The sequence below is a fragment of the Eublepharis macularius genome, chromosome 17 (genome assembly GCF_028583425.1).
Source record: "Eublepharis macularius isolate TG4126 chromosome 17, MPM_Emac_v1.0, whole genome shotgun sequence".
Taxonomy (NCBI): domain Eukaryota; kingdom Metazoa; phylum Chordata; class Lepidosauria; order Squamata; family Eublepharidae; genus Eublepharis; species Eublepharis macularius.
The window spans coordinates 6,178,196-6,228,981 of NC_072806.1; the positions used below are offsets into that span (position 1 = coordinate 6,178,196).

The following is a 50,786-nucleotide window of genomic DNA, read 5'->3' on the forward strand; positions in this document are numbered from 1 at the left end:
CCCAAGACCACGGCTATACAGCCCGGAAAATCCACAACAACCGGCTATAGCCCAAGACCACGGCTATACAGCCCGGAAAATCCACAACAACCGGCTATAGCCCAAGACCATGGCTATACAGCCCGGAAAATCCACAACAACCGGCTATAGCCCAAGACCACGGCTATACAGCCCGGAAAAACCACAACAACCATCGTTCTCCGGCCGTGAAAGCCTTCGACAATATAATGTAATTGTAGCCTGCAAAATCTGTAAAGCCAGTATTTTACATGATAGTCATTTATTCCATTTCTACCTTGCCTCTCTCTCTTTGAGCGGGACCCAGAGCAGCTTACACCATTCTTCTCTCCTCCGTTGTACCCTCACAACAACCTTCTGGGGTAGGTTAGGCTGAAAGTGTGTGACTGGCCCAAGGTCACCCAGCAAGCTTCCATGGCGCAGTGGGGATTTGAACCCGTGTCTTCCAGATCCTAATTTATGCTTTAATCACTGTACCACACTGCTGCTCACAATTAACCATAAGGCAGGTTTGACTGCGAAGTTGAAGAAATGCAGAAAAGTTAGGGAATCTTGGTAGGTGCTGTAGCAATCTCTGAGCCCTGCCAAGCTGCCAGTTCTGTATTACAATCTCCCTGCCAGCCCTGATACAGTGGCACCGTGGACCAGTTCTGGTAAGCTATTTATCCTTCAAGTTCTCTTTGCTGCCCAGGTCCCCTGATGACTCGAGGGCCAGGGGCAGCTCTATCACTGCAGTGGCGTTCTGCAGTGACTCGGCAGCCACCAGGCCTCTGAAACTGCAATGCCACCAAGCGTGCTGCCCTCACTGAGCCTCTAAGCATGCTACGGTCTTGTCTGCATCTTGGAAAACATTCTCAATTAAATGCATCCGAAGAAGGGAGCCTTAGCTCTTCAAAACTCATACCCTGGGAATCTAGTTGTTTTTTTAAGGGGCATAATTACACAGCTGACAAGCAGAGGCCCTGAAGCTATATCCTCTGCTTTGTTGTTGCCTCCCCTAGCAAGAGGCATTTGTTTGATACACTGCTTCTGAACATGGAGGTTTTGTTAAGCCCTAAAGACACAAAGAGCCGTTGCTGGGCGTCTCCCAACAAAGTGACAGCTTGAAAAAGCCCACTAACATAATACCTACAATTAAGGAAGTGGGATAGAGATTTCCCAGCTTGTATGGAGAGGCTCTCTTCTCCTGGCCCCCTGGCCCCAACAGCTTAATTTTTGCAGAAGAAGCTGGTGTGATGCCATGTGCCGGCTGCTGGTGGAACACCTTCAGAACTGGGAGGATTCACACCTCAGAACTAACCTCCAGCTAGGGTTGCCACCTCCAAGGTGGGAATTTCCTGGAGATTCTGGTAGAGGAGCCTGGAGAGGGGAGGACCTCGGCAGGGTACAGCCACCTCTCTCCAAAGCAGCAATTTTCTCCAGGGGAATTGAGCTCTAGGGAGATCCGTTGTAATTGCAAGAGATCTCTAGCCACCACCTGGAGGCTGGCAACCCAACCTACACCTTCCTCTAGCCTACAGCTCCATTTTCACATTTTGTTGTTATTAATAAGCTCATTTCCACCACACCCCCACAGGAAATAAGGAAAGGGGGAGGTTCTCTGCAGCCGCCTCCGAACTCTGAGCTTTCAAACACTTGTGGGTGAAGAAGGTGGTGTGGAAGTGGGATTTTTCCGTTTCCCCACAAGTCGAGCAGGCACTGAGTCTTCTGCAGCCCTGCTGGAGCCTGCGGGCAGGAGGTGACATCTGTCCAGGCGTGCCTCATTCATCAATTAAGCAGCCACAGCTAAAACGATTCGACCTTCAGGAGTATTCAGACAGGCAATTTCCTGCCCGCAGGTGCCCGAGTCGTTCCAAGTTTCCGCACGACATTCTCTCCCCACCGCCCGGTCCGTCTGATCCGTGCCGCATCCAGACCCAGGAGGGGGGGGGGAAGTCTTTGATCTCCGGCTGGTCGTGGCTGAATCACTTCTCTCCCCCTCCCCAGTGGGTGATTCACACGCGCCGTCTGGCACGATTCTGGCCTTTCACGCCGCTCGCTTTCCCTCTCTGACGCCCCCACCGCCCCCGCTGGCTCTCCAGCCGCCGCAGCCCCTCTCTATAAGTAGCCGGGCGCCACTCGCAGAGCGACCACAATTTGGGGGGGATGCCACGCGCCGCGGGTAAGGAGAAAGAGAGTCGTAGGGACGCGGCGCGCATCCAGCCTCCGCGCGCTTCCTACTCGCTGGGCAGGGCTGAGAAGGGCCCCCGTCCTTCCTTCCTTCCTCTGCCCCGGCCGAGTCTTGCGCTTCCTCGCCGCTGGAGGCGGTGCTGGGAGGCGGGCGAGGCTGGGAAGGTCACGGCGCTCGGAGGGGAGGAGAGAAGGGAGCGACTCCAACGCGCGTTTCTCCTGCTCCTGGCGCGCTTTGATCTCCGCCTTGGAACATTCGGAGCGGAGGCGCCGCTCGCCATTGGCCGCGCCGCGTTCCGACGACTTTGACGTTTCAAAGGGCTGCTACTCAACGTTCGAAAGGGGCGGGGCGGCGAGACCACCAGCGCCGGACTCCGCGCTCCGCCGGAGATCAGCGCGCTGCTTTCCGGCGGCTGCCTCGCCTCTTCCTCCTTTTTTGCGGCAAGGATCCCCTCGTTTAAATTAAAAACCTTTTTAAATTTTTGTTTTGTTTAGAATTCTCGTTTTTAATGCTAATCTTGTTTTGCCATTAAATTGTTTGAAATCCCTTTTTTGATTTTTTGTTGTTACTGATTTTACTATTTTTTTTGCAATTAAATTATTTCGCTCCGAGCCGCGATGGAAGGAGTGGGCGCGCTGCTGGCCAGTTGCCCTACGGCCGGCTTGGCCGGAGGCCTGGGGGTGACCGTGTGTGCAGCCGCCGGAGGAGTCCTGCTCTACAAGATGGTCCGCAGGTAGGGCGCGGAGCGGGGAGGGAAAGGCAAAGGCAGGCGGGCTTCCCTGCTCTCGCTTCCGATCGCGGCCGGGAGACACGCGCTCTCGCCTGGCTGCCAGCGGAACCTCCATGAGGCATGCTTGGAGGAGAGGCCCGCGCGGCTGGGCGGGGCTGACCGCCATTGGGGGGGGGGGGGGTGGACGAGCGTGGCTTTTAAACTGCATCCGCGCCTGGCGAGCTTTTTCCGGAGGGGCGTCCCTCTTTGTGCTTGGAAGGCTGCTTTGGGGGCAGCCCTCCCCCATGCATACACCTTTCGCTCTTTCTTTGCCTGGAAATACCCTGGAAATCTAGTTGCTCATTAAGCTGCCACTGGATCCGAACCTAGGGTCAGGATTTGTTCGTGGGGAAAGGAAAGTGGGCGTACATTTGGATGGAGGGGGACTGTCACTTTGGGCTTGCCCATTTTGCCTGCTGACTAGTGCAAATCCTCTGTAGAGTTGACTGCGTGGGGCTGCGAGCTGGAAGACTCTTAAGCTCGTTTTGCACAGTGCATAGGTCTGTTGTGCCGCTTCCAGTCATTCAGTCACAATTTTATTTATTTATTTACATTATCTATATTACGCCTTTCTCCTGGAGAGTCGAGGTGGTTGAGGCAGTGTGAGTCAGTGCAGTCAGTTTCAAGGACATTTCAATAAATGAGGCAATGGTATATATAAATGCAAATTTGCTAAGATTTAAAACAAGTAGAGATCCAAGACAGAATTGCAGAAACGCTGAAACAGTATAAGCAGTTCTAAGCATTTTTAACATAGAAATTACCCAATAGGATCTTACGAACAGCAACGGACAGTGCGTAGTAGTAGAGTGTATAGTCCCTATCTTTTTTCTGATGCATCTCTTTGAGAGCACTTCCTTTACAGTCCAGCCTATCTTAGTAAAAAGGCCTCTGCCTGGTTTGCAGAAAGCCAAGAGAGTAGGCGTCATCCAAAGGAAGAAGTGGCAGCCACGTGAGCCACCAAAGCCTCCCTGATCGGGTTTATTTATTAATTTATGTCATTTATAGTCCGCCTTTCTCACTGAGACTCAAGGCGGATTACACAGTGTGAGATTAGTACCGTCAGTATCAAGAACAATGCCATCGGGTAAAACAGATACAAGTTTACAAAGACGTAGCATTAGCAGGAATCCAGTACAACATAAGTTGTATTGTCTCTAACTCATTAGCGAAGCATTTGAGACCCCCCCCCCCTACAATACAGCCTTCCTCTCTGAGTAGAATGCCTTTTTTGAATAATTTAGTTTTGCATCGGAAACCCAGGAGAGCGGGGGCTCTCCGGACCTCCTCAGGCAGGCCGTTCCACAGAGGCCACTATAGAGAAAGCTCGTGTATGGGCTGCTGTTGATTTCGCCCGTGTGCAGGCTGGCACCTGCAAGAGACCCTGTTCAGATGAATAAAGCTGCCGTGGAGGAGCCTAGGCAGGGAGGCGATCCCGTAGGTATGCCGGACCAAGGCTGTGAAGAGCCTTTTTCACAGTTTTATCACAATTTATTCCCTTTCTTTCCCTGAGGAGCTCTCCCCTGCACCGTTTGATCCTGACCATGGCTGTGTGACGTAGGGTGCCTCAAAAGCCATTTATTTCCCTGAGATAAGAAGGGCACTTGTGACGCTTTAAGGATTAACGTTTCATAAACATTCGTGATCTGTTCTGCTTATGCTAGAGGAGAAATGAAATTGTGATGCTGTAAGATACTAAGAGGCTTCTGTTTGTTCTTCCTGCACCTCCAAGGCAAACCCAACTTTGAGGGTTTGACTCCTCCAATGCAAAAGAGCTGGGCTCCAGGTATGTGGGGAGGGTGCCCTGCATTTGAGGGGCCAATATAAAAAAGACCCTGCCAATCGTAACCACTTGTCTTTACTGTGAATTTGGGAATATAGATTATTGTGCTGGAGGAGAATCGTGTTTTGGAACGCACCATACCTTTGTGTTGATAACATCAATGCAAATTGAAAATCAGCACAGCAAGACAAGAGAGGCTCAGACTTTTCTTGCTGTTGTGCTACTTTTCAGTTTGCAAAGAGTTTTTTGTGTAATGGAAAATATAAAGCTGGAGTTTGAAGCAGTGTCGTCCACGCTACTGCCTCAGGACGCTGTTGTCTTGTTCCCTCGTGTAAATTGTACCATATGGAAGTCCACTTGAGTAGGCTAGTAAAGATTTCTGTGGACTAGCAACTTCTTGTGGATTTCAAGTTGCAGTTAGATTCTCACCTGTGTGAAGACATGACATATCTTCATATTTCACAGTATCTGAAATGAGGTTTCCAAACTGGTTCAAATATGACACAGCCTCTGCTAAGGTTGCCATTCTGTAGGGAAGCTTTGTCCAGAGCTCTTGACATTACAGTTTATCACAGCTGCAGCTTAGACCCTAAAGTAATTTGCAGATAGCTGCATTAAAGGTGACAGACCAGAGAGATTCTTTTACTGTAAATGAAAATCGGGGGCAACATACTCCTAGTCTGCCCTGAAGTGACCCACTTACCCCTTGCATTTCTGCATACATCTGATGGGGATGTGCCTTCTGGTCAGAGGGAGGCCCACCCAGAGCAAGGACTCATGCAGAGATGTATTGGGGAGCCTCCTCAGGCAGCAGCTAATTCAGGTGTGATTAAATTGGATGTGACTTCATGTTTTGATACACTGGGAACAGGTGGACAGGACTGTTTTTGATATTCAGTGTGCAACAGTGGATTGTAAAAGAAACAGGAAGCTTTAATATTTTTTTTCAATTTGAAATTTTTGTTGAATAAAATGAAAAACCTCTCTTGCCCCTGTCTGTGAGGTTAAGGTTTAATACTTCTGTCCTTGGACAAAGGAAATCAACTGAGCAGAAAGCTCAGGGTGTGTTTTTCCAGGCCAGTTTTGTAACCGTAGGCAAAGGATTAAGCATCTCCGTTTCTGGTGTGTCTTGGCGGAATGCTAAGAATGTATCTCTTTGGGGGCTGTTTGCACCCAAAGTCTCTCCCCCCTCCCAGGGTCATGACCTGATTTTAAGGTATGCTGGGATGCTTGCTTAGAAACCCCCCCCCCAACTTCTGTGATTAGCTGAGGCACGTTTTTGCTCTACGTTAATGTGGAGGGGCCTACCAGATTCCTCCAGAAAAAACGTTGACTTAGAGCATTGAAGTGTCTTCTCTGTATTTCTGCTTGGGTCACTGAACTGGGAAGAGGCCAGAGCAGTGACTCGTGCAGAAATGTAGCGGACAGGCTTCTCCAACAGCTACTAATGTGTGGAATTTCTACATCGGAATTGCTGGATGATCCAGTTGCTCCCAGTGCTTCAGCAGTTTGAAAGGAAGCTGGCCCAGAGCAGTGGCTCATACAGGGGTGCCTCCTCGCCAGGTCGCTAGGTCTTGCCTTTTTGCATCAGGAGTGATTCAGTCATTCTTGTTGCAGGAGAACTGCCCGGCTTCAGTAGAAGCTGAGGCAACTCATGCGGAGATGCAATGGACACTTCTTGCTTCTTATGGCGCTCCAGCAGGTTTTTCACATGAACGCATGAAGCTGTCTTCTACTCAATCAGACCATTGGTCCATCGGAGTCAGGGGTCTTTCACATCACCTACTGCTAGATCTTGTTAATGGGAGATGCGAGGGACTGAACTTGGGACCTTCCACATGCCAAGCAGATGCTGTGCCACCGAGCCTCGGCCCTGTCCACTAGTGTGCTCCAGTGTGCAATTATTGTGCTACAAAAAGGGCCAGTTGTCTCCCCCCACCCATGCCTTTCTTGGGGAGTTTATGGAGATCATTCCACTGTATCCTCTCCACAGCCCTGCTGGGTAGGTCAGGTTGAGGCATAGTATCTTGTCCAACTGTACCCTGCACGCTTGTTGTCTGAGCACGGATTTGAATGGAGGTCTTTCCAGGCTGTGTTTACCATTTGTGGAACACTGTTACGTGCATGGTTCTTTTTGCTGTTGTTGTGTTGATGTTGGTTAGAGTTCATTGAACTTCCCTGATCCTGCATTAGATGTTTGTTGCTTGCTGGTGTTTTGCAGCACAGAGTCAGACGCAAGCTTGAGGAAGCTTAGAACTTTCACGTGGAACAGAGAGTGCTTCCTAAACCAGAAGTTGCACAGTTTTCTGTGGCCCACGAGGTCTATGCAATGCAGTAAAAGAATTTGCTGCCACATAATGACGGGGCCAGGTCCCTGCTTTATGGAGGGGTTAATGTCCTGACCTGGGCTGAATCCACACACCCCGCGAAGCGTCCTGGCATTGTGCTAAATGTTCACTAAACACCCAGAAGTGTAGCATCTTTCTAGTGCGATTTCTCCGTGGGCTTGTGGATTCAGCCCTGGATAGGCCAGGAGAGCCTGATCTCGTCAGATCTCAGAAGCTAAGCAGGGTCTGCTTTGGTTAGTAATTGGATGGGAGACCTCCAGCAAAGACCAAGGTTGCAGAGGCAAGCAATGGCAAATCACCTCTGTTAGTCTCTTGCCATGAAAACCCCACCAGGGGTCACCATAAGTCAACTCTGACTTGAGGGCCAGATTTCATTCAGGTCTATTAATAGTTATTAGGCATAGATCAAGATGGGTAGCCGAGTTAGTCTGTCTGTAGCAGTGGTAAAGAGCAAGAGTCCAGTAGCACTTATAAGACTCACACAATTTGTGGTAGGGTATAAACTTTCATGAGTCACAGCTCACTTCTTCAGATACAAAGCTCATACCCTACCACAAATTTTGTTAGTCTTTTTGGGCATGAGGGTTAAATGGAACCTCCATGTCCAGAAACACTATACCTTTGAATAAAGGTGCTAGAGCAAGACTGTCCCTTTCTCTCTCTTTCTGGTTTTTGCCCTCGGAAATATAATGCCAGGCTAAACACAGATAAATGGAGGGAATCCAGCAAGACAATTCCGACAGTCCATCAGTCAATTAGATTATCCTGTCTGCCGTCCCAGCCCTCCCTCGACAGGAATGTATTGCTTTTGTCTTCATTGTCTGCTATTTCAAGGGATCAGTGATTCATTAGTCTATATTTTAATACCCCTTTCCATGGCAACAGATTTAATAGGGATCAGCAAGATGGTGGTGGAAGAGATTCTAGCTGTGCAGCCTGAAAAATGGGCCACCAGGGGAATCCTGGGCCCGTGCGCCGCCCCATACTCCCCCCGCGAAGATTGGTGAGGTGGTTTCGTGATTGTCCCTCCATTCGAACAGTGCACATTTTCTCAAACCAGGACGTCAAGCTGAACCAGCACCTTGGCATCTCAAGAATGCCTGGGTTTCAAAACTTGAGACAGAAAAGCTGGTAAACCTGAGTTTGGACCGTACCACTTCAGACTGCAGGCAAAGGTTTGCATTGCTGAACATTCCTGTACCAAAATTATCTGCAGATAGGAAATGAGCTTCCCCGAGAAAAGACTATAACTTTTCTCCTGACATCTTATTTCCTATGTATTTGGGTTTATTGCATTGGGGGTGGGTGGGAATCTTTCATTGTTGGGGCCCCATTTGCAGTCTGAAGTGGTACGGCCCAGGCTAAGCTTTACTAGATTCGGGCAGGTATATGGAAAGGTGACTTTTCACAAGCCACGATCTTTTAGCCCAGTCACGCTAACAAATATTTTTTGTGGACTAATAATTTAGGTGGGCTTCTTTACAAGGCTGAGCGGAGATAGCAAGTGTGCATTAAATGATCTTGAGTTTATTGCCGGAGAACGGCTCTGCAGGCACATTGGCCTTCCTTCCCATTGTAGCATGCCTGTTCCTGTCCTCGCTGTTTTGGTTAACATCCATCCATCCATCCATTCGAGGAAAGCAGCTGTGTAAAAGTCTGGCTGCCTGAATGGGCTGATATTAGGTTGCTGCAGATGAAAGTTGCAGGCATCGTTTCTCCCCGGCTGGCTGGCGTCAGCTGGTTCTTTGCACGTCAGTTCTGCCAACAGCTGTCCTTCAAAAGAGCCCTTGTAGAAATGTGAGGGTAGGGGTGAGGGGTCAGGAAAGAGGGGAGAACTCTTATTTCAGCCCCTGTGTCCCGAAGAGGGTGAGAGCCGATGCCTGGCTTCCAGGTCTTGAGGGGGGCTGTGACTTTCCTTGGTTCAGTTTTGTTGGCTTATGATTGGGGGGGGGGGTTGCGGGAGCCCAATATCCCTTATTTACTCTACATCATGCATCTGGAATATTGTAGTCTCTTTCTTCCCTCAGCCCTTCTGGTTTAGGATTTCTAAAGCATGTTTGGGGTTCAAACCACTTTGCATTACCTTGCTGCAATTCTTACAACTGCCTTGTAAGGGAAGGCTACTGTAGTTAAATACCACCCCCCACCACCACCCCGTACTATGGATTAGAGGCAAGGCTGGAGAAGAGAACAGTTTGCCCAGTTTTACCTTGCAACATTTGAAACACTTTCTGGGTCACTGTTCAGTGGTGAAGCATTCCCCATTGGCTTTGTGTGGTGGCTGACCCAGGATGGCACATTCTTACATGCGTGAAGTTACAGGACACTGCAATTACCAGTTAACAGCCCGGAATATGAAGCAGTCCCCAACTGTTCCTTTTTAAACCCTGCCTCCACATGTGCCCACAGAGAAAAGTCCCAGCTGCCGTGCGTCTGGCACGCAAGTGTTCATTCCAGCACATGGCTAGGCGTCCTTCTCAAGGGAGGCCCTTTTCTCTTCCCCCCCCCCCCCCTCAGATACAGAGCTGATCATAACTTTAAAAAAAACCTGTGTGGCAACAGCCGACAGTAATGGATACACTAGGTCTGTTGTCACAGGTTGGTGGGCTTTCCCAAGAAAGATTAATTGACAGTTCAACGAATAGGGCCTCAACGCTCTCCATCAGTTCGTCAACCTCCATCAGTCACTCAACCTCTGTCTCTGTGTCTTCCTGGGTATCTGCCTGCATCTTCCTCTTTCTCCTTATAACTTCAGATGGGGGGGGCGTGTTCGGTACCCCCTCTGTCTGGTTGCAAGAATTTGGTTGCTAGGAAGCCACAAACCACTTCCAGGCGAATGCAGCAGGAAGTGTGTGACGTCCAGGTGATGCTTCCCTCCTCCTGGGCTATGGGAGCATCTCAGAGTTGCCTAGCAACCTTGCTGTCCACCTGACCGCTTCTGTCAGTCGTTCATGGGCATGGCCTTCGGTTGCCAGGCAACCCCAGAGGCTTCCTTCCTCACACCTTGGCACAGGAAGCCTCTTGGGGTTGCTAGGCAACCCCAGGACATGCTCAGTGGATGCAGAAGGGAGTAGGGTAGGACAGCTAGGGCAGCCATAAGGCCCTCCCATTGCCTGTGATGAGGATCGAGTTTTGTGGCAACCACGGGTCATGGTTTCTGAAGGCTTCTGGGCTGTGGTTAGTGAGGGGAATATTCTGTGGTTCCATCCCTCTGCTGTCAACCGCCTCCTAGGCTGGCTTATATTTTGGGTGTTTCTCTATCACATGCAAACGTGGCATCCAGTGGGAAGGGTACCCGAGATGAAGATGCTCCAAGGAAAAGCCCATTTTATCCTGAGACCCTGGAGAGCAGCAGCCAATCAGGATAAGCCATACTGAATGTGGTGGGCCAATGGGGCAGGTTCTTCTGGGGAGGGGTCGTAGTTGAAAGGTTTTCTGCATGCAGAAACGTCCTTGCTTTAATCCTGGGCATCTCCATTGAAAGATCCAAGGGAAGGCCTTTCTCATCTGGAGACTTTGGAGAACTAGCATAAGCACTATTGAGTAGATGGACCAGTGTTCAAATGTGGCATATGATAATCTCTTCTCTGCAGCCCCCTCGTCTCTCAATTCTCTTGGGCCATTCCTCTTGAAAAATATTCTTCTCTTTGCCTGTGCAGGAAGAATCCCACGCACACAACTGTGAACTGTTGGTTCTGCAACCAGGATACTGTGGTGCCGTATGGGAACCGCAATTGTTGGGATTGCCCAAACTGTGAGCAGTACAATGGCTTCCAAGAGGTAGGTCGTTTGCCATAATCCCCTGGGAGCTGGCTGCTCCAAAACAGAGGCCAAGTGCATCTCCCATTCTCTGCCCATCTCTCTCTGTGTATGTGAATATAGTATTTACATTATTTTTAGTCCGCCTTTCTCACTTAGACTCAAGGCAGATTACAGTGAGTCAGTATGGTCAATGTCAAGGACATTTTAATAAACGGTGTAATAAGGGTCTATAAATGCAAATTTGTAAAGGTTTAAAACCAGCAGAAGTCCAATACAGAGTTGAAGAAATGATAAAAACAGAGTTTAAGCAATTCTAAGACTGATATATTAAACCACATAGTAGGGAATTTTATTCTTGAAGACTTCTCTTTTAAAATGTTTAAAGATGAATCTAGAATTTCAAAAGTTGAGTAGCTGAGTTCAACTTTCTGGCTTTAATAGAAAGGAATGTGTACAGACCAGTGTGCTGCCTACCTGCTGGTAGGACTACACCAACTGCTCCTGGTTGTTCTTTAAAGACCGACAAGATTTCCAGGGTAGAAGCTTTCAAGAGTCAAAGCTCCCTTTATCAGATACAAATAGGAATGGAGATCCCTGAATGTTTATATCTCAATCAGAAGGAGGGAGGGGTGCTGCAAAGAAGGGAGTCAAGATACAAAAGGTACAATGCAAAACGTAATCAGCTTGATTAGATTGTACCCTGATTAAATTGTACCACTCCCTTTGTAACACCTCTCCCACCTTCTGACTAGGATATAAGGGCTTGGGCATCTCAATTCCTCCTTGTATCTGATGAAGAGAGCCTTGACTTTTGAAAGCTTCTGCCCTGGAAAACTTGTTGGTCTTTAAAGTGATACTATACTCTCATCTTGCTCTTCTAATGCAGGCCAACATGCTACCTGCCTGAAACTATCCAGGTGATTCTTGTTTGCCGCTTTAATAGCCCACTTTTCTTACTGAGACTCGAGGTGGATCATACAGTTGAAGATAATGCAACAAGAGTAGTATAAAAGACATGTAATAAACAATGCAAGAAAACCGGATTACAAAATAAAAGTGCAACAGAGAACAAAGCGTTGGAAATTGGCCAACGTACCACGAACCTTCACCTGCAATCATTTATAAAAAAACGCCTCCTGAAAAATTCTGTTCTGCACATTCTGTGTTGAGGTGCAGAAACTTTCATGGCCTCATCAGTTGTGCCGTTCCACAAAGTAGGAGCTGCAGTGAAAAGAATTCTCGGTTGTGTATACTACGCCCTTTTCCCTTTCCACATCTGCTTTTCAGCAGCCACTAAAGATTTATCTATTTGGGCTTGTGTCCTGCTAAGTGTTTCTACTCTTTGGGTTTTGTCGTGGCCGTTTGCCGTCAATGGCGCTCTTGTGCTGGCAACTGATGACGGTTCACAGTTTGATTTTGTTGGGAGCTACCTCAAATGCGTTGGGGAGCAGTGGGTTGTGAGGACCTGAAATCTAGCAAATGCAGGGTGAGGGGCGGCAGTCATGGTTAAAATTAACAAGTCGGCTGTTTGTATACTTGTTAGTCATGTCCGAATGGGGAGTGCGCCATTTTTTTACCCTGTGGGTTGAAATTGAGACGCTCTACACATATCCCTTCCAAGAAAAACGTGCATTTCACACATTCCATGGAAGGTATACTGGCTACTTCCCTAGCTGGTTAAGCTGCAGTCTAAGCACACTTACTTGGATGTAAATTCCAATTAAGCCTGTGGAGACATTCAGAGAATGTGTTTACTGTGGGGAAATTCTAGATGAAGTCCAAAAAATGGCCCAATCTGGGTTGGTCTTCCTCTGTGGGAACACAATCTTTGCTAATTAACAGGAATTTTGATGCTGGAGTGAGTTTCACTTCACTTTCAGATCAGTTTTTAAATCGATATGCGTAAACAGTTTTCTTGGGGGACGCTTCTTGTAACGTAGGGGATGTGATAGGTTCTGTGTGAGTACGTGGTAGTGGCAGCGCAGTTGAGTGGCGAATGAATTTCCCCAGGCTAATCCTGCAATTCTTCTGACCTCTGGACAGAACGGCGATTACAACAAGCCCATCCCTGCTCAGTATATGGAGCACTTGAACCACGTCGTCTCCGGGGCCGGGGCTTACTATGACCCCACCAAGCCCCAGCAGTGGGTGAGCAGCCAAGTTTTGCTCTGCCGGAAATGCAACAATCACCAAACCCTGAAGATCAAGCAGCTGGCATCCTTCATGCCCAGAGAGGAGGTATGGAGATGATTTTGGGGAACAGAAAGATAGAAGAGCTGTACAAAAATTCTGGGGAGTTGGAGGGGTAGGATAATAAGGGTGGGTGGAGGTTTGCACTTTTTATCTTTTTCATAGGTGCTAACTGTTTACAGGCGGCCAAGGCAACGGGAACCAAATCTGGCCACCCAAAGATCTTTTTGCTCCTCTTCCGCCCCTACCTATATCTATGCATCTTGACCACTTTCTCCTAAAACAGTATGGGATTATTAATCTGATACATTTTTGGCTATCGGCTGGATTGGTTACAGCCTCTGTCTTTGAACAAAATGGATTTCAGACACTGACTGCGTCATTTGGCATCAGAAATTGTGGCTTTTGTTGAGACTGCAGGGCTCTTTAACGTGTACCATAAACAGCAAGAGATGTTTTGGCGATGCCTTTGTGAGGGTTACACGCCTTGGATGCTTGCTGCTGTGCAGAAGTTAAGCCTGAGAAAGACGCATCTTCCTTTTTTTTTGTCAATTGCCTAGCAAACATTTTGTTTTACGTAGAGGGCGACTCCTGTTTCCAAGCCCTCCAGGTAAATTGTTCTGCCTTTCCTAAGTAAACTCCCCTCCCCAACCTGTCCTTTCCATTTTCATTCATCTGGGGTTTTTTTTCCTCCCCATGAGCCGCACACACAGTCTCCATTTGAAATGTCTGCCCCACTTATTTTGGGCGCCATGGCTACGAGGCAGTGATGGCAGACGAGGGCACTTTTCCTCCACACCACGTGTAATACAAGGAGCTTTTTGTTCAGGGGCCCCTCCAGGGAAAAGGAGTTTGCAGCCGAGTGCCTGTGCAAAGCTGGAACCTTTTTCTCTTGGGAAGAATTTGACTAGTAGGGTTTTTTTCCCGGGTACCAAATCACAAGAGGATCGCTTACCGTTCTGTCCCTGGCGGTGCTGCAACTTCCCCCAAGATTCGTGCTGTGTACCTTGAGACTCCGTGCATGGAAGGGCCACCTCCTTTCATGCCCAGAGGTGCTTTGTGCATGTAAGAGGGTTACACATGAGGGAATGTTTCCCTGAACAGCGCCTGCTTGCGTGGAATTCTGGGTTTGCATTTGGACCCAAAGATTACAGGGAGGGCAAGAGCCAGCTGCCACCTGAGCAGCAAACTTTCTTGCAACGGGGGTGGGCGAGTGGGCAGGGCCATGAACCACAGAGGAGTTATGCATCTGAATTTAAAGACAAATGCCAGTTGGTACCAAGCACCATTGGCAAGCCAGGAAGAAACCATGGTTTAGAATCCCTTTTTCTCACTCTCCAGCAATCCAGAGATAGCACGGCGATCTGCATTTGGCTTATCCTGGTACACTGGAGTTGACTCAAATGTCAGTTCATAAACTGCCTTTTTATCATGGCATCTTTATGCCGCTGAAATCTGCTCCTTGTTTTCTGTTCTGTGGTGCAATTCAGTTATGCAGCTGGCCAAAGAAAACCCCATAAGGGCTAGCAACTTGGAGCACTGAATTATTATTAGAACACAAACTTTGCTTAGAGGTTGAAGTTCTTTGCACGCTGACTGTTGTGCAAGACGCAGACTTCTGTTCTTCCGGGAATCTCTCAGTGGCCATGCGGCACTCTGCTTGTCAGGGGTAAACCTCTGGCTGTGGTTTGAATGCGTCACAAACTCTGCAAGTCACGCATTTATTCTCCTGGCCTTTAGCTCGCCCATCTGCAGAATGGGGATATTGATAGGGCGGAGCTGTTTGTACGGATCACAAAGATCGAGCATGGGAAGTGCTCTGTAGGTACCACTGAGGTTATGATTAAATCTTTCCAGCCCTGGCTCAAATTCTGCCGTGCAATTAAAGAGGGTGTGATTGAAATTTTTCCCCCTCCCCTTTGGACCGTCTGGCTGGCAGTGCTTCCCCAGGTCTGTCTGGTGCCAAAGTCTGTCCCAGCTCTGCTACTGGCCTCTGAATCTTGACGAAGGAAGGTAGAACTCAGGCCTTTCCACGTGCACAAGAGGGTGCCCTGCCACTGAGCCTGTATCTCTGCTATTCCCTCCCTCTCCCTCGGACAGGGGAAGTACGATGAAGAGATCGAGGTGTACAGACACCACTTGGAGCAAACCTACAAACTCTGCCGCCCCTGCCAAGCCGCGGTGGAGTACTACATCAAGCACCAGAACCGGCAGCTGAGGGCCTTGCTGCTCCGCCACCACTTCAGTGACCGGAAAATGGACACGTCCTACATGCAGGTGGGGAAACGGCTCCCGTGGCACCATTTGCTTCCTTCCGGAATCCGGAAGGGGCAGCTGTTAATGGGAGCTATTTTATGGGAAGGACGGGGTGGACCCTTCCTGGAAGGAAGAGGAGGACATTCTGGTGGTTTGATGTCATGTGTGATTGGCATTCGTTTTCCTGCTTGGTCTACAACATGCTTTAAAAGAATTTTTAAAAGAGAGGGGAAAGGTTGTGAAGTGCCATAGCAGATGCCCTTGACTAGTTTCAAGGGCATCCGTCTGCCTTTGTTGCAGTTCCCCGTTCCTAGCCGGTTTGATCCTCTCTCCCACCCCTTTCTTGCTTTTGCAACCTCCTTGGGGGCAGGGACTTGCCTGTGGCTCTGGGAGGTGCTCTGCTAGTCTTATAGGCTCAGATAGTGAGGAAAAGACTAAAAGCAAGAGCACTAGAAGAAAAAAAAGAATCCTTACGCTACCAAATGAGCTGAGCAATTCGTGCAGCCCGTAGTCTCTCCAGCTTTCCTTTCACTTGGAGGATCTAAAGATGGAGTTCCAAAGGGAAGGTTCCTGACAGAGGAAAGCCAGCCCCTCTGTCTGTGGTGCCCGGGAAACCAGAATACGCTCTTTTAAAAATCCCTGCACCTCGAAAGCTAGCATGTAAGGAGAAAAAGCCGGTCTGGAACCGTTCTTAATGGGTAGACTAGATTTGGGGAAATTACACAGCTGATCTTGCAAGCAACGATGTATTATTTCTGTTTTATATAACTGTGTTATGTTTTCACCTGGCTTTTCTGCCAAATAGTGGCTCCCAAGGATTGGAATATATGGGACAGTTGGATAAAAATAGTTCTTGGGGAAGGGCTTCTTGGCTGAAATGGTAGAGGGGTGCTGGGCTGCTCCTCCCTCACCCCCACCCATGGCCTTGGAAATATGCTGGGCTGAGGCTTCAGATGGCTTTGGTGATAGCAATTGGAAGCACTTCTATATAATATCAACATTGTATGAACAGTTCCTTGGTGTCGGCTGGATTTTTGTAGTATATATTTTTTTCCCTACCATCTCTAAGGGGAGAGGAAATGCTAGTCTTAAGTGCCACACATGGTCTCTAGAAATCCGTTTTGGACTTGGAAAATCTGGAAAGGGCAGCTAATAGCTGCCTTTTAGCCACTCCAAAGTCCAACTTAATTGTGCGTTCAACATACCTTCCTACCCTCTTAAAGAATCAAAAGCCACGCCTGCCCCCGCCTCTCAGCCAACAGCTTCCCAAGACAGCTTCCATAAATGAAGAACAACAGTTTAAATCTGTTTGGTAAATGATCAGTGAAAATAAGGACCTTGAAAGGCAGTTTGATCTTTTAAAAATAATAATAATAATATCATTCGATTTATATACCACCCTTCAGGACAACTTAACGCCCACCCAGAGCGGTTTACAAAGTAAGTCATTATTATCCCCACAACAATAATCACCCTGTGAGGTGGGTGGGGCTGAGAGAGCTCCAGAGAGCTGTGACTAGCCCAAGGTCACCCAGCTGGCTTCAAGTGGAGGAGTGGAGAATCAAACCCGGCTCTCCAGATTAGAGTCCCGCGCTCTTAACCACTACACCAAACTGGCTCTCACCACCATGAACGTAAACCTACACATACACAACTGTCAAAAGAGGTTTGAGAAATCTGGAGGAACAAATAAAACCTTATCCTGCTGCCTAAAGCTAAACAGACAGGATCCCAGCTGGGGAGAATGGTCCCCAGTCGAGGTGCCAGTGCTGAAAAGACCTTGCCCCTGTTAGTCCCCCGCCTCTCCTCTGAAGGTGGAGAAGGTTCTAGAGAAGGTTTTCTCCCTTGTTGGGCAATATCAGCTGGGATTGCTGCTTACAGTCATGTTGTTCACTCATGTTTGGAACACTTAAGGGACTGAAGCTGTTTCTCTGCCACAGAGTTTCTATGCTGCTGCCGCCACCGCTGCCTCCACGACCACGCCGATCCACGTGCTAGCACTGCGCTTCCTGGCTTTCCTCAGCTGTGCCATCCTTATTGCAATGGCCACGTACGGCTCAGGCAACCCGTTCTCCCCTGAGCCTGCCAGCCCTCCTGCATCGCTTCCGGTGAAGAACGGGACTGAGCCGGCAGCCCCCGGCAACGGCACTGTGCTGGAGCTCCTGGGCTGGCGAGAGATTATTCACCTGATGCCGGAGCAGCTGCTGGGGGCGCTAAGCGCCGCCTGGACCTACGGGAAGAACCATCAGATGGCAATGGTCGCCCTGGGGCTGCTGATGTGTATTTTGGCCATGCTGCTTGCGGGACGGATCAGGTATGTGGCAAAGGGTGGGCAGAGCGTCGTTGAACTGTTTTTTTAAAAAAACAGATTGGCTTGCTGTACTCCAAGCGTCACAGCTGTCGCGGTCTTTGTTTGCTGCATTAATCAATAAATAATACCCTAATAAATAAATAGTTAAGACCCTGGCTGGATAATGCCACTTTGATTGCCATCTTGAAGCAAGTTAAAGCAAACAGCGTGCATGAAATTCCAAAAAAAGAAATATATGCTTAGTGTTGAACCACTCAGAAATAGGGAGTTGATGCAATTGAAGTAACTTCAGGCTGAAGTAACTTTCTGTCTTTTGGTGCTACACCTCTGAAGATGCCAGTCACAGCTGCTGGCAACACATCAGGAACTACAATGCCAAGACCACAGCCATACAGCCCGGAAAATCTACAACAACTAACTTAAGGCTGTTGATGACATTTGCCAGGCATTTTACGCTTACAAAACTGGCAAGGTAGGCAGCCGTGTTAGTCTGTCTGTAGCAGTAGAAAAGAGCAAGAGTCCAGTAGCACCTATAAGACTAACAAAAATAAGACTAACAAAAATTTGTGAGTCACAGCTCACTTCTTCAGATATAGCTAGAATGTGAGTCCATCTCTCCTTATATCTTGGAGAGTGGAGTGATTACAGAAGCCCAGTGACAATAGCCAGTGAATGACAAAGGCAGGCATGATTAAATAGGATGGAGTATGCAGAAGGGTGGTGGGTGTGGAGAAATCAGCATTGGTAATAAGACAGGAAGCCTAGGTCTTGATTCAATCCAAGCGGATGCATTATCTTAAACTTGTTATCAGTTGCCATTCAGCAGTCTCTCTAGTCTGCCTTTGAAATTCCTCTGCAGGATAACTTCTACTTTTAGGTGAGCAACTGAATGCCCTGGAAGGTTAAAATGTTCCCCCACTGGTTTTTGAATGTTGTGGTTTCTGATGTCAGACTTATGTCCATTAATTCTTTGTTGAACTGGCCAGTTTGTGCAATGTAGAGGGTGGAAGGTCTCATTGCCGATGCTGATTTCTCCACACCCACCACCCCTTTACCCCACCCTATCCAATCACATCTGCTATTGTCATTCACCAGCTATTGTTATTCAGCATCTGAAATCACTCGACTCTCCAAGATATAAGGAGAGATGGACTCTCATTCTAGCTGTATCTGAAGAAGTGAGCTGTTACTCATGAAAGCTCATACCCTACTACGAATTTTGTTAGTCTTATAGGTGCTACTGGACTCTTGCTCCTTTCTACTGGCAAGCCTTAGTTGACTTCAGAGCTCAGGAAAGAGCTTTGCTGAATCAAAGCAAAGGTGTTTCTCGTCTAGCATCCAATTCCCTTTGGTATTAATTGATTTTAAATACCTATATCCCACCACTGTCAGCCAAAATGGGTGCTCAAGGCAGAACATAAATAAATACCTGGTTCAAAAAAGCAGAGAGTCCTAAGAAACCCGAAAACCAGGAATAAAATCTTAAAAGCCGCATTATGAACATTAGCACATTAAAAGATTAAGCAGCGTAGTATTTCAAGGTGCATCGTGGAAAACTTTAAAAGATCAAGATGTCCAGCAGCATAAAAGCACATAACATTTTTAAAAAGACAGCCGGAAGATCTCCCATCAAAAACCAGTTTGAGAAAATGCCTCCAACAAGAAGTGTGTTTTGCCTGGTCGTGAAAACTTTGAAGGGTTGGCACCTGGCACAGTTGAGTAGGGCTTTCCAGTAGCCAGGTGCATGCCCCCACAAAACCAGCAAGTAGGCATGAAGACGGTAGCCTACCCTGTTGTTTTCCTTATTGTGAGATAGAGTGCCTCTGTACATGGGGGAGTGCTCACTCGGGGCAGAAAGCTCTTAGCAAATCTGTCTTCAGTGGGTTCCTTTTAATCCTCTTACAAAAACGTGGTAGCGGCTGTTGCTGCCAAGTTGCTAAATTAGCTGTGTGTGCATTTTTTAAAATTGCAGCAACCCCGGTCTACCCCACTTAGCTGTCGTTCTGCAGTCAGGGTGGGTGGGTGCGTATTTATTGGGCCCCGGAGCTGGCAGCCTTGGGGGCAGCAGATCTTCAGCCCTCCCCTCTGCTCCTGATATTGGTTCTTACACTCATCGTATCCCACCCTTTCCCCCCCACCAGGCTTCGGCGAATCGACGCCTTCGCCTCTGTCCTTTGGCTGCTTGTGATGGCCTTCCATCTGGTGGAGAAGTACCTGCAGTCCGACACTCCCAGCTGGCTGGACACTGCAAAGTTTGGCACCACCTCCCTCTGCTGCCTGGTGGGCTTCGCGGCAGCCGTGGCCACCCGGAAATCGACAGGCCAGCGGAGAACCCGATCCCGAAGGTCAGAGCTAGAACAGTGACTGTTGGGGAGGGGATACACCCAGACAAGTCCAGGCTTTCGTTGCTGCTGGGGCATCTCTCCTGTTTTTTTAATTTTTAGGGGCTATTCCCCTTTATTTTTTCTTTTTAAGAAACTCTGAAGTATATCCCCCCCACTTGTCGCTGGCTGTAGCATAAGCCATGGATCTCTTGATCGCAAGATCCCTGATTCTCCATCCAGCCCATATACTAAAGCGGCATCTTCTCCCTACGGACTGCAACTCCAGCAAAAACTCATCTTTTTTGCTGCTTCTGGGTCAAGCAATGTTATCAGTTTCACTCCTTCCATTCTCCTCTCTGCTTTTGCTGTGTGTGTATGTGTGTATGTGTGTTTCTGTATCTCACCAGCGTGCCGTCCTGAGCCACCAATTCCCTTTTCGAGGCTTGGCATCCATGTTGCAGACTCCGAGCTGGTTAGCAAACACTGTTGTTTTCTTCAAAGAACCCCGGAAATTGTGTGTATGTTTCTATTTTATTACAAGGTTTAGGATTCATGGTCTGAGAACTGTAGCCCTTTCACGTAACCACGGTTCCCAGGATTTCATGGCTTATTGGGAAGCATGATGGCTAAAACTGGGTTAAGTTCATTGTACAGACATACCCCAGAGCAGCTCTTCTTTGTTTCCTTGAGTGCCTGTAACTTTTGTCTGCATTGGAGTGCATTTTCAGGACGACAACAGTTTTATAACAAAAGCTGCATAGTAAATCCTGGTGTGAGGCTTGAACGAGATGTAATCTGGAATCGCCTTCCTTCAATTAACAGCATGTTGCTGCCTGTGTTGCAATGTAGGAGACAAGAAAAGGGGGGCAGCGGTGTGTGTGTGTGTGTGTTCACGTGTTTGGGACTTAATTCACTAAAACTTTGTTTTTGATCACCATTGCATCTGTGTTTTGCAAGGTATGTATTGGTGTGTTGTGTTTGCATTTAACTTCTCCTGTTCTTAAACTATGTCTCGAAGGAGGTGGAAATAGATTTATGTAAGAAAGAGGCTTGGGCTAGGAATCCTTCTCTTCACCCTTGCAACAAATCAGGCTCCCTGTGGCCTAGCAGCTGCCATTAAGGGGGCGCTCCTCGGCTCAGTTGGCCATCCATAGGCGTGCATAATTTGTTCCTGTCTTTAAGGTGTGAAATGACTGCACCGCGCTGTTCTTCTCCCATGGTGAACAGGATGCACGCAGCCACCCTGTGCAGGATCACTCTGTCTGCAGACGTTTGCAAAGGTGTGCAAAACTGGTTTCTGCAGGGACCTGCGAAGACCTGGCTGGGAAAATGTCAGATACTGAGATTCTGTTGGCCGCCTAAGATGAGTCAATCAAGGCCTTGTTGGGGTTTTGTTTTTTAGAAGGTAACTGGCTTGAGAGTCATAGTGGCTTGTGTGAGGCAGTTGGCTATTGCAAACTGCAGTTGGCTATTGCAAGCTGCAGTTGGCTATTGCAAACTGCAGTTAGCTATTGCAAACTGCAGTTTTGCTTTCTAGCTATATCCCCAATTGTCTTCCCCGCATGTGGCTTCTGAAAAATCTTTCAGAAATACTTCTGGGAAGTATTTTCAGTGTTCAAACAGCAAGGGGCTTGGGTGGGGGCCTCTTCTGCAATCTGCAGAGGATCCCCATTGGCTTCCATTCTATGGCAGGCCTGTGTTTACCTGATTCACCTGCACGCAGGTAGATGCTTTGAAACACAGTCTCTCTGTGAATACAAGAATGATTTCTCTTGCCTCCTGCTTTTGTGTGGGGCTCCCACTGGTCTCCCATTCCAGAGACTGAGTGGGCCCCCTGTTCTCACAGTTCAGTGGGCCTTGCTGAAATAACGCTTTGGTAAGTTCTAGGCTATCTTACATATGACTTGCAAGAGAAGCATATTTTGCTCCTGTGATGTTGCATAGGTGTGAGGCAGGAGGCTGATATTCGTTCTGCTACAGACAAAATAGTTCCTGCCCTGATCCTTTAAGACAGTGAATGCCCTCCAGGGCTGTGTTCTTCAAACTTAAGGGCAGCATTCCCTCTGAGGCCCCAGGAAATACCACCCGTCTCCCACATATGCCTTTCTGCCCACCTTGCTATTTTGGTGGGCTTTAGTGGGGCGGTTTGTTTTATTTGTTTATCCAGATGAGCTCAGGTTCTGCCAGGTCCACTGCCTGCTCCAAAGAAGTCTTTCTCCTCTGCCCCCCTTCCAAGCTTATTTGTTTTCAGGGAATGCTTTCCCCCATTTGCTTGCTTGCTACATAACTGCAGCCAGACACAAAGGATTCTGGAATATATTTTAAGGCAGCCATATTTTTTTCAGTTTCTATCTCAATGGAATCTTTTTTCTTTTGAATTGCCCCACGGCGATGCCTGTGTATTGTGAAGGATTATAGAATAGGTTGTAGAATACACACTAGAGATGGGCACGAACCGAGAAAATGGTGGCTTGTTGCAGTTCATGGTTCGTCGCGTTGTACGAACCATGAACTGTCATGAAATTGCCCGGTTCGTGAACCAGTTCATTTGGCTTGTGAATATGTCACTTCTGGGGCAGCAGAAGGTCTGCAGAAAGCCCATCTCTCCTGCCCCCCGTTGCCTAGGAAACTGATTGATCAGCACCAGGCTGTCTGCCATGACAAACCAAAAAACGAACCAAACGAACTGGCCTAAAATAATGGTTCGTTGCAGCTCATCAAAAATGTGCCCCGACAAACCACCAGTTCATGAACCAAAAAAACGGCCCAGACAGACTTTGGTTCGTATTTCAGTGCGTGCCCATCTCTAATACACACACACTTCTTGCGGCATGTGTCAGTCCCAGTGGGTCTCTCTCTTGTGCTGGTTTCCAGCCCTGGGGCAGCTGTTTCATCTAATTGTGGTGGCCGTATTCATTTATTCAATTGTGGCAGGGGTGTTTTGTCACACGTCCAGCATGCAGCGTCCCTGCTCCAGCCTTGCTAAGAGCCCAGTGGAATAGTTCCAAGCAAGGTCTGGGGGGACTGGATCCAGAGCCAAGCACATCTTGCAGCTGAGTTTGGTGCGTCTTAAGCACTAAATATCCCATTTGGGTTTCACAACCAGTGTCCAGGAGTGTTTGGGTAATCACCATTGCCTAAGGACTAGAAAATTGTATGAGGTTTTTTTTTCTTTAATCCAAAAAGTGAGATCCTCAGAATATGGAGTAAGATTACAGAATAAATATGCACGCAAGTTCTTGATAACACAGGAAAACTTCAGTGTGTGTATGATACGGGAACTCCCGTTTTGCAGCTCATTTGTATGTTTCATATTCGATGCCTGGCTCTCAGACGTTCTTGCCATTATCTCCTTTCCGAGAAGCAAAACGGGAGGCGGGGGAGGTGCTGTTAGGAAGCTGATCCAGCGTGGCTTCTTCCGGAGCGCCTTGGGGTAGCCGTGTCTCCTCTGCTTGCCTGGAAATCTGAGCTCAGCGGGAGAACATCTGCTTTGCGTGCAGAAGGTCTCCGGGTTCAGTTCCCGGCAGCTCCAGTTAAAAAGCTCTCTGGTGTCAGAGGAAGACCTTGAAGAGCCGCTGCCAGTCAGAGAACATGATACTGAGCTACACGGGGCCGGCATTTTGACTCAACATAAGGTAGCTTCAGAAGTTCACATCCTTTCCTGCCACCCAGTGCAGCTGTATGGCCTAAGCGGGGCGGGGAGCAGCTGAGCTGTCACTGGTCTGAAGATGGGATGGAGGGAAGTAGGGTCCCTAGAAATATCAGTTCCTTTTAAATCCTATGCAGAATGAAAAGGAGGACAGTTTTCCTCTGGTTTTGATTTACCCAGTTTGCTGTGTGTGGTTTTGAAAAAGCCGTCTTTGCATATAAGCGTGTGTTGCATTCACCCTGGATTTAACACGTAACTGTTTCCTTCACTCCCACGACAACCCCTTTTAATATTTTTGTGTGTCTGTATGTGAACATAATCCTCCGTGGAAGAGGTTTAGTGCCTCCCCCCAGCTTTTTAAAAGATAAACACTTTACAGTGTATTTCTGGTGGCTTTTTAAAGAAATTTTTTTGCAACGATAACCACGGTTGATGGTGGAGTTAGATAACAGTAGTCAGTACACATAAGTGTAACATAAGTGGAATTATTTATTCTCTAATATAATTATATTCGGTACGTATTTATCTGAAGCTGATAATTCTGGTTTTTTTCTCTATTTTAAAAGTTAACAAAGAAGGAAGGAAAAGTTCTTAAAACTGAGGGTTTGGGTGCCTAACAGATTTTAACTTCCTGCTTGCCTGTTGTTGGCCGGGTAATTCTGATAGTTTTATTTCCTGCTCGCCATGTGAAAAGCAAACATCGCATGCTCCTCCCAAAAGCTACTTTCAAAAGAACAGGGTCTAGATTTTAAGTGTGTGTGAATTGCTCTGTCCCCTAAAGAGTTACCTGGGACTGGGCAGCCAGAATTGTGCCGAGTAACAACCCGGAAAGGAAAGCATCTAGAAAACGTGGCCAGTTTCTGCTGCAACGCCATGGAGGTTTACCCACAATCCTTTGTCCTGGTGAGGTGATTAAAGGGTGATTAAGCCATGCGGTGCCCTAACCTGGATAGCCCAGGTGAGCCCAATCTCGCCAGACCTCAGAAACTAAACAGGGTCGGCCTTGGTTAGTAATTGGATGGGAGACCTCCAACGAAGACCAGGGTTGCAGAGGCAGGCAATGGCAAACCACCTCTGATAGTCTCTTGACATGAAAACCCCACCGGGGTCACCATAAGTCAGCCATGAGGGCACTCACCACCACCAAACCATGTGGTAAAGTGGTTAGAACGTGGAACTAGGACCCTGGAGAATTAGGCTCACATCCCTGTTGTGCCATAAAATTAATCAACTGATCTTATTTTGCTGGGTTGCTCTGAGGATTCCCCCCCCCCCCAAAAAAAGTGGACAACCACACACTACAATAATAAGTGGCCCCATGCTGTTCTGATTAAGAGATGGGGCATATTTCCCTACCACAATCCTGCTGGGTCAGACCAGAGGTCCATCACCCCATCATCTCACACAGTGTCTAGCAAATTCTGGATGGCCAACAACAGGGCTTAGAGGTCAAGGCCTGATGTTGCCTCTGGGCTTTGGGATTCAGCGGCTGACTGATTCTGAATGCAGAGATAGATCCAGAGGAGTTAGCCATGTTAGTCTGTAGTTGCGAAATAGTAAAGAGTTCAGTAACACCTTTAAGACTAACCAACTTTATTGTAGCATAAGCTTTCGAGAACCACAGCTCTCTTCGTCAGATGCATCATCACCTTTCAAGAACCACAGCTCTTATTCCAGCCTTATTCCATCATTGTCTGACAACCAGTTACTTCCAATGGGACAACGAATTCTATGAACAGATGGATGGGGTGGCCATGGGGAGCCCACTCAGCCCAGTTATAGCAAACTTCTACATGGAACATTTTGAAAAAACAGCTCTAGAATCAGCACCCCACAAACCCAGTGTATGGTTCCGGTTTGTGGATGATACATTCATCATTTGGAGCCATGGGGAGGAAGAATTGAGGGAGTTTTTGAATCATCTCAACAACATCCACCTGAACATACAATTCACAATGGAGAAAGAAAGTGAGGGAAAACTCTCATTCCTGGATACCTTGGTCATCCGCAAAGCAAACTTTCAGTTAGGTCACAAGGTCTACAGGAAACCAACTCACACTGATCGGTACTTACACAAAAACTCCAATCACCACCCCCGACAGAAAAGAGGCATAATGAAAACATTAGTGGATCGTGCAAGACGGATATGTGAGCCGCGCTTTCTCAATGAGGAAATTAATCATCTAAACCACGCACTTCAGGCAAATGGCTACTCCAGAAATGAAATCCGAAGAGCAATCAAACCCAGGATGAATCAAACAACCAAGGAAAAACAGTCACCTACAGGAAAAGTGTTTTTGCCATATATCAAAGGAATTACTGATCAGATGGGAAAGCTTATGGAAAAGCATAACCTTCAAGCAGTATTCAGACCCACCCGAAAAATACAACAGATGCTACGATCAGCAAAAGACAGCAGAGATCCCCTCACCTCTGCAGGAGTATACCGTATACCCTGCAGCTGTGGACAAGTTTACATCGGGACCACAAAGCGTAGCATCCAGACAAGAATAAAAGAACATGAAAGACACTGCAGACTTGGACAGCCTGAAAAATCAGCTGTGGCTGAACATAGCCTAACTCAAACAGGGCACAGTATCTTATTCCAGGACACCAAAATACTGGACAACACTTCCAACTACTTTGTCAGACTGCACAGGGAAGCCATTGAAATTCACAAGCATAAGCAAAACTTCAACAGGAAAGAAGAAACCTTAAGAATGAACAGAGCATGGGCTCCGGTTCTGAAAAACACCAGGCCAACAAAACACTCCACACCTGACAATAGCCCTGCAGAGAAGATTAGCACATCAAGCACCAATCCATATGCAAAAGAACCTCCTCAGGAGACAGTGAAGCCTCCCGCCATTAGCATTCCACACCCTGGGAAACTCTTACAGAATGACTCAGCTCAACCCCACCCCTCCTGAGTAGATACAAATGACATACATCTTTTCCACACTGTGACACTGAGAGATCTCTGTCTTTTGGTGCTACACCTCTGAAGATGCCAGCCACAGCTGCTGGCGAAACGTCAGGAACTACAATGCCAAGACCACGGCAATACAGCCCGGAAAACCCCCAACAACCATCGTTCTCCGGCCGTGAAAGCCTTCGACAATACAACCACAGCTCTCTTCGTCAGACCTGATAAAGAGAGCTGAGGTTCTCAAAAGTTGACGATGCATCTGACGAAGAGAGCTGTGGTTCTTGAAAGCTTATGCTACAATAAAGTTGGTTAGTCTTAAAGGTGCTACTGGACTCTTTACTATTCTGAATGTGGCCGTTCCCTTTAGTCACCATGGCTGGTAGCCACTGATAAAGCTATCCTCCATGCATCTGTCTTAAGTCCTTTTAAAGTTATCTATGCCCGTGTCCATCGCTGCATCCTCTGGCAGGGAATTCCCTGTTTTAATCACTTGTTGAGTAAAGCGTTTCCTTTCATCTTATCCTGAATTTACTGCCCATCAGCTTAATTGGTTTGAGTATTTTGGGAGAGGGAGAAAAAATTCTCACTGTCCCCTCTCTACCCCGTGCATAATTTTATAAACCTCTATAATGCCCCACCCGTTCGTAATCTCTTTTCCAAAATGTTGAAACGTTAACGAAACGTGACTTGATAGAGGACCGCTTTTCATGCAAAAGGTCCCGAGTTCCAGTTCCTTGTGGAGCAGGCAAGATCCTTCTCGTCCCCAGACCCTGCAGAGTCGCTGCCAGTCAGAGTCAGGCTACGTGCCCCTATTGTCTGACTCGGCGTCACGTATCTTAGTCGAGGATCCTTTTGCATTGCAAATCAGCTGGGGGTGTTTCGTCACAACTGTCTCGAATGTTCCAGGTCTTTTCAAGGGTGAGGGGGAACCCCTGAGACTCCAGAATTTTCCGTTTCAGGGCCTCCCACCCATCTCACCCCAGGAATGAGCTGGATTTATGGAGGCCTACACTGTTCCATGTTCACAGTAACCGTGTATTTATTGATCTTCTATAAGAATATCCTTTCTCATTTGTGTAGCCTTTCTGTGCCTAAGAGTCTAGTAATGCTATATATGCCCTCTGTTGTAAACCCTACTCAAGACGCCACGTTTTAAAAATAAAGGGCTCCTTACTCTTTGCAACAAGCTGTTACGACTCTGCAACTTTTTTCTGTTTGTTTGTTTTGTTTCATTGCTCTAATCTCTGGCCACCGTGCATAAAGCTTCTCTTCGCTTGAAGGCACCTGTCCGGTCTTCACTCACAAAGCTCCAGGTGACACAAACATTTTAGTTGGAGCACTGGGGCCACGCCAAGAATTTGTCGCAGAGGGTTTCCGCCCCTCAGCCTTGGGCCGCTGCACCCTGAAGGACTAGTAGCTTGTTCTAATGGTGTAGCGAGATGTCTCTCTGATACAAGAACATCTCTGTGGGGTGAAAGACGAGAAGGCTTTTTGTCTTGCTTGCCTTTTCTGAAGGTATTGCAAATCTTTTTTTCCCATTCTGGTTGGTGCTAAGCCTCATTAGGCTAGCTTGGGCACAATGGAGATATTTATGCATTTTTAAAAATATATAACATCACACGCTTTGCCATAAACATTACATCCAAAACATCACCTCTTGGGTTACACAGCGAGCGACATTGTTCCGCGTGGGGTTTTTGTCTGTACGTGTGTCCCATGAACGAAATGCAGAAAAGCGAGGCTGCGTTCACAGAGATTTCAAACTTTTGAAGCAACAATGAGCGTGTGCAAGATCCTTAACGTAATTCCTTTTTTTAAAAAAATTCTCCATTTGTGTCTCACCCTTCCCTCCAAGGAGCTCAGAGTGGCAGGCCTGGTTTTCTTCTCCTCCGCAACTTGGGGAGTTTGAGAGTGAGATATCTAGCAAGCTTCGTGGAAGGGTGGGAATTTGAACCCAGTGCTGGCCTAGTGCTGTAATCGCTACACTCCATTGGTTCATCTCTTTTTCTGCAGCCTGGCGCACATGGCCTGCTGTAGAGATGGAACTAGCCATAGCAAGAAGACCCAGAGGTGCAGGGTAGGGGCAGTGTTGCTGTTCAGAGAAGAGACTGATAGCATTATGTGTTGGTACATGCACTCTGTGCCAGGATGTAGGAGCTGCTGCCCTTTTATAACCTTAGCAGCGGCAGAGAAAAGACACTGCATGATTTTACACACTCCCTAAGGTCTGGGCTTTCTCTCTTCTGTGCCATCACCGCTGCAGAAAGGCAAATGCTTTCTTACATTTAGCTTTTTCTGCATCCTCGCTGCGCCTGAGCAGTTCCATAAACGCTGCCAAAGCTCCGCTGTGCCTTCTGAAGGGCAAAAGGCTTTACGGAGAAAACTGCAAGCTTCCCCCCTCCCTTTGCATCCCGGAGCTTGAGAATCCTTGGGAATGTTCTTAGCCAATAGCAACGAGGCATGCAGATGAACCTGGCCACCCCAGCCTATCCGTGGTGCCGGCATCGGTAGGCAAAGCCTCTCGTTGGCTGTTGTGTCTGTCTTTCTCCCAGTAAAATACTCGGCATGTGTTTTTAAACTCAAAGTATGGGGACGTCTTAAGGCTGCATAAAAGTAGCAGCTGCGATGTTGTCATGCAGGAGAGGAGCACAGAAGCCACTCAACTCAAGCAGAGTTTGGGCAGGCACTGCCGAGTTTGATGCTCTTTCCTCCTTGTAAATGATATTTGCAGCCTTTTTGGCCTGCTGCCTTCTGTGCTGAGCCCCTTGCATCCATTTTTTTTAAAAAAAGAAATTGGTCGTAATCGGTGGCACCTTTAGGTTTTGATGTGAAGCGGCGTTTAAATGTCATTGCAACTCGGAAGTGAACCTGTTATCTCAGGCTTTTTTTTCTCCTTCCTGGTTCCTTGAAAGAAGATTGTTCCAGTTTGGAACTTGCGAGCTTTACCCACCAACACAAGAGGGAGGAGGGTATTGACTCCCCCCCCCCCCAATGTTATACCAAGAACTGTGGGGGCAAGGGATTGTAGAGAGGAGGATAGTCAGACAAGAGCACCATCAAGATGCGGTGTCCCCTAATCCTTACTTTGGTTAATTCTAGACAGCTTCACAGCCATAAGTTGATATACAGGAATAAAATATCTAAGGGAAGGGGGGAATCCAGGAATTAAAAAACTAGTAATACTTATAGTTAAAAACACTGTAACCTGAAATGGAAGTTGGTTTTCTAAGCCAGTTTCTCTCTCTCTGCAGATAACATTTCTCAGCTCTTGCCCAAAACTTGGTACTTTGCAAGTCAATAAGGGAGTGTAGTGTTGCGTAGAGTCTGCAACATCTGCGACGGGCATTGCTGCAGAGTTGTCTCTCGTCTGGAGGAACCGAGTTTCCAACGTTTGTGTTAGCGTTGTCCCTGTGCCATTCAGATAGTGAAGGATCACATCACATTCCAGTTGTTTGATCAACTTGCCTTGTAGCTAATCAACCCGAGTCAAAGGGCTGGATCCTGCATATCTGTCCCACTCAGGGAAGCATTTTGCTGCTGCAGAGATAGGGCACTTCCCCGGGACCCGTCTGATTGTTTCAATAAACGGGCCAATTGCCAAAGCTTTGGGAGACGTCACTTTTGGGGATGTTAAAGGAATTGCGAAAGACCTCAAAAGCACAAGGTAATTTTAGCAGGTGAAAGGCCTCTTTATTTTTTTCCCTTTTCGTTCTCTGGTAAAACACTGAAACCACAATATCCTTGCGGGGGAAAGCATGCTCTTTAAATTTCATGCCACTCATTTTTAAAATGTAGTTGAATAGCCGATTCAAGTTGCAGCTAAGGTGCCAATTCTTACCAGTAAAAAGTTGCCACCCCCTCTATTGCTAGCTCCCGGAGGACGTCTGGAATGAGTTGCTAGAGTTTTGGCAGTACCTAAAATGCAGAAGTAGAGAAAATGGCCAGTGCTAACTTGTTCCGTGTTTGAACGCTGCAGATAGGTCTGGGGTCAACTCTAGCTGGTTTTTCCCTTTAATCTTCTGCAGAGTGGGGAGAGGTCCAAGACTGGGGTAGCAAGACCTCCAGAGGAACAGAAAATGGGACCGTGGTGTGGTCTTTGCTGGGGACGTGTCTGGCTTTGGTTTGGGTGGATGTTTCCAGGTCCAAGGTAGGAGGCACAGGTGTTGCAATAGCTCTGGCAAACCCTCATAGATTCCATAGCTAATGTGCATTTTGTGATTGTGTATGTGTGTGTGTTTGCATATATGGGCAGGATGCTTTGGGCGCTGCCATGCTGTGCAGGAGCTGAAAGAACCCTGTTGGGTTGGCTGGCTTGCACTCAGTCGCCTGGAGTGATGCAACCTTGCTTAAAGGCAACATCTCTCTTGCGCAGGGATTCTGTTAGGAACATCGGTTGTCGGGAGGGGCAGCTGCGCCCCCTTTTCCTTGCCCTTCTTGCAGCTTCATCCAATTCTAAGTGCTTCTTTTGCTGCCCCAAAGGATAGAGATGGGAAGGGGGGGCAATTAGTGGAATTTTTGCCAGGTTTTCCCCCAAGGACTTGTTTAATTTTCCCAGTGGAAAAATTGGGAGGGGTGAGATGGGAGTGTTGAAATTCCTATGAATTTTTTTAAAGTGAATAAAATGTTTCTTAAGGCAAGGTTTTTCACACTCAAAATGTATAGCATGAAAAGGTCTGAGGACTTTTTAATGTTTATCCAGTAGAAACACTGGGAAATCGGGGGGTGCACTGAAAACAAAGCCTTTCTCCTGTGAAATGTTTTTCTGTTTCTTCAAATGGAAAAAAAAAACCCTTTTCTTACAGAGCGTTTCACTCACTCAAGATGTACAGCATGAAAAACGTACGAGGACGGTCTCAATTTTTTCCAAGAGAAAAATTGGGAAATGTTGAAGAACGCATTTTGAATAATTTGTTTTTGTTTAAATGTAGATCATTTTGCTAACAGTTAAAAAGCTATCATGTGTTTAATGATAATACCCTTTTTAAAGAGTTCAGTGTTTTCCATGTTGCAAGGTTTAGCTTGATATCCAAACATGCAGGCCATCCTACTTATTGTAACTCTGGAAGATGCGGTGTTTTTTTTCCCTTTGACTTCAAAATTTCCAGAAATTTCACATCTCTGTGTCCACAATATCTTGCTTTCCAGATCTGATCCTCTGGAAGTAAGGGGCAGCCATGAATGCTCCTCTTTTCGTGTAACTGGCAGTCATTTTTTAGGGTGTTCCAGTTTTTTCTGTTCCTGGTGAGCAGAAAATCAAGGAAAAACACTAAGCAGGTTACCGAATGAGGCTGAGTTTGCCAGAGCAGATGTGAATGATTTTTCATACCTCCCCAGTGTGTGACAGAGTGTTGATTTCTAGACTCTTCTTTCTTATTCTCACTTTCTCACTTTCTTATTCTCACTTTCTTATTTCTCACTTTCTCATAACCAGGTCTTACCTTGACCACTAGCGAGGTGCTATTTTGGTACAGAAATAAGAGTGCTTATTTTCCAATAGGAAAGAGCAAGAGTCCAGGAGCACCTATAAGATTAACAAAATTTGTGGTAGGGTTTGAGCTTTCATGAGTCACAGCTCACTATGAAGAAGTGAGCTGTGACTCACGAAAGCTCATACCTTACCACAAATTTTGTCAGTCTTACAGGTGCTACTGGACTCTTGCTCTTTCCTACTATTAGACAGAGTAACACAGACTCCAAATGACTACGAGTGCTTCCTCCCCCACCAGTACTTCATTCCAGTTGGGGAGGTCTTTATATTCTGCCTTTGGCATGATTTGAAAAACATGAAATGGTGATAGAATATTATTTTAAATGGTGATAGAATAGTATTTTATCCAAGGAGCCAGCCAGCCTCCTCTTTTCCTTGTACAACAACTTTGCAAGGTAGGTTACAACAAGAGAAAGTGACTGGCCCACGGCACAGTGAGCTTCCTGGCCAGCTGAGGATTTGAATTGGGATCTCTCCATTCAGTCTGATGCTGTAACCATTACACCCACTGCTGTTTTTTGGCAGTTGCACCGGGTCACCTTTGGAGGTGGTGGTAGAGTCTGTGCAGGGAGTTCATTCTTGGCTTGAATACCTTCTTGTGTGCCCTGTTCACAGGTACCTCTCGGGAGATCCGGTCGCAGCGTTCCCCAACAGTGCTGGGATGGGCTTCCCATATCCTCCTGCTGCTCCATCTGTATTCATCCCAACGCCTCCCAGCATTCTCCAGTTGAACCAGCAGTTCTTCCACTCCCCGCGGCGAACTTCCTCCTCGTCTCTTCCTGGACGATTAAACCGGGCCCTCTCCTTGGGCACAATTCCTTCCCTGGCCAGGACAGGTACGATGCACTCGTTTCGTTTTGCTTTCATTGCTTTCTTCAGGTTCCTAGTCCTGTTGCATCCCCCTAACTGAACTACCTTGTGCCAATTACTTATTCCGATGCAGAAGTGGTGTGGTTAATAGCTGAGCACAGAGGCCAGGCTGCTCCCAAATCAAACCTCGCTGTGATTTTGTAAAGAAGCCATAGGCCAATTGCCTTTCCCTCCACTTCACCTGCCGTCTTGACCCGGCTAATCTTCAAAATGAGAATCCTCATTGACTTAAGGATTACTCTCATAGCCAGTGTGATAATTTGGAACACTTAAAGGCTTTTCTCTGTTTTGTCCCCAGTATCTTAGTATTCAGCTAGATTGCCTCTGAACATGGAGGTACCATTGGACAGGAATGGCGCAGACACGCTTTGCTTGGTGAAGGTCCCAGATATGGTCGCAGGCACTTCCCGTCAGTGCTGGCAAAGACTCCCGTCTTCCAGAAGGCGGCTGCCAGTCAGAGTAGAAGATACTGAACTGGTGGCAGCTTCACACATTGCATTACAAACTTAGCTTTAATCATCTCAACTTGTCGTAAAGATGTCCACGGTAGTTTCCAAATCATGACCACAAACGTGAAACTCAGTACCGTGTGAAAACGAAAAGACGAAATCCCCAGTATCAATAAATGCCAGGAAATCGCAACAGAGAGAGGATTGGCCCCATTAAATGAGCTTTGCAAAACAAAACTGGCTGTGAATAAAAGTGAAACTTAGCAGCCATGAAAGCAGTCCCTCCGCCTCTCCCTCTTTCAAAACCTCTTTTGATCACTCCTTGACTTTTGCACCGAGTTTGCTTTGGATTCTCCCAGTTTCCTCCCAACTTCCTCCCCCACCTACTGATCTGCCCCCTTATTTACTCCTACCTGTCCTTTTTTTTGGGTCCATGTATAAGCTCATCTGACTCTCCATGTGTTTCCCCCTCCCACACTCGCAGTTTTAAAGCTTATTCCAAGCTGCCAAAGGTGTGTGGAACACCCGCCGATTTTCGAGAAGCCTCGGGCAGAAAAAATCCCAAACACCCTGTGGCTCGCCGCTGAACCTTCCCACATTGACCACCTTTGCCATCTTATGCCTACATGTAAAATTGCCTCCACCCTGTCAACCAAGCTCAACACCCCATAAAAACAAGTCAGTTTTTTTCCACACGCATGAGAATCGGAACAGCTAACTTGCCAGATCTGCACAGTTATTGCAGTGAAATTGATGGATTGATTTTTACTTCATTTACATGTCCCAGTGGGGACCTAGAGTGTTACATTACTCTTCCCTCCATGTTATCTTCACAACAGCCTTGTGAGGTAGCAAAATTGAAGAGTCCAGTAGCACCGTTAAGACTACCCAACTGTACTGTAGCATAAGCTTTCGAGAATCACAGTTCTCCTCATCAGATGCATCTGACAAAGAGAGCTGTGGTTCTCGAAAGCTTATGCTACAGTAAAGTTGGTTAGTCTTAAAGGTGCTACTGGACTCTTCGATTTTGCTACTACAGACTCACACGGCTCACTCCTCTGGATTTTGTGAGGTAGGTTAGGCTGAAAGTGTGGGGCTGGCCCAAGGTCACCCAGCAAGCTTCCCTAGCAGAGTGGGGGTTTGTATCTGAGGTGTGAAGGCCAAAAGTTCAGTTTGAATGAAGGATAAAAAAAAGTGCTTATTTGTTTTGTGGTGGTAAAATGCCAGGAGACGATGCAGCAAACATCTCTTAAAGCACTCCAGCTTTGCTTTTACTGTTGGCAATTGCAGTTTCAGGTGTGCATAAGAACCTTTGGGCTGGGCTGAATCCTGGCCCTCTGTTGAGATCACCTGCTGATCTCTGAAATTCAGCTCCCACTTACGGGCGCCAGGTTTGCAGGTTCAGTCCCCGGCATTTCCCGCTAACGGATCTCAAGGAGCAGGTGGTGGGGAGACCTTCCGCTGCGGAGTTGCTCCTAGTCCCAATAGGCAGTTCGGAGCGAGGGAGACGAGCAGTCTGACTTGGTATGAGGCGTCTTCCCCATTAATGGAATCCAAGACAGATCATGTGGCTGCATTTTGAGGAGCCGTGGCTCAGTGGTGGAACACCCATTCAGCATGCAGCAAGTCCCAGATTTTATCTCCAACATCTCTGGTTGAAGGAAAAGCCTTCTTCAACCCGAGCGAGCCTCGAGAGCTTGCTGCATCTGCTCAACGGAGCTCCAGATCTGTGCAAGGCAGAGGAATGTTTTCCTTTGTGCACATTGTGAGGCGAAGTGTCTGCTGTCCAGGAAAAGAGCACCTGCTCTGCATGCAAAACAAGCCGATTTCTGGCATCTGCAACGTTGCCTGCCTTTTGTCCCAGTCTCCCACTCTGATCCTACCCAACTCGTCTCCTGGAAAGGCAGATGCAAATTCTTGTTGTTGCTCAAACGCTGGCTTAATTCAAGATGCAGCTCAGCCCCCAGGTGAAGAGTGCTTCTGAGCATGCATGAAGTGCTTTTTTCTCTCTTTACCAGCAATTACAGATGAAGGGTTTCTTGGCTGAGGCACCGTAGATCTCCTATGCCTCTTACAATTAAGATCTTTCTAAGATTATTTGGGGGATAATGTCTTTTTTGGGTTGTCTGTCACTGCTTTTATTTTACTTTAAAGATTCTGGTTACCTGTTCAGCGGAAGCCGCCCCCCATCGCAGACTTCTCATTCCAAGGAGTCACCCGTGTCAGGTAAGAGCGGGAGGAGAACAAACTTTGTGCTTGAGTACCTCATTCCCTGAGGTGCTAGTGTTCTAATGCAGGGAGGTCACGCCTCAAGAGTTGAGACTCTTTTGCTCTCTTCTTCTTTTAATGGCTTTTGCTACGTTTTTACTTTTTGCTCCTTGCTGGGTTGGGGTGGGTGGGCAGGTTCATTACTGCTGCTGTTTTTATTAGATCATTTAATACGTTAGCCCTCTGGGCATCAAGTTGGTTGAGAGGCAGGACAGAAATAAAACGCATTTTAAAGGAAGATATTCAAATTGTAAACACCCTCTACGAAGTATTGTCGAAGGCTTTCACGGCCGGAGAACGATGGTTGTTGTGGGTTTTCCGGGCTGTATTGCCGTGGTCTTGGCATTGTAGTTCCTGACGTTTCGCCAGCAGCTGTGGCTGGTATCTTCAGAGGTGTAGCACCAAAAGACAGAGATCTCTCAGTGTTAGAAACCTAACCTCATTACCTCGCTTTAACCCAGGGGGCACGGAGCCTTTCTTTGAAACATCTTTTTTTTTCTCCTCCTTTGTACTTTGCAACAAGAAATGAAACAGTTTTGTCCCTTCCGCCGCCACATGTGACATGTCTGTTGCCCTTCTGACCCCGTCTGTATCCCTTCTCATTCTGGCTCCCCCCTTCTCCTTAAGTTAGATGGTCCCCAGGAAATGAAAGCTGCTGCGAACTCTTCAGTGATTCTCTCCCAACAGATCAGTTTTGCCTTCCCCCAGAGAATCCAAGGACCTGTGTTATTTCCATGTGTACTGAGGATTCTTTGGAAATCCTGGCGGCCTTTTGTGGAACTACATTTCCCGTTCTGCTCTGGGAGGGAAGGGTCAGTCGGTTTAAAGTCAATCACAGATCCACTGGGGCTAGAAGATGCAACTGTTTATTTGCTTGGGGATTGTGGCTTGCTGTACAAAATGTCGTTCTTTTAGGAAGTCCAGAACACACAGAAGCTGTTGGAATGTGGTCTGGATTTTTGCCAGCATTTCGGAAAGATAATGTGCTTTGATTTTGCAAAGTATTTGTGCGGAGGGGGTGTATCCCCTTCCCATTCCTTTGCGACTTGTTTTGCCCTCTTAAAAGTTGCAGGGGAAAATAGACTCATGTTGACCCAAATATTTCTAAGCCTTTCTGCAAACATTGATCAGTTGGAACATTGTGGCTGGGCTGTGCGTGTTTTGTTTTAATAAGCCGTGAGGACAACCAAAACTGAAGTTGCATCAATAATTTTGCACTTTGAATATATGGGAAAGTATCTTTGCTTCGGCAGAGGAACGCTCTCGATTTCAGAGCATAGTCTGATGGATTTTCCACTGAAGAAATGCAGGTCTGGCTAGATGGGAGACCTCATAGGGAACCACAGAGCTGAGCTCTCCTCAGTGGAAGAGCAGGGTGGAACAATAATAATAAAAATCCCTGAATAGCAAGATGGTGGGTTTTTTTTCTCCTGTTCATGGTTTGGACAAAAGAAAGTACTTCTTTACCTAGACTGCAGAACTCCCTGCCATAGGGTGTCGTAATGGTTCATTGCTAGGTTTGCCAACCTCCAGGTGGTGGCTGGAGATCTCCCAGAATAACAACTGAACTCTAGGCCACAGAGATCAGTTCCCCTGAAGAAAATGAATGCTTTGAAAGGTGGGCTTGTATGGCATTATACTTGCTGAGGCCCCTCCCCTCTGCAAACTCCGCCCTCTCCAGGCTCCACCGCAAGAATCTCCAGGAATTTCCCAAGTTGATGCTGGCACCTCTATCCATAGTGTAGATCTCTTAGAAGGGGGGTTAGGAGCTTTTAAGGAGAATACTCATAACTATGGGACTAGAGGGGGTTGGACTAGATGACCCTTAAAGTCCCCTCCAACCCTACAATTCTATTAGCCTTGATGGCAAAATCAAATCCCCAGGCAGCGTACTTCTGGAATCCCATTGCAACAATAGAGTTGAGGCTTTGGCCCGGCTTGCAGGCATCTAGTTGGCCACTTGTAGGAAACAAGGAGCTGTACTGGATGGACTTTTGGATACCGAAGAGCTCTTTTTACAGGTCCCCCTCTTCTTTGCCATCTCCCTCTTTTCCAGAATATTTCTCCCTTCTGTCTGGAAGCTGCGTCCCTTCCCCTGTCCCGTCGCCAGCGCCCTCCGTCGCTGGCTCAGTGACATCCAGTTCTGGTTCCCTGCGTTACCGCCGGCCCCTCATCAGCCCTGCGCGGCTCAACCTGAAAGGCCAGCGGCTGATGCTCTTCCCATCTCAGAGCCAGGCCCCCCACGCGGAAGACCACGTCCACTCGGAGAACAGTGTCTTTGCCTCGGACCCGCCTGCCTTCCCAAAGCGGAGCCGTGGCGACCGTGGAATGCATGGTGGGTTCTGTTTGTGGGCTTGGTGGGAACCTGATGAATGAAATGGGGGTCTCTGCTCGGGTCTCTGGTTCAGATCCCCACCCTAGTGTGATGCTCACTTGGGTCAGTTGCTCTCTTTTAGTCTAATCTACCTCACAGGGTGGTTGTGAGCATAAAATGTGGGGACCACACATCAGCCTTGCCGGGATGAAAATTTGACAGCTTGCTTGGAATCGTTTGCTTTGAAAAGAGAGCCAGCTTGAGTCAAGAAAAATGATTGGAAGAGGGGGAATTAATTGGGCACAAAGGTAGTTTTTGGGAAATCAAAATGAGAGGCACGTGCCCATACTTCAAGAAGCATTTGTGTGCAAACATTTGTCTGTCTCCTGCCTTTAGATATGAGGGCGGTCATCGACGCAGGAAGCATCTGTAGTGACCGCTCCATCAAGAAACAAGACGATTCCTCCCATTCGTCAAGCTGTGTGGTGGACACCACGACAAAGGGGGAGGAGCTAACAGGCTGGAGAGGTGAGTGCTGGTATGCGCACGCCTGCACATGGATCTGCTTAGGAATGCCAGTTGTCCAGTCTGTCCTCAAAGATCGGTGAGGGAAGTGAAAAGGCCAGCTTCATTCCTTCTGCAGCCAAGTTTATCGCTTAGTTAAGAGAACGAGTGTTTCGGCTCATGGTACCAGTTTCCCCTGGATAGAAGCATGGCTAAAAACCACTCTATCTTCGTTAAAGTCGGTCCTGATCAATGCAGGCGAATGCTGTTTTATGAGGCACCCTGTGTTTCTCAAACCTTAACCAAGCCTGCAGATGTCTTGGATTATGGCCCTGGGGTTCCTGGGCGGAGGTCATGTTGAATTCCCGGACCTGTTAAATCTATTTTGTGTGTTTATTTAAAACATTTATTAGCCACCTTTCCACCAAAAAGGAGCTCAAGGCAGCTTACAGTATAAAATACAAACAGAACATAGATTAAAGTTAAAATACATTAAAAAGTGGTTAGGCAAAAGCCCGTTCACACATGCAAGGAAGGAGGTGGTTGAGTGAACCGAACCGGGGGGCAGGCTGAGAATCAAGAAGAATTAATTTAATTTAAAACGTTGCCACCTACTTATCCAATGGGAGGCCCATGTCTAGCAGCACCCTCAAGCTACAAACCTGCTCTTTCAGGGGAATTGCAAATTTCTTCCCCTTCCTGTAACAGTAGCACCTGAGTTTTGAAGGGATTCATCCTTCAAATGAAGGTTAAATCCCCTTGCAAACATACAACTAATAAGTAAGTAAGTGAAGGGGGAGGGGCTCAGCCTCTCTTCCTACTGTGCTAGTGCGTGGATTTATTTTATTAACGTCAAGGGCCACTCAACTCTACCCCTTGCATTCTCAAGGAAATCCGTTCTCCTGCATGTGAGAATCAAGGTCATGGTTAGAATCTCAGGACGGGTTTTCATTCCGTCAGATTTCTTAATTCTCCCCTTTCTTCTGTATTGGCTTTTTTCCGGCGGTCCCCTCTTGCGCTTCTCCCCACTGCAAGGTCGCTTTGGGAACTCGACTGTCCGAGGTCTGCTTGCTGTGAGTCTAACCGTGAATGCCATCTTCACATCGGCCTACCTCTACCAAAGTTTCCGCTGAGTCACGTGGCCGAGGGAGAACTTAGTTCCTCGTCGCCGATGCTGTGCTGCTCCCACAGGGAGATTCTTTCACAAGAAGGACTTGACCCACCCACGTCTCTGTGTCATCAGCCACGGATCCAAGCTGCCTCTTCTTCAGCCTTTTCCTGTTTGCCTGCTACGGCTGCTGTTGCAGAGGAACCCGGACTCCTCATTTCATCAGCAGCTGAGCAGGCGGCCAAAGAGATCGCATCCAGCATTGGAGGAGCATCTGGTTACCACACGCTTTGTACAGAACTGGTTTGTGGGAGCAGGCTCAAAGAAACCATGGGCAGGGGACGTCCAAAGTAGTGGAAGCGGCCCTGATTGGGTTCCACCTCTGAACAGGTGGCTTTGTTTTCAGTTGTTCTCTTTTTCTTTTTTAGCATCCATGTTATTGACTCACGAGAGTCCTCTAACATTTTTCCAGGGTGGCCATATTGGCTCGAGACGCTCTGTGGCTGCCTCGTTTTTGTTTTTCCGTTGGGTCAATCTTCCGACTTGCCCTCTGCCTCCAATTCATTCTGGTGCTGACGTAGCATGCATTGCTTCACTCAGCGCATGGTTGCGGTGTTTTATTTTGCTGAGTGTTGAGGGTTTTTTTAATACTTACATCACAGCTCAAGTTTTTTGTTCTTTTGACTCCCCCAAGACGACACCAGTCCTTCTGTTTCAAGGTGTTTCAATGGCACCAGAGCACGTTGGTGCTTGCTTGGATCATGTCGCTTGTCAGAAGCTCAACATTTGGACATGCTGTATTAAAATGGGGGTGGGGGGCAGAGGGGAGAGAGTAGTTGTTGCCCCATAAAGGTGTCTCTCCCAGCAACTGGGGCATCTGTGGTAGAGGTGGAGAATCTCTTCATGAAACTAAGGTTTAGTCTGCTTAAGCGGCCCAGTTTTCGTCCTGTCACCTTAAGAACGCCTGCGCATTACCATTTACAAGGCCTCTTCCTCATACAAAGCAGATGAGGTTGTGAACCATTTCAGAACTTTGGAGGAATCGCCAAACAAAACATTCCTTGCATGTTTTTTTTTTAAAAAATACATCCAGAAAACTAGCATGTCTGGAAGGATAAAACTTCCTCCCTGACTGGTTAGCTTTCTTTCTGTAGGGGAGCGGCATGGAGGTGCATTCTGAAGCGGTGCAGCCAAGACAAAGTTTAACCGTCAAATCAGTTCTTTTAACTGCCCTTTCGTAAGTGCTGGGACTAAAGATCTCCAAAACACACACCCCAGTTGAGTCCTCTCTAAATAGCATATGACAGATCTCCAGTTCGAGACCCCCCTGCGTCTTCCCTGGTCATCCTTTCTCCTCACATCTTTGTTGACTGCTTTTTCCCCAGTTCTAGCACCCTGTTAGACAGCACTGATGACCATATCATCCCCAATTTGTGCTTCAGGTCCTGTTATGTTCCTCTCCCCCCCCCCCCCCCCGCACCATACAGACACCTTGTTTTTTCAGCCCCACAATAACACACCCCCCCCCCCCCACATCCCAGTAATTTCCTCTAGCTTTTCTTCTTTGGGGAGGTTTTGGTGGCTTCGCTCAGCACCAGTGCTTGGCTTCCGGCTTCATTGTTTTGGTGGCAGCACAGACCTGTTTGTACACATTTGAAATTGCATTGCTTAAGGCTGGAGAGGGGGACGGTCGTTTTTGAGAGTTGGGAATGGCCTGGTCTGTAGGGGATGTGAACCCATGCAAATTCCTTGTCCCGTTGTGCCTCTGGTCAAATGGGTTTAGTAGGTTTTTGAAACTGTACCAAAATCTGCAGTTTGTTGAGCTGGGGTGAGCTTTGACAGACACCACAAATAGTGACCCTTCTTCTTTTCCTTTTTTTAATCAAGTACTGTCTGCAGGGAGAGAGAGAGAGAGAGGGAGGGAGGAGAAACCTGTCCTTTGGTACATGGTGCTAGGAAACTCTGGTGCTCATACTCTCTGGTGCAAAACTTCACAATTCACTCCCGTGTAATAATCAATTTCCGGCTGCCTTAATACAATTTCGATGCATTCTTCATCTGACCATAGTTGATTTTTCTTGCTCTCTCTCTCTCTCTCTCTCTCTCTCTCTCTCTCTCTCTCTCTCAGCTTCCAGCATGGGAGACTTACTGGTGCCAATGTTCACCTTTTTTTTTTTTTTGTATTGGGGGGGGGCAAAAAGTAGAACTTATGAAAGTTGACTTCTGCTTCAACTGGGATCGCAAAAAAGCACCCGAGTTTAAATGCCTGTCAATTCTGAGACGGTGAACTCTTTTAAATGGCCACAGCTCCATGGAAGTGTCTTGTCCTTTTCACCCTCTGTGTCAGGAAGGAATCGTGAGCTTTCCCAATCCCAACACATGCATGTGATTTATTTTGGGGGTGGGTGGGTGGGTAAGAGTTTACATTTGTATGTGTCGGCGTACTTTGGGCCGTTTGAATTCTGGCACCGTTTGGGTCGTTTGCAGGCATCAACAGAGTTTCACTTGAGCCCTGTGAGAGCTCCGTGCGAACGACGTCCCTGGTGAATGTTGAAGCAGCTGCCTTCACAAGTGACTCTTAATCAGTATACTGTGTCCTGGAAGGCTTGAATTTTGGGTGGGTGGGCTTTTGGGAGGGATGGGGAGGAAGTGTGAAATTAGTTGGTTGTGAAGGCAACGGTAGTCTCAACTGGAAAAAGTTGTACATGTTGTACTTTATATGTTGAGGGGTATCCTGACCTTGTATAGTTCAGTTAACATTTGTGCTTTAGGTTTGGGGGAGATGAGTGGGGACTCCCCCTCCCCCCACCTCCTCTCCTTCCTCCAGGAGGTTTCGTGTTATGTGTTGGAGAGATTATTTTTCTTTATTAAAAATAAAAACAGATTGTCATGTCTCTGTCTCTCATAATTTAACTGTCCGTCTAATTTTGAGCTATGCCCTTCCCATTTTTTACATTTAAAAACTCAGTGCAAAATTTCAGACGATAAACAGCAAAACTAGCGGAAAGAAATTGGAAGTGGGGGGACACCACTGCAAGGTGGTATAATTGTGTTTGGAAAATCATTATAATGGACAAGATCTCAACACAAAGTACGGCAAATAAAAAGTCTTATCTCAAATGCCATTAAAAATGCTTCCGCCTTGATACCGTTATCAGTGGAAGAATATCAACATATCAATCAGTGAAGGAATAAAGACCTATGTTGGCTTGAACCGTTCTTTCTGATATGTTTTCTACATGCAAGATGGCTTTTTGGTGCATATTTATCTACATAATTTATAGTCCACCTTTCTCACTGAGACTCAAGGTAGATTACAGTAAATCAATATAGAATGGACACCAGTAAGTAATGTAATAGGCATGGGATACAGAAATTAAAGCCAAGTAAAAAATATTGAACAAGCTGCATACAAAGCAAAGTATCGACGTGGCATATTGAACGACGCAGAAACTATCTAACAGGATAATACATACAGCAGCAGATAGTAGGTATTGTGCACAGTAGTATAGCCCGCAGCCTCCCCCTCGGTTAAAGCCCTGTAGGAGCTTTTCTACCATCGAGGCCTCCCTTTCTGCCTGAAGCACTACAGCCACAGTTGAAGCACCTCAATGACCTTAAACCTGCTTGGTGGGGATCCTGCAAGTCATTCCTACTGCATGGCTTTTACTCCACATTACTAAGGGTGACGCAAGGAAGAACCGCAGGGTCACTGCAATCTCCCTTTATACAAGCATGCCTAGTTTGGCCCGTCCCCAAGCGTTCTGGTGAATTAAGAGTTTCCTGGATAGGGTGTTGCAGAGTTTCTCACTGCAGTCCATGCAGTAAGTGGATTTTAAGTGGGTTCTTCACACACAGTCCCTTGGGGGGAATGTCCAGTTTATCTGCATTTAGAAAGGAAGGCGATGTCTGTCCGTATCTGGGCTAGTTTCTTTGTGAGGTTGCTGGATTTCCTCTCCATTTGGCTGAATGTGGTGCTTTCCATGGGCATAGAGCCAGAGGAGTTAGCCATGTTAGTCTGTGTTGCAAAATAGTGGAGCCCAGTAGCACCTTTAAGACTAACCAACTTGATTGTCACATAAGCTTTTGAGAACCACAGCTCTCTTCGTCAGATGCATCATCAGCTTTCAAGAACCACAGCTCTCTTCGTCAGACGCATGTGTTTCGGGTGCATCTTCCCGACAAATGACCTGTACTGTTGGGTGACCCTAGTGTGACTTGTTTTTTTGTTTCTGAAGCTGGGCTGGCAGAGTAGAATGCCCTAGCTATTTCTCTAATATATGCCAAGTGAGTTGCTTTATGCCGCTCTGGGCTTTCCTATACCTTCTGTCCTTCCTGGATTTTTTTGATGAGATGCTTCAGAAGGCTTTCCTGAGCTGTAGGAAGTCAGGGCAGTGGCTACTACAAGGCAGATCTTTTTGGAGGAGAAACTACCAGAGAATTGAAAAGAGTCCAGTAGCACCTTTAAGACTAACCAATTTTATTGTAGCATAAGCTTTCGAGAATCAAGTTCTCTTCGTCAGATGTATGGTACAGAAACTGGTCAAATATAGAAGAGGGGGGAGGAGAGAGAAGATGCAATTGGGGGGGGGGGAGAGGGAGGATGCAACCAAAACATTCCTTTGCTAGGACACCAGAGAATTGGTGTCCTCTGTCTATTTACAAAGAACTTCCAAGGCAGCGAGCAAGCACACACCTCTGGCTAGATTCGGAGCAACATCAAGTACCACCCCAAACACTCAAGTCTGGTGTTCTGAAATTTCCCAGCATATCCACCAATCATTTCCAAACGACTGGTGCCTTTTAAGTCCTCCTTTCCTCCTGTATTTAGGATAGGTAAACCTGTTCGTGCAGCTGCTTCCTACCTTTTCAGCTCTCCTAACACCCACAGGTAGCAGGCAGAGCCCTGCCAAAAACTTGGGAGGAGAGTTTGGGTAAGAGGTAAGCCTGTGTGTGTTCTTCCCAAACAAAACAACTTTGCCCCAAACAAAAACTCCGTTCTGGGCCCTGCATAACTCCCACAGGCTTAGTAAGTTTGCACCAGGGTTGCAAAATGCTCTCCAGCACAGTAGGCCTTTTACAAAAACGTATTTCTGCTAGGTGTGGAAGGGGAAGGTTTGGAAGCTGCATAGAAAACTTTGTGGGGGGGGGTGCTTTTCAGCAGCACCCCCCTCCACCTTCTCAGGTTTGTAATGCATTGTTCAGATTCCCTTGCAATTGTGAAAGCTACACACTTCCAACCTGGGCTGCCTCAGCTGATTTTTGCTTCCAGTACCCCATTTTTCATGGGTTCAGTATTTGTGTGAAATCATGAATTCTACATCTACATCCCTGTTGGTGTACTGACTGTTGAACTCTTTTTAAATCATCGCAAAGAGTCCAGTAGCACCTTTAAGACTAACCAACTTCATTGTAACATAAGTTTTTGAGAACCGAAGCTCTCTTTGTCAGGTACATCTGACAAAGACAGCTGTGGTTCTCGAAAGCTTATGCTACAATAAAGTTGGTTAGTCTTAAAGGCACTACTGGACTCTTCACTGTTTTGTAACTACATAACACGGCTAACTCCTCTGGATTTTTTAAAGATGAGGCAACACACACCCGTTTAGCAACCTAAAACTAAAGCAAAAAGAAGAGCTGCCAATGGTACCTGGTGCCCTGCCCGGTTTGTGAGTGTTTCCTTCCTCCCCACAGGCTGGGTAAAAGGCCTGGCTTTCAGGAATGTACTAATGTGTGTGCGGAAACGGTTAATTTTGGAGATGTTTTGCTGTATTCAGGACCCTGCTGTTGAGGGCCTCCAATTCACTTGTACCCCACCTTTCTTCCCAAATGGGACCAAAAGTGGCTTACGTCATTTATGGCCTTGGTCCATCTATCTACAGGATTGCCTCTCTCTCTGATCCATCACAGCTGCTTTGCTCGTCTTAACAGGGCCCTCTGCAGTCGCCAGCTTGCACACAACAGCCGCTGGGGTAGTTTCCATGTTATTCAATGTGTCAGCCTTAGACTCGCTTAGGCTCTGTTTCATCCTTTCTTCACCCCTGCCTTGGATCTCTGCTGGCTTTAAAGCTTTGGAAATTTGCATTGATATACCCTCTTGTGTATTGAATGCCACTAGGTGTTGATCACATTGACTTACCATGTGTCATTTGCCTTGAGGCTTGGTGAAAAAGGCAGACTATAAATAATATAAGTACATAAATACAGAATTCTCTCTTCCGTCCTCACCACAACCCTGTGAGGTAGGTTAGGCGGAGAGTGTGACTGGCCCAAGTTCTCCCAGCGAGCTCGTGGCGGAGTGGGGATTCAAACCCGGGTCTCCCACATCCTAGTCTTGTCTCAAAGGAGGTGAAGGAAGAACCTCTAGAAGGGCCGACCCTTCTGAAGAGGAACGGAAGCTCAGGGCAGGGCAGGGTTGCCAGCTGTGGCTTGGGAAATTCCTGGAGATTTTGAGGTGAAGCCCTCGGCCAGGTATAATTCCATAGAGTCCACCCCCCAAAGCAGCCAGTTTCTCCAGGGGAACTGATCTCTGTGGCCTGGAGACCAGCTGTAATTCTGGGAGAGATCCAGGTCCCACCTGGAGGCTGGCAACCCTAGGTGCTGGCATAGGGAGCCCCTGCAGTCTGCCCTTATTCGGTCCAGGTATTTGGCTGCTAGTTCCTGTGCAAGGGCAGGCGCTGCGCCTTGGCGCAGGTGGAACTCTGCTGCCGAGGCCCGGGCAGGGCAGGGCAGGGCGCTGAGCGGCTGCCTCGACGGTTGTTTTGGCTTAAGGCCGTATTTGGGTTCTCCAGGATCGCTCGGTGACCCGCCCGTGACCCCGGCGGAGGGCATAAAGAAGGCAGGCGGGAAGCGCCGGTCCGGAGCAGAGCGCGCGGAGCGGGAAAGCGGCGGACCTCCCCGGCCCCGAAGCTGAGCCGCCCGGAGATCGCGGAGACGCCCGGCTCTGCCCCGCTCCTGCCAAGCCCCGCCGGACTGGCCTCGATTTTGCAGCGCGTTGCCAAAGAGCCGTCGCCCCGTTTCGTCACGTCCAGGGGTCCGTTTCGGTTCGGATCGATCTTCTCCCCCTTTATATCGAGCGCATCTCCGTCCGGCATCGTTTGCTGGATTTGGGCGGGCAGAGGCGCCAGGCGAAAGGCGCTTTCCGACCCGGCTTGGACGCGAAGCGAAGCACCGGGCGGGACGCTTTGGAGAGTGGCCGCCGCGCACTTTGGAGAGGCGGCGATTGCGCCCGGCCGTCGGAGGGCCTGAGTGGCTCGGACCGGCCCCTCCGGCCGAGGGTCTGGCGCCTCCCGCTTCCCCAGGGCCGGCGGGTCCCGTCCAGGCATGCAGGGGGCGGCGAGGCCCGGCGAGGCGGAGGCGGCGGCGCCTCTCCAGAAGCCGCCCTACTCGTACGTGGCGCTCATCGCCATGGCCCTCCAGGAGAGCCCCGAGGGGCGCCTGCCGGTCCGCGCCATCTACCGCGCCATCGCGCAGCGCTTCCCCTACTTCCAGCTGAGCCAGAAGGGCTGGCAGAACAGCGTGCGCCACAACCTGAGCCTCAACGCCTGCTTCCAGAAGGTGCCGCGCCGGGCCGGCGCCGCCGAGCGCAAGGGCAACGACTGGCGCCTGGAGCCGGCCTTCTGGGCCACCTTCGAGCCGGGCAACTACCGCCGCCGCAAGCGCAGCCGCAGCAACCGGCCCCCGCCGCAGCCGCCCTCGGCCGGCGCCCCCTGCCCGCAGCCGCCCTACTACTCGCCCTGCCCGCCGCAGCCCAGCCCGCCCGCCGCCTACCTGCTGCCCGCGGGGCAGCCCCAGCCCGGCCCGCTCAGCCGCCCCGGCCCGCCCGCGGTGGGGCCCCTCGGCGGCTACGGCGCCTACCCGCGGTTTCTGCTGCCCGCCGGCGGGGCGGCCCCTCACCTCTGGAGCCCCGCCGCCGCCGCCGCCTTCCAGCAGCCCCCCGACGTACCGCCGATGCCCCGCTGGAACTGGCCGCCGGAGACGCCCTACACCTACCTGGACTTCTGAGGTTCCACGGACTGCCCCTGCCCGTCTCAGAAGCCGCCTGGGTTGGCTCCCTTAAGCCGCACAGGTTGGCTAATGCGCTTGCAATGCGCTTTCGCGATTGTTTGCTGCTGGATTTTCTTGTGTGAAACAGGAAACGCCGCTTGCAAATGATGGCTAAAGTGCATTGAAAGCGCATTAGCCAACCTGTGTGTGAAATGAATTAGCTTGGGGAGAGGACTTTAAGGAGCGATCTGGAGAAGATGAAGAGCCACTCCCCCTCCTCAGCCAAACTGATGCTTCCTTTAGGCTCTCAAGGTTTCTTTCTGGCAACCTTGAACAGAAATTCAACAGATGAAGTGCTGGGGAGGCATCTCCATGCACCAGCCTCCCCTGTTGGTTAGCTGTCTGTCGTGCCACTGTTGCCAGGGTCAACTCCAGACAGCTGGGGGTGGAATTACGATCTCAATTATATCGAGAAAAGAGCTCTACTGTCTTCAGGTCGAGGCTTTCTCCCAGAAGTTCCCCATCCAACTGTCTCCAGGCTGTTTATTTGCCTCCACAGAGGCAGGGCTTTCCATCTGAAGTTTCCTTTGGTTTGCTTTGTTGGGGTGAAGAACTGGGGGCAGGAATGATTATTTGAAAGGCAAAACTGGGTGTTTAAAAAGGCACAGAGGGAAACTTGCAAAACTGTAATAATTTGGGAAAGGATCAGCCAGGGAAATAGCCACCAGACTGGCTCTCCAAAGGACACTTGAAGTGTTACTGCCTAATATTCTCAGGGAGTTCTTCTGATTTGCATAGGATTAGAGTAATTTCATGTGGCGTGGTTCCTTTATGGTTCCTTTTCCGCCCATATCTTTGATTGTATTGCCTCAAAACATATTGATTAACTTAAAAAAAAGACATTGGATATCTTAAAATTACTATTTCCAGTGTTGAAACTTCTTTAAAAGTTTTTATCTTTATGAAAAGTTTGCACACACCTTATCCTTGTTATACCATCACTACTAAATGTTAACTGGCTCCTTCTCCTTGTCGTTGGTCTATTGAAATGTTGTTTTTACAATGCTGTTTTGTTATATGAGATGGAAGCATTCATCTTTTTGGAGTGAAGCATGCAACCTTGTTTGAGCGCCTTTACCCAGAAATTTTCTCCGTATATTGGAAACATCTTTGTGTTTGCACATTCTTTTGCTTGCACATTGCATGTTCCTCCTTTGAAATAAGTGGATGTGCCTCCTATGTGTGGAAGATACGTGCAGATGTCTGGATCAACGTAAATGTCTTGCAAGTAGATCCCACTCAAAGCATGGGTGAGCAGCCTTTGGGTAACTGATTTCTATTTGAATATATTGGAAAATAACATTTTAAATTCCATGTTTCATCAGTATTTTTACAAACAGGCTTTACATCAGATATGGTCTGCACAAAGATGCATGCTCGTGGAGTTGTAGCATGTTTTGTTCCACTACTTTAGATCTATATTTCAAATACAAAATAACAACCCAAAGATAATTTTGCTGGAAAAATACAGTACTGTATTTGTAGCACTGGTTGCCTCAGCGTGCCTTCTTGTATGTTTAGTTAATCTGAAAAGGTTGCCTCGTTTTTTATGGTTATTGAAAAATAAACTTGTTTTGCAGCACATGATCTCCTTTCTATAGCAATCCAAACTCTATGGCCACTGCTGTTAGAAGCCAGGAATCGCTGTGTGAAATGGAGTAACTGGGCGTTCGGGACAGGCCAAAGAAAGTACTTCTATATAAGAAACCCGCTTGCAGTGAGTGTGTATAGGAGTGTAGAAAGGAACTCCGGTGCAAACAGTGGGAAATGAATGTCTGGCAGTTTGTTACAGTCACTGTTACTTATATGCCTGTCAATAACTCCAGGTAAATAATAGCATAGTTAAGAGAAATTCTCTTAAATCCTCTTTACCGATCTTCTCCTTGAAATCCAACAACCGATTTCTTTTCCTCTTTTCAGGAATCGGGAGTCTGGTTCTAGTCAATTCAAAGAAAAAATCCAAAGAGAGGAAGGGAAGTTCTGTTGCATCTCACTCTGCAGATGCTCAGAGGCAGGCGATGTCTTCCCAAACTTTCCTGTCGTCCTGCCAGAGTACCACCTGTGGAGCATAACATAAAACAACCACAGAAGCTGAAGTTACAAAGAGAGAAACACGTTTTAAAAGAATAGTAGAGATCAATGGCCATTATCTTTTTTAAAAAATTGGGAAGAGATTGCCCTCCCCAAAACAATGCTAGTAGACAATCTTGATGCAGAATATATTCAGATTCAGGTGATCCGTTGCCATGTCACGCACCAATGCAAACGGAACAAACCGTATGTAGAGGAAAAATAATTAAGTGGTAATCAACAAGAATATATAACTCAAACAATAAACCAACATAACAGTCAAAATATATTAAATGCAATAGAAAATACAATGTTAAACATTTCAAAGAAGCATAATCGAAACATAATTAAAGCATACATCCACACGTGGCAAGCCGCTCTAGGACAAAAATTAAAAGTAATGTATTTTCTATTGCATTTAATATATTTTGATTGGTATGTTGGTTTATTGTTTGAGTTGGACATTGATTACCACTTAATTATTTTTCCTCTACGTACAGTTTGTTCCATTTGCATTGGTTTCTGTTTGTTGGAGGAGCCTCTTTGTTTATTGCCATGTCACACACAGCAGGGCTTGCAGCCCTCCTGAGCTCGCAGTGCCAGCCCTTAGGGTTTGTGCATGGCTGCCAGCCACACAGGCCCAGGCAGGGAGGGGCATGCCTTGCGTGGGGAGACAAAATGGCGCGAACCAGCCCTGCAACTGGTGCCTGTACTAGGAAACCTCCATCCTGAAATGTAGTCTGGTTGGTTGCTAATGGCGGATTTCTTCATCAGTAATGGTACAGCAGTTTATATTGGGCTTAAACTAGCAGGAAGCTGATTTTAAACTGGCATGGCTTCTCTGCGTACGCACCTCTCAAATAAACCAAGGAGTTATTTTTGTGAATGATATGGTAAGAGTTTTGTTATTCCTCAGGCCCTACAGAGAACTGCCGTTCCCGTGGTTCTTTGGAAGTGAATTCCGGAGGGGTGCCCAAGTTGCTGCCTGAGTGCCAATTGGGTCCAGAGGCAGCTTCGAAAATTTACGGATTTCTTGTGGCAAAAATCTTTATAGACTTGAGACCACTGTTGGATATATGGGTGGAATGGGGAGGGGGGAAATTAAACACTGGAAGTGCAGTCCGTGACTCATCTCCAGAGGAACCACTGTTAAAGAGGTT

At 47.7% G+C, this 50,786-nt stretch overlaps 1 protein-coding gene across 2 annotated transcripts; it reads left to right on the forward strand.

Moving 5' to 3' along the window:
• The first annotated feature begins 2,581 nt into the window (after positions 1-2,581).
• TMEM201 (transmembrane protein 201) lies at positions 2,582-40,956 on the forward strand. 2 transcript variants are annotated; one of them, XM_055001049.1, is made up of 11 exons: positions 2,582-2,921; positions 10,748-10,868; positions 12,894-13,088; positions 15,141-15,317; positions 17,237-17,610; positions 19,749-19,952; positions 32,613-32,833; positions 35,471-35,542; positions 37,641-37,919; positions 38,295-38,436; positions 39,438-40,956. In XM_055001049.1, exons 1-11 carry the CDS (start codon positions 2,806-2,808, stop codon positions 39,862-39,864), a joined length of 2,328 nt encoding a protein of 775 aa, XP_054857024.1. In that variant the 5' UTR covers positions 2,582-2,805; the 3' UTR covers positions 39,865-40,956. The 2 variants fall into 2 exon arrangements, with proteins under 2 accessions (XP_054857024.1, XP_054857023.1); XM_055001048.1 differs by having other exon boundaries at positions 38,295-38,426.
• Positions 40,957-50,786: the final 9,830 nt, after the last annotated feature.

What these genes read in the sequence shown, in the direction of transcription:
- TMEM201 (XM_055001049.1), top strand. Translation starts at nt 2,806, where the DNA reads ATGGAAGGAGTGGGCGCGCTGCTGGCCAGTTGCCCTACGGCCGGCTTG. An exon ending in CGGAGAACCCGATCCCGAAG is followed by an intron (nt 19,953 to 32,612) that starts GTCAGAGCTAGA and finishes CCCTGTTCACAG; the next exon opens with GTACCTCTCGGGAGATCCGG. An exon ending in TGGCGACCGTGGAATGCATG is followed by an intron (nt 37,920 to 38,294) that starts GTGGGTTCTGTT and finishes TCCTGCCTTTAG; the next exon opens with ATATGAGGGCGGTCATCGAC.